The sequence below is a fragment of the Podarcis muralis genome, chromosome 2 (assembly GCF_964188315.1).
Source record: "Podarcis muralis chromosome 2, rPodMur119.hap1.1, whole genome shotgun sequence".
NCBI classification, from domain to species: Eukaryota; Metazoa; Chordata; class Lepidosauria; order Squamata; family Lacertidae; genus Podarcis; species Podarcis muralis.
The window spans coordinates 39,739,208-39,800,947 of NC_135656.1; the positions used below are offsets into that span (position 1 = coordinate 39,739,208).

The window sequence follows — 61,740 nt, forward strand, 5'->3', positions numbered from 1 at the left end:
GTGTCTACTCAGAAGTAAGTCCTACTGAGTTCAGAACTTCCACACAATTCAGACTACTGCTGAACAAGCTGTAGAAGAGGTCGTACACAGAAGACAACTAATTTATTTGGCACGATTTCATGAATCCAGACCAAGCTCCCACTTAAATCAGTGGCATGACTTGTCTATTTGCAATGCTTTCAATGGGACCAAAGTAGGCTGGATCTAAACTATTGTGTCCAGAAGGCAGTCAAATCCATGGGGTAAGGGCTCAAAGGTTTTGGGTAGGCCCAGGAGTGACTCCTAGCGCTAAATCTGGCCATTCACTGGAAGCATACACCTCACCTCTTGTTTTTCTGACAACCAGCCTTCTTGAAAGGAAATAAACTTCTGCCGGACTAATTCCCATTCTGCCAGTGTTAGATTCTGCTATAAATCCATAAGGAACAAGTTCTGGCTTCCAACTGCAATAATACTAGCCTAACTTACTGGATTATTTTAAGAATTGCTGAAATAATGTATGTGACGTACTCTCGACAATCTAAAATACTAAAGAAATACATGCTAATGCTGCGATCCTATGCTTACTTGCTGAGATTAATCTCTCAGTAGGGCTTGCTTCTAAGTAGCAGGGGTTTCCAATGAAGAACGGATGAATAACAGAAACACGGGTCCTCTCAAATACAACTAATTTCATTGTTCCAATATGGAGTTGTCTTGCTTCCACTATCAGTTTTGCTAATAAAGCTTTCCTTGGCCTGGTTGTCTTTATGTGCATAGATTCCCATGAGATCAAGGTTGTGGGCAGGCAGGGGAAGCATAGGAAATATCACGCCGGATCAAAACATCATGTTATCCATTTTGAAACTGCAACAGATTTCTTCCTTTCTCTGTTTTAAAGTGTAGCCAGTGGTTGTGTGTGACTTTGTGCAACCACACCTTCAATCCAGAGTGGTTTTTTTCTGAATTTGAAAAGAGCTGTAGGATAATGGGCAATTGTGTCCATGACCCTTTTTCTTTCCCAGTAAACCATTAGAGATTGCCACCTGGCCAGTTTTTTTCTGCCACCTGATTGCTTTTCTAATACTGAATCGATGACAGTCAATGGACAGCTTCTAAATGTGCATATATTTATATTAATGAAATACCATAATGCGCCAGTGGCTATTATTTTGTTGTCCTCAGGGGTAGGGGAAGACTCCTGATCACAGAAGTGAGAAAATGGGAAATTATTGATCTGATCTACCATTGCTTGAGGGCCTGTGGCCATTAATATTCCCAGAAACCAGCTTTTGATACTCAAAGCTGGGAACTCATGTAATCATGTGTTACCTGGCTCTCCCATGTTTTTCATCTTTTTAAATGATTCTAAACAAGGAGATGGAAGAGGTGGAGGTAGCCCTAGTAACTCCCAAAAGTCCAACATCTCAGTCACCCGAGCATCATATCCCATTGTAACAAATGTCCAGAACAGCAGCTGTGATAGCCTGTTGCAGCGAAAACAACTGTGGTTTGTGGCAGGCTAACGACTTAATTGATTATGGCACAAGCATTGTGTGTACCAGAATATACACCTCTGTGAATCTGATTGCTACTATTTCAGCCTCACAATTCATTTGAAGGGCATATGCGGTGGACAAGCCAGTTGCTCAAGACATCTCTCGGAGGTGGATTTAGGGCAGCATGACCAGTTCCCCCACATAGGGCACTGAGCCAAGGCATAGCCTTCCTGCCTACTTCCCAAAGCCTAGAAATCACTCAGTTCGGGTTGGAGACGTAACGGTTCTGGCAGGGTCCTAGAGTCTCCTTCCTTCTCGAAGCCTAGTTAGCACTTGCCCTGCTTTGAGAGGGATGAAGAAGGGCTCTAGGACCACGCTAGAGCCCTCATGCCTCCTTCCCATAGCCCAGTGCCTTGTTTACTCGGCTTTGGGAAAGCAGTGTGAAGGCTGGGAGGAGGCGTCAAATTTGGGTCTCACTTGGGGCACCATATTACCATTTCTCTTGCCTGTTTTCTTTTGAAGAAAGAAGACATTCCTCGTTGTTTTGTTTTGTTTTTTGAAGGAAGGTCAAGATGTGGACACTGCAAGAATGACTTAACACTTTGCTGGGGCGGTTCCACCGGGTTTGGTTTTCATTTATTTGAAAGGCTGCATGTTTTCAACAGAACAAGGCATCAAGACGGATGTGAGGCAATCATCCTTCCAAATGTTCCCAACTAGAAGACAGGATTGCACTGGAAGCAGGGGAAATGGTTACAAGAGGAGATCAAACATTAAGTGATCTGGATTTATTTAAGTTAACTTGGGAGCAGCGGGGTATTATGTCTTACAGTGGAAAATAATAAAATGAAACTCAACAAAGAAAAGCATTAAGCATGACACATTGGAAAGAAATGGCAAATGTATAATTACCAAACTGGGGAGACGATTGTCTGGGCTCCAGCATTACCGAGAAGGAATAAGAAGGAATGAGAGTCTATCTGAAGCTGAGCCAGCAACGTAGCATTTCTTACAAGACAACAGACACTACTTGAAGCTGTATTAACAGCATCTTCAGCCTGCCAGATGGGAGGGGGTAATAGTCTTGTTTTATTTGGCACTAAGTAGGTCTCCAGTGCAGTATTGTGTCCAGTTGTGGTCACCACTTTTAAAGACGGATTAGACTAAACTGAAAACGATTCTGAGGGAAGCAACAAAGCTGACACTTTGGAATGCATGACACAGGAGGGGGGAAACTGTAGAAACTTGTCGCGGTTAGTTAGCCTAGAGGAAAGAAGGGTGGATGGAAAGAAATGATAGCAGCTCTCGGGTATCTAGACATGCAGGGAAGGAAAACCCGGAGCAGCTCCTCCCCAAAGGCCCACTTCTGACTGAAGTGGTAAGCCAACATCTGCGTTGCCCTGCTTCAAATTGCAGGTGAGGGCTGACAGTTGTGCCAGTGGTATAGTGGCATCATGCACAGTGTAACCCAGATTCATGTTCTGGCAGGTGCATGCCTTTCTGTCTCTTTGGAGAAGGAGTGTCACTCTGTTGTAGAGCACCTGCTCTGCATGAAAAAATGTCATTGGCACCTCCATTTAGAACTGGGGAAAACTTCTGACTGAAGAGACATTGTTAGTTGGTGTAGAGTAGACAATCATGGGCTAGATCAGGCATGTCCAAAGTCCATTTTGGGGGCCTAATTCAGTCCGCCGGTCAGTTTAATCCGGCCCCTGTGGCAGTTAATTTTTCCTGGGGTAAAATCCTCAAGAACGTCAATCCTAAAAAAAGGTTAACAACTTTGGTCAGCCCTTTGGTCGGCCCTCACGGCCCTTAACTTCATCAAATCTGGCCCTCTTTGGAAAAGGTCTGGACACCACTGGGCTAGATAGACCAATGAATTGACCTGTTATAAGGCAGCTGTGTTTCATAACTGCGTATTTCTCCATCAGGAAGATCCAGAAAACTAGATGTCAAAGAGAAATCTTCTAGAATATCCTTCTGCCCAAATGAGTAGAAAACTTTTCTTTCTTTCTTTCTTTCTTTCTTTCTTTCTTTCTTTCTTTCCTTCCTTCCTTCCTTCCTTCCTTCCTTCCTTCCTTCTTTCCTTCTTTCCTTCTTTCCTTCTTTCTTCCAACTCAAGTGGCACTGTCAAGACACAGGTTTAAAACCTCAGGGAAACAAGGACATGAGGGAAGCACTGAAAGGACAAGAGGCATCAAATTAAAGTTTCAGCAGAGCTGAAATCAGGTGACTACCTTCCTAACTGTAAGAAGTGGGCCACAGAATAAGTTAACTGTGGAAGTTGGGCAATTTATTTCTGGAGACTTTTAAAGGGAGGCTCCATGAGGTCAGCTCTTGTGGTTCTATGCATTGGCATTCTTATAGATCCCCCAGGGGAAATGATACATTGCTAGGCTTTCAAATTAAGAGCTCATTCTGATGCCCTGTTTCTTTCTTGCCACTTAGTTATGGCTAGAAAAAAACTTTTGCCCAAAGCACACCAATTTATATAACATAGGTATAGATGATAGGATAGATAGATAGATGATAGATAGATAGATAGATGATAGATAGATAGATAGATGATAGATGGATAGATGGATAGATGGATAGATAGATAGATAGCCTTTCTCCCAAATTGGACTTACGACATTTATGGCTAGAAAAAAACTTTTGCCCAAAGCACACCAATTTATATAACATAGGTATAGATGATAGATTAGATAGATAGATAGATAGATAGATAGATAGATAGATAGATAGATAGATGATAGATAGATAGATGATAGATGATAGATAGATAGATAGATAGATAGATAGATAGATAGATAGATAGATAGATGATAGATGATAGATAGATGATAGATAGATAGATAGATAGATAGATAGATAGATAGATAGATAGATAGATGATAGATGATAGATGATAGATAGATAGATGATAGATAGATAGATAGATGATAGATAGATAGATGATAGATAGATAGATAGATGATAGATGATAGATAGATAGATAGATAGATAGATAGATAGATAGATGATAGATAGATAGATAGATGATAGATAGATAGATAGATAGATAGATAGATAGATAGATAGATAGATAGATAGATAGATGATAGATATAGATAGATGATAGATAGATAGATGATGATGATAGATAGATAGATAGATAGATAGATAGATAGATAGATGATAGATGATAGATAGATAGATAGATGATAGATATAGATAGATGATAGATAGATAGATGATGATAGATAGATAGATAGATAGATAGATAGATAGATAGATAGATAGATAGATGATAGATAGATAGATAGATAGCCTTTCTCCCAAATTGGACTTACGACATTTAAAATAATTAAATGCACAGGAATAAAAACAAACTAGTTAAAAACAATAGATTTGTTGATGTTTTGAAAGTAACATGCTGGTCTTGCAGGGAGGGATTTTAAATGAAACATTTAAGTGAGCAAGTTTCCATTCATCAGAGGGCTGTGAATGGTTTCTCTGGCCCACTTCAAAAGACCGGGGCAGTGTGTCCGCTGGGGTACAACTCATTCAGGGGCACTACAGGAGATGTGAAAACATCTGCTCAAGTCAGGCCGGCGTCTTTCAGGACTGTTTTCCCCTTGCTAATAATTGTCTGTGTTCTGTCATCTAGAAAGGGGACTTTGTATGTTGTCTCCCAGGTATTCTAATGCTAATTTGTTTAGTTAAAAAGAGAGGAGGCTAAACAGATGTGAGCCATTTGGTTAGGTTGTAGTTCATTTGTTAGAAAGTGCAAAGGCTTCTTGGGAGGATATTAAATATTACCTTAGCTATTCATGAACACTTCATATTTCAAGAGAGGGAGGGCGGCAGGGATTGCACTCAATAAATCAAGCTTTTTTTAAAAAAAAAAAAAAAGAATGATGGGAAAAGGCAAACATTTGATAAATCTATGTCATTATGCCTGCAGATCAAAGGGCTTTACATATGTATTTATGCAAGTGGCAACCTAAGAGACAATAATAACAAACATAGATCTCTGGCGGCTTTGCGAAAATAAAAATTAGCCTGTTCTAATCTGTAATTATCTGGGAAATGTGCAAGGCAGGAGGTTGCTGGCTGCAGGAGTGTTTCAGCTTGGTAAAACCAAAGGGATGAAACGGCTTCCACTCAGTTGCCAAATCCCAGGAAACACTGAAACTGGCAAATGTTGCTAAGCACAATGCATATAGTTTGGGGTAGTTAGATGTCTGTCACTACATTGTACTAGTATTTTTGAATGGGGCTGGTTTAATAAATAGGAAATCAAATGTGCTCTTAGGATATTTGCATATATAACATAATCAGGCCCATCAGGAATCTTATGCCCATTTACCTGAGATTGTCCAGTGTTTATTATTCCTAAGCAGACATGCAAAAATAGCCAGCTATAAGTCCCTCTCTTGAGTTTTGTGTGCTGTTGATGTGAGATAGAAATCAGAAGAGAGTCATTTTTTAATCAGTTGTACTCTATGAGCCGTGTTTGCATTCCACGTGATTTTAAGCAACAGCAACAACAGGCTTCAGATGTTAAAGTACTTCTCAATTATGCCTGTAGAATCTTCTCAATCTTAGGCTTTACAGCAGCCTTTCTATATCAGGTGCCTTCAAAATTCCATCGGCACCATATATATATATGGGCTAACTGGTACTGATGGGAGTTATAGTCCAATAACATTGGATCTTGGACTGGATCCTCAGATACAGGCACCAGCTGAGTCTGCTCTGGCTCCTGAGGTGATGGAGGACCCATTGCCTGCAGGTGCTCCACTCTCAGCCCCGTCAGAGGAAGCTGAGGTTGCCTCTGGATCCGGTAACCCTCCAGCCTCTCCTGAGCTGCAGAGGCTCAGGGCAGAGAGGCAGAGGGAACTAAGTTCCCGCAGGAGGAGTGCTCACCTCCAGGCCAGGAGAGATGAGTCACCTGTGGACCAGGGCTGCCCTATGCCTCGGGGCAGATAAAAGCCAGCCAGTCCCAGGGAGCAACGTTGTTGGTAGCCTGTTCCTGCCTGCACCCTGTCCTGCTCTTCTGCCAGAGTTCCTGACCTCACCCGACTCCCTGCCTTGGACCCAGCTTCAGCTTTGACAGACAGCCTCCATACTGCACCCTCGACCTTGGACTGGACTCGGACCACGCCGCACAGTTAACCCTCGGGGCCAGCACAGTTGCTTTACATTATGATCCTATGCAAATCAGAAGTCCCACAAATTTCAGTAAGTATAACAATGGCAGTTTGATCCTCCACTTGTTGACTTGGAAGCGACTCTCACCGTTTTATATCTTCTCGTAATCAATGAGCTTCCTTCCTCAATTCTAGAAAAATCATAGAAGGGACCACGAGGGTCATCTGGTCCAGCCCCCTGCAAGGCAGGACTCTTTTGCCCAACGTGGGCCTCGAACCCACGACTCTGAAACGAAGAATCTCATGCTCTACCAACTGAGCTAAGTCCCCATAACTTTTGGTGCATCAGTTCCAGTGTAAATAGTTAATGAATGCGGAAAAGATCCATCAGTTTGATTGGCCCAAACTTTAAAAGTTCATAAAAGGGCATTGTTCTCTCTGTCTGTCTGGCTAGAGTGAACACACTGTGTATTTGTGCTCTAAAAAGAGAAATGGAAGTGAAGGACTTTATTTATTTATTTATTTACTTTTCTTCCTTGTTTGATGCAACCACAATTGTTCTCTGTGTCTTTCCATTCCCCAGCACTGTTTCAGATATTCCAGCCATTCGATTTCTACCTCTTCCCTCGAGCAATGTCCACACTCCATCCATCTCACTAAAAAATAAAAAAATAAAAAGTTCTTTGACATCCAGCCCACATTTTTTCTTGACTCAACTCTGTCATGTCACTCCTACTCATCTCTCCTTGGAGCGCTGGAAAACACTCCTCCCCATTCAAGCCAAATGGCCTTGAGCCAGCAAAGAACGGTGTTTGCAGAAAGAGGGATTAAAACTTTAGGGGCAGGTCAGGGCAAAAAAAAAAAAAAAGTATAATGACTTCCGGTTTCTTGGGAGAAGAAATGGAGCTGACTGGGTGTTTATGACGGAGAATAAGAGTACACCCCGAACTCACTCAGCCAATGAAACCCAAAGGAGGGAGTTGTGTTACAGCATGAAAATGATTCCCTTTGGCTGAACATGGCAACATTTCAAAATGAAGTTAGGCCTGATTTACACATTACAGACATAAGACTATGGAGACTGCTTGAAATTCCTCCACTACTTGGCTGATACAACCACAGAGCTGAAGGAAAGATTAAACTGACAAACACCCTGAACTTCTGATATGAAACTAAAAGCCTCAAGTGGTGTGGAATGGCCACAAAAATGGGGAAACAAATCCACTCTATCCATGCATCTCTATGATGCCCATTTGTTTCTGCTCCCCACTCAAAATGACCACTTTGCAATGTGCATTGGAACTGGGACCTGTTGGTCACAAAGGGGAAAGCTTTTTGTATTCAATTTCCATTGTTGTTGTTGTTTAGTCATTTAGTCGTGTCCGACTCTTTGTGACCCCATGGACCAGAGCACGCCAGGCACTCCTGTCTTCCACTGCCTCCCGCAGTTTGGTCAAACTCATGCTGGTAGCTTTGAGAACACCATCCAACCATCTTGTCCTCTGTCATCCCCTTCTCCTTGTGCCCTCCATCTTTCCCAACATCAGGGTCTTTTCCAGGGAGTCTTCTCTTCTCATGAGGTGGCCAAAGTATTGGAGCCTCAGCTTCACGATCTGTCCTTCCAGTGAGCACTCAGGGCTGATTTCCTTCAGAATGGATAGGTTTGATCTTCTTGCAGTCCATGGGACTCTCAAGAGTCTCCTCCAGCACCATAATTCAAAGCATCAATTATTCGGCGATCAGCCTTCTTGATGGTCCAGCTTTCACTTCCATACATCACTACTGGGAAAACCATAGCTTTTACTATACGGTCCTTTGTTGGCAAGGTCCATACATCAGTTCAAATGTCCAAAAGGAGTTGTAATGCTATGATGAAAATAGAGGATTACAGCCCACTGATTCAATCCAGGACAACAGCCACATAGTAGCCAAAACATAGATATCAGCTCTTGTTCTACCAGAATCAGAGCAAATGTTGCTCTGTTTTAAAGCAAACCCAGGGCTAGGACAGCTCATTTTGAAAGGGAATTAGTTTCATTTCTATTTCATGCCCTCCAAAAGGAAATTCACTCCAGTTCAAGTGTGCCTCCTTCAAAAAAGAACTAATTCCATTTGAGTTCAATTTGCAATTCATTCATGTGGTACTTGGCATTTTCTCCAGCTAAAGTTAAAAATATAGTTAAGCAAGCTAAGAAACCATCTGAACGCACATGGAGTGTAATGTGAACAGTGTTGTCATTTATTTTCCCAGGGATTGTACTCTTTAAGCTTAAACAGCAGCATCAGTTCTCAGATACTGTTGGTTCAAATAGTAGGCACAGTGGCTGCAGTCAAACACAAGAGTTAAGTGTGATGAAACGTGTGTGTGTGTGTGTGTGTGTGTGTGTGTGTGTTGAACTGAATTCAAAATTACCCAAAGTTCTACCACAATAGGAACTTAATTCACATTCAGTTCACCCAGAAATTATAAGAACTCCTTTCAGATGAAATTTAGAGATCGTTTGAATTAATTCAGTAAATTAGTATGAATTAGCTCATTCCAGGCGCACTAGGCTGCTTAGATCAACATATGAAAGGAAATAATGTCAGAGGCACTTTGTCTCATACCCATTCTTAAGAGCATTGAGAGTCGGTCCAAATGCATATCAAAAGAACAACAGTACAGCTCACTCCAGGGATGGATTGGGGAAGCCAGGAGATGTAGAGGGCTACAAAATGTGGGTGGTAATAAACTCCAGCTCAGTTCTATAGTACTTACTCAGTCCTTGGTTGGGGCTGCTGAGTAAGTGATTCCTGACCTGAGACTCCCTTTTTGTCTCTTCCACTGGCTGGAGGAACATGAGGGTATGTGAGGGGTGTGACTATAGGCCCAGGATTTTTCTCAGTTAAGACGCAACCCGCCATTAGTGTGAAAGGGGGAAAACCACATTCACATTCTAATAACAAAGACATGAGACAAAAGATGCAAATAATTAGCTGCCAATTCACTCTTTAACATGTTGGATCAAACAGCCACCAAAAGTAACAATCAGACTAGGTCAAATCCTACAGAAAAGACTAAATAAAGCACAGTCTTGCCAATCAACCCTATCTAAGCAAACAAATACAAAGTCATGTCGACCTCTTTCTCTTTATTGGTCCAGATTGGGATTTTATGTTACCCACTTGGAGACTGAGGAAAGAACTGGAGATAAGGGGAGGGGGAGCAACTAATAATCTAATATAGATGGTAATTAGGCTCTGAACTTCCATGCCTACAAAAGACTCATAAATTGTGAAAGACAAGCTGCATCATTCCTCAAGTGACCGGGGAGCCCCAGGTCCATCTGTGTACCACACACAACCCAAAAGAATGGTCGCATGAAGATTGGGACTGTTCTTACATACACCACATAGAAGTTGGAACAAGTTTCCTGCATGATCCCCGGGCATCATTACTCAGAAGTAAACCTCATTGAGTTCAAGGAGACCTACACCCTTGTAAATGTGCTCACAACTGTAGCCTTAAATTATTTTAACATGTCTTTTTGCACCAGACCTCAACTGGGATCAAATACACAGATCAGTTGCAACTCAATCCATCTGCAGCATGAAAGTTTTCTAACCACATATTTTTCTTGTTGCACAATTTGAGATTTGATGATGCCCGATTTGAAAAGCCTTGATTCAATCAGAGGCATTTTATTTTTTAAAAAAAATTATTAAAGCTTTTCTTGGTTTACAAAAGTATATGCCTTGTCTCTTTTTTCAGGTTGTACAGTCTTTCTTACAAATCAGTTACATTTGTTGTGAGACATTAGTGTTGAGTACAGTATAAGGTTGGGGAAGAAGTGTGGGGAGATGAGGGGTGGTGAGACTTATATTCTTTTATATTTTATATTCTTTTATATAGTGTACGTGTGGGGTTTTGGGTCAGCATCAACTGGGTTGGTTCCCTTTCTATTTGTTTATTACATTTCCTTGGTAGTGAGAGGTTTTGGGGGGCAGGGTGTGGTTGGTTGTCTGTGGTTGGCTGCAGTGGGGTTTGTCTGCATTTGTAAGGGGGGGAGGGCTTGTTGGGTCAGGTAAACCAGATTGCTTTATATGCTGTCAGTGGATTCTTGTTGTCTTGTTGGGCTGTGTATGTGATAAAGGGGAGCCATACTGGGGTGAAGGTGTCCACTTCTATTCGTCCCCATGACAGTTTCAGTTTATTGGTGAGCTTTTCTAGTAAGGCCGTTTCCCATACAATTTGATACCATTGGTCCTTGTTTACTCTCCAGTGTCTGGCTATGAGCCTTCCGGCTGCTGAGAGAAGGTGGGTTATAAGCTCTGTATAATGTGAGTGGTCATTATGATCTTGGAAGATGTTCAGCAGAGCCAGTTCTGGGGTGAGTTCTAATACCTGTTTAGTTCTTTTGCATATCTCTTGTAGGACTGCTGTCCAGAAGGGTTGAATATACAGTGGTACCTCAGGTTACATACGCTTCAGGTTACATACGCTTCAGGTTACAGACTCCGCTAACCCAGAAATAGTACCTCGGGTTAAGAACTTTGCTTCAGGATGAGAACAGAAATCATGTTCCGGCAGCACAGCAGCAGCAGGAGGCCCCATTAGCTAAAGTGGTGCCTCAGGTTAAGAACAGTTCCAGGTTAAGAACGGACCTCTGGAACAAATTAAGTACTTAACCCGAGGTACCACTGTATTGGGCAAGCCTTCCTGGACTTTTCTAGAAAAAATGAAATGGACCTCTTTTGTCACTTCCTGCCTCTTGGAAATGATGTGATTGACTCCCGATGCTTCCAGGCAAAGAAAGAATGCAGAAGGGGATTCCACATGCCCCAATGAACTCCTGGAATAAAGCTGCCCTCCAAGTGGCCCATCTAAATAAAAGCCCTGGCCCTTTTCTACAGAGAGAAGTTACAGGAAAGGATCCAGATGCTGGCAGGGAAATCTGTTAAATGGTGATGGGAGGGGTATCCTCCAAAAAGCCAAAAGGTGTATGTCATCTGGGGAATTGGCCTGGAGTCTCTGAAAAGTCTCTGTGCCTGCAGCCTGTGCAACAGAAGGAAGCCTTTGGATTGCACTGGGAGTCTGTTAGCCATGAATCATTCCTGGGGGGAAAGGAGCCAACTTGCACAGCCCCTAACCAGATCCCCAGTGAATTTCACAAACTGTCCACAAGGCCAATATTATTTTCTCTAAAGGCAATATTGTACAGAACACAGTACTCACGTCCACTTGCTGTAGCAAAAGAAAGGTCATCCCCCCCTCCAAGCCCAAGCAGGGTGAGTTTGCTGCTAAGGAACAGCACCTGCAAGTTGACTTCAGAACACACACACCCTCCACTGCCACATTCATCCCAGGCTACAAAGCGCTGCTTGGCCGGGGACTGGGCTGGGCTTGACTTTACTGCCGGAAAAGAAAGCCCAGCTGCTGATCTGCAAGGCTGTAACTGATCTACCCCGGGGGGCCTCTCCGGAGTGCCGTTCCGCGCACACACACACCCTTTCCCAGTATCTCAGCACCACTCCGGAGGAAAATGCGAGAGAATCTCTGCTTCGTTTTCCCCACCCGCAGAGAGTGTTGAAACTGGCTCAGGAACGCCTGTTCGTTTTGTGTTGACGGCCAGGAGATGAGATGAGCTGAACCAAACTGAAGAGGTCCCTTCCTCCTCTGGAAGCTGCCTTGTGTGGGTCTCTACGGACTGATGACGCTGCCAGCATCGTCATGCATTGGGAATGACTCCTGGCAGGACCGGTGCGATCAAACGGTGAGGCGCGCAAATTCTGGCGCGGAAGCAAGGCCCTTCCCTTTGACACCGAAGTACTGGGAGCGAAAGCGCTCCCCAACTATTCCCGGGAACACATTTCGGAAGAAAAGGCGCTTTCGTCCTTACGATTCTGTGCACAGTTACTTGGGAATAAGCCCCGTTGCGATCAGTGAGGTTTCCTTGCAAGGAAGCGCTCGCAGACCTAAAGGCTGAAGTGATGGGCAGCAGCAAGGGTTGCCATATTTTGAAGAGCAAAAAAGAGGACACATGATTTGCCGACTTCTACTTTTAACTATGGATCGCTATGACGATTCTACCCACGGAAGAGAGGACATGCCCTGGAAAAAGAGGACCTATGGGACCCGGAGGATCATCTAGTCCAACTCCCTGCAATTATTATTATTTTATATATTTATTAAATTTATATGCCGCCCTTCCTCACAAGATCTCAGGGCGCTTCACAGAGTAAAATACAAGATAAAAACACAGGTCAATAATTTAAACAAAAACAGCAAAACAATAACTCCCCTTCCCACATAATATAGCAATGCAGGAATCTCAACTATATCTAAGATTTAGGCACGTTTGCTGAACAGCTGTGATCATGTGCATATTTGTCCACAACTCAGTGGCGCTTACTTCTGAGTAAGGGTGCCTAGGATCAGGCTGGGTAGGTACCACCACCGCTGCTGCCTGGGACGTGGTTTTAGGACCGCGATCTTCTAGGGAACTGACTTGCACTGAAATCTGTAAGCGCCACTCTCAAGTGCCAAGCGGTGTCCACGTCAGTGAATAGCTACCAGACCTCCTTGTTTCGCCAGCAACGCCTCTTCTGTCACTTATCCGTAAACCCACACTCCAAGACATTTCACCCGCAAATTGTTCGGGTCTTTCCGCACTTACTAGTCACATTGGCAACGTTGCACTTTGAGCCAATGTTTTTAAGAGTGAATTCGGAGCTGTCTGTCTGCACCTTTGGTCCCATGTGGCTGTTATGGGAGAATAAAGGGAAGGTTTTCTCTTCCACACTAATGGTCGGTTGTGCTCAAGTTGGGGAAAGTTCTGGGTCTGTAGTCCCACCACCTCGTGTTCCTCCAGCCACCAGGAACTATGAGCATTTCGTGGGAATAACTTTTTAGTTTTGCTTATATATAATGCCTAGTATTACTGGAATTCTAACCACATGGGAGGTTAGAAGAAATGTCCGTCTGAGCTAATCCCCGAACTCCCTTCCCTACCTGCCATGTCTCTCCTCCCAACTGAAGGACTGGCACAGGAAAGTAGCGCAAAACAGACGACTCGAAACCACACCCACCCATCCATTTCCCCCACAGAAAGTGAGCTGGTGCTTGTGCACATGCCACCCTAAAGAAAATATTTAGGATCCGTTCCAGATCTTTGACAGATGTCAGATGGCGGGGAGGGAAGAAAAAGCGTCCTTTTGAGGAAGATATTCAGGAATAGTAGCGGAATAATGACGACGTCGTGTGGCAAAACGCCAAAACATCGAAAAGAGCAACAACCCCATAAAGTGCGTGTGTAGAATGGCCCTTTATTTTGCACAAAGGTCCCTCCAATGCCGACGAAGTTTTGCGCAAACTTGTGCGCAAACCCTTTCGCGTATCCAGACGCATCCCTGACGCCCAAATGTCGATTCTTAATACCTGCAAGTCTTTCATACATTCACCCTGCACTCAAACATGATCTCTCTTTCACATACACACGCACAGCTTTTTCCACAGGCTCAGTATTTTAAAAATAAAAAATAAAAATAAAGTCAGGGAGAGAGAGGGGGGAGAGGAATTTCTCAATCGTTTCATTCGAAAAACCCCAAGAAATTAAAAGTCAGTTTTCCTGCCCCAGAAGGGAAGAAGCAAGATTAGGCAAGGAGACTCTCGGTGTCCTTATGAGTGAGGGAGCTGTGCAGATTTGGATCAACGGATTCCATTTCTCTTTGATCTCCTCATTTTGAAAGGATCTTAATGAATAGTGATCTTCTGGGGCTCCTCATCCCCTTGTGTTCTTTGAGTGGAGATGCCTCTTTCGCCATCCCCCCACTTTTAAAGGATTATTGTCAAGTTCCTGAGAAACTGAGGACTGCTGGACAATGAAATACAAATCTCTTCCCATTCCTCGAAAGAAAGCGAAGTGTTTTTTTCTCCTAAGCAGGCTGGGGAGGGGAGCGAACCGGAGCTGCAATCCCGATCGCCACGGCTGGGGAGTCAAATCCCATTGAGATAGTGGGATTTAGGGCTGGGCTAATACGCTGAGGATTGCAGCTAATGTGAAAATTAGGAACACCTTTGGGGCATCTTGAGAATGGAGTTAAATTGAGCGAAAGATTAGTGTGTGGTATTTGGAGGTGCGGGGAAACAAGGATTGGTTTCTTCATTCCGGAGCGCACTCTTGGAATTTCTTTCCAAGACTGAAATCGTTAGAATATCCTGAAAGAACTTCACTTCGCTGGGGTTTTCATTTGAGAGAGTCTGTTCGTGATTACCAGCTTTTGTCGACTCAGTTGGAAAGTTCACGCTTGCCCCCCCCCCCCCTCTCCAAGCTTTGGCGACCCATAAAATTTCTTTCACTCCAAAAAGAGGGTTGACGGAGGGGAGAAAGAAACTTTTCTCTCGCTTTGAAAACTTGCGGGGAGCCTTCTGTCATTTTTCATGTTGCCACCACAGAAGATTCGGATCGTAGGGAACTGAATTTCCCTTCCAATCTGGTTCAGCCCCCCTCTACATGTCCACACACCCCTTCCCGCTCGCTCCCTTCGGCGCATTTATTGTCTTCATTTTAATGTTCGCTGGGAGCTTACAGCAGACTTCTATTTAAACAGAATCCGATTCGGGTTGGCTTCGCTTCCACACCAGCGGTAACCACGGGATCGTTTTCGGGAATTTTGCCCCGAGTCTCATCTAGCAGTCAATTGACTTTCTGAGAAGAAAAATAAGCGGAGAGATGCCTATTATTTCTTTACATTGATTTCACTATTTTTTATTTTTATTTTTTGCATTTTTGTGCTCCGCGATGGCCCTGTGAGGCAATGAGGTGATTTTCGTCTTAATGGTCTCTTATTCCTACCCCACCCCTATATACCTCAAAATGTAGTTGGGGGGCTTTCTGCTCATCCTACTGCGTGGGGGGGGGCGGCGGCTCTGGAATCATGTCCCCAAATCGGCACCGAAGACGTCCCCCCAGCCCGAAGGCAAGTTGCGCCACTATCGACGCGATACAGTCTTTCCCCCTTGACAAGAAATCCATTGACACTGGTTTGAAGCAGATCCCAATTACTGTATATCGGTTGTACTGTCCCTAGCTTTTAAGCCTGTCGCTTCCCGCCCTGCGAAACAAGGAAGACATGGGGAGCGGGAACCTTCACACTTCGACGTGAGCCCCCCCCCCCTTTCAGCTCGGACGCTGAAATCTATTAGGCGACCGCGCGTCCTCTTGCGCGAGAGAATTTGGACGGCTTACACAGCCCCTTCTTCACATTTTAAGCGCCTTTACTGAGAAAATCCTTCCGACTCCAGTGGACGTGGCTGCAAAGCGGACGTTATTTTTTCTCCCCTCTGAAGTAAAGAAAGCCCTGTTGAACTCAGGGGAATTTGTTTCGGGGAAAACGTGGCAAGGATGGGGAGGCCGGTGTCCTTAGGATCCGGCCCAAGTTCGGCTAACTACAGGATCCTAACCATGTTTACTCGGAAGCAAGTCCCGGTGACTTCTTTGGGGACTATCGAATATCTTTTTGCAGAAAACGTGGGTGTGTGTGCTTGTGTAACACGCATGCGGCTTAGAACAGAAGCTAGATTGTACATGACAGTTGAATATGAGGGAAATTGGGACATCTAGGACCTGACCAAGAAAGAGGGCAGTAAATATAAATAAAATAAAATCCAAATTATTTCCAGGAGTTGGGCTCAAAGAACAGAAAACTTTCTGCCCCTCTAGAACAGAGAGACTCCTTTTTTTCTTTCTAGCTGTCTCTCCTTATCCCGTCGGCAGCATAGAAAATGTTCTGGAGTGATTTACGTAAGTCCCATCGCTGGAAGACGCCACAGGGGCAGAAATAAAAATAAATATAAGAGTTGTTTTTTTCTTTCTTGTAAAAGTTTTCCACTTTCTGATATTCCTCCCTCCATTTCGAATAAACCAAATAATGTTACAATAATACAAATAATAAAAACAAGGATCAATTAACACATCTTGACAATTCCCCGCACCCCTTCCTTGCTATTTTGGACGCCAGTTCTAAATAAGCACATGAGCAAATGAGATTTAAATTGGGCCGATATTACTCCTAAGTTTTGACAGTTCGAATTCTTCGGCTCACTTGTTCCTAGTTGACTTTTCAGTGGAAGATCTCCACCTCCGAGTTCAGAGGTAAACCGTCATGGCTGGAAAATTCTACTGTCCCCCTCAGTCAAGTCGAAGTACTTTACTCAAAGTACCGGTATGATTTGAGCAAAACGAGCTGCTTGGGAGGAAGCCTCGCGGTTTTAGCCCTGAGCCACTTCTGCTGAAAGTGCTTGGAAACTCCCGCGGCAAAAGCGCGGCTTCACACGAAACCAGCTGCAGCGCATCGCCGTCCCGTGTCACCGACGTTTCCATGTTATGTACGTTCGATTTGCTCACGGCTTTTTATCTGGAAATAGGCACACTAAATAGTAAGGGTGTTGTTGTGGTTTTTGTTTTATTTTACTTAAGAAGGGGGCACACACACACATAGATTTGGGGCATCTTCGTAAAGCTAAAGTCCCACGAGAAAGGGGTTTTGAACAAGGTCCGCACGTGGCAAAAAAAGAAGGGCGAAGCAGCTCCAGAAGCTCCAGAAGTGGAAACTGGTCTCACACTGTTATGCACGCCTTCGTTTCACTACGGTTCTGCTTCTAACTTTGCCTAGGATTGCAGTGAAACTTTAAAAGTAACTTGACTTTGTGAATCAGTTGGCGTAATATGGTTCTGCAGTCATTTGCTCGGTAAGAATGGCAATGGGATCGCGACGAACTTAGAGCTAAGGCGAGCGCTGTGTGTGTTTGTGGTCATTTTTTGCTACTTTTCAGTTCCGGGCCAACCTCAAGCCCGTCACGTCTTCGAATGGATGGATCGGGGCTCTTCCTGCTGTTCATTTGAACCGAGCATCTGCCACCTTCCAAATCTCCTTCCTCGTGGCCGTGGGGGCTTCCCTCCCTCCTCCCAAGATGTGCGAAAGAGCCGCCCCCGCGCAGTCCCCGCGATCCGAGGATGACAGAAAAGGGCCGAGTTCCTTGGGGGTGTGGGAGAGTGGGAGTTACAGGAAATGGAAGGGAAACCGGACGATTCCCACCGACCCCCCCCCCTTCCCTGGATCTCCCAGGAAAACTCTGGAAGCCTGGCAGACAGGCAACGATGCTGCAGGCAGCCAATGTCCGCATCCGACTTCTTCAAGAGACGTCATGCATTGGGAGTCGTGCTACTCGAGAGGAAATAGCTCAGGGACACGGGAGGATCTGAGGGATCGTTTGCCAGGGGAAGACCGATCGGGAGGCAGCAGCACCCTGGAGAATCAAGTCCTGCCCCCCCCCCCCCATCATTCCACAAACTTTTTATTCTCAGGTCTGGCACAAGCCATTGTCTGTGGACTGGAGAGGGAGTCCTTGCTGGAGAGGGAGTCCATGAGGATGGGGAAGAGGGCCATTCATTGCCCCAAGGAAGGAGGGAGGGAGGATGAGGAGGCAGCGGTGATGCCTCCTTCCCAGTGCTCCTGTGTGGGAAAAGGACTTCAAGAAGTTTGGATGGGAAAGGGAAGGGACAGGACCCAGGAAGGGTGGCTCTTCGCGAGGCATCCCTCGAATATCCTCCCCCAAAAAGGAAGCAAGACCCTCAAGCAGACCAGTCGGTCAGACTTTGATGCGCTCAACCCGCTTTTTAGAAAATTTCTAGCATTTTCTCCTCCTCCGAACAGGTTCGAAACGTTCTTATTTCCATTTTCGAGACGATCGTCACCTCCGTATTAGCAAGAGCACAACCCCCTTTCTTAGCCTCATGGGATGGTTAACCTGAGTGTAAACAAACGGGGCCAAGTTTCGAAGTGATTCGAGGACCGAGGCAGAGAGAAGGATGGAGGTGGAGACAGTCGGCAAAGGGGGTCTTTGTTTGCCGGGACAGGGCTACACAGGACGGCTGCAGGGGGACAGAAGGTGTCGCAGTTTGAGGTGGGAGCGAAGCGCTGAACCGGCCGGACAGGCGGACCAGGAGCGCGCGGCCCCACCGAGACAAGGGCCTAAGTGTGACAGCATCCCCTCACACCCTGCTCAGTGGTACCTTGTGCACTAGAAGGCCGAGCATTTGCGCTCCGACTCCGTGAATCCGGAGCAGGTTGCTTCGATTCCCTTTACTAATCCGAATCTCCACCTCACCCCACCCGCAGTCCCCAAATCTCGCCGTTTCCGGCTCTTTGACCAACGTAAGATGAAGCTAACTAAGCCCCACGATTTCGTGCTGGTTCATTCGACGTGCCTCTGAGTCACTGAGCCGGAAACGAGCGGCCTTAAGCGATCTTGACCGCACCCCCCCTCCAAACTCGGTTAGACGGTTACTCGAATTATATGCCACTGGTATGCTTTGAGTTGCAGCAGCCTTTAAGCCACATAATATGCTGGGGGTTGTGTGCATGCGTGTATGTGGAGGTCTGAATGGTGCTGGTGCGTGCAGGTAAAGAAACCGGGCGTGCTGTTTTGCTAGAGCTCTTACTTCCAGCAAGGAAGATGAGAGGGGAAGCAGCGTTCACTGGACAGCTGCCTGAAAAGCCATCCCGCCCCCGTCTAAGAGATTCCTTCCCATCCTTTAGTCAATTGCACTTGTTCACGTGGTTGCCTCGCGTTAGCTCAGTCAGTAGATCTCAGGGTCGTGAATTCGAGTTTCACGTGGGACAAAAGATTCCTGCATTGCAGGGGGTTGAACTAGATGACCTGCGCGGTCCCTTCCAACTCTAAATTCTATGCGTTACTCCAAGAACCTTCTTGACTCCGCAGTCTCCGACGCCTCCTGGCCACGTTGGCTGCTTCTTCACCGTAAGCGCATCTCTGCAGCAGGGACGGGGCGGGCGCGTGGAAACCACGGCTTGCCCGACGGGGCGGTCTGGTCTGCCGCGAAGCCGCCTCGGAAGCAGCTCGGCGGCCCCCTCTCGGCTTTCCTCTGCCGCGGGCTCTTTAACGGCTCATTAGCCAATAAGAATGGCTAATCGCCTCCCGCAGTTCCCCGCTCCCCGCCCACGGGGGCGGCGCGGTTAGCCATTGGCTGCCTTTGCTCCACCAAAGGGGGCTAATTACCATGCGGCGAGCGGCTCTTATAGGCTCCGAGGGGTGCCAGTCAGGCGCGCCTGCTCTCCGCCCTCCCGCGCTCCAGCCTGGCCGGCCAAGGAGCGCTGCTGCGCTCGCCACTTGCTGCAACCGAGAGCGGGACTAGACGGGAAGCGAGCGAGCGCTGCTGCTGCCGCCGCCGCCGCCGCCTCCCCCCCCCCCCGCCGCCTCCTGCGCTCGCCTCGCCGTCCGGGCCCCGCGAGCCATGGTGCCGGGGTTGCCTCCCGCGGGCTGCAGCCTATGGGCCAGCTGCGCCTGAGCGGCGGCGCCCGCCTGCCCCCCGATGCCCCCGGCGCCCCTGCCTCGCCGCCGCTGCTTCCCCCGCCGGGGCGGAGGAGGCTGCTCGCGCTGCTGCTCTTCGCCATGCTCGCCTTGTGGCTCTGCGTGCTCTATTCGTGCGCCGCCCGGGCGTGCGCCTCCGCCGCGCCGGGTCTGCTGCTGCTGCGCGGCTCGGCGCCTCCTGCCCGGCGGGCGCACAACCCCGCGGCGCTCTCCAAGCTGCTGCTGCTGCGGGCGCCGGGCTCCAAGGGCCAGCTGAGCCCCGAGCAGGAGAACAACGACGAGGACGACGACGAGGACGACGACGGGGGGAATAACAACAGCAACGGCGGCGCTGCCGCGGATTCTCCTCTCAGCCCCATCTCCAGCTTCCTCAACGGCTCCGGCACCAAGCGGCTGCCCCAGGCGGTGATCATCGGCGTGAAGAAGGGCGGCACTAGGGCGCTGCTCGAGTTCCTGCGGGTGCACCCCGACGTGAGGGCCGTGGGCGCCGAGCCCCACTTCTTCGACCGCAACTACGAGCGGGGACTCACCTGGTACAGGTACGCCCAGCCTTGGGGAGAGCGTCCCGGACCTTTAGCGTAGCCTGGCGCCCCCTTCGTCGGGGGCGAGCCGTTAGAAGCCGGTCAGAAGGCGTAGCCCGCCTCCACCGGAGACCCCACGACCCCACCAGGGTGTGAATGGACGGCAACACGTCCACGTGTCTCCATCGACCCAAAGTGGGAGATTTCCCTCTGCCCCACTCCTAGGGAGAATGCGACTCGCTGAACTCTCTAGCAGTTTACTGGTTACTTCACCCCCCAAAACACACAGGGCTTTTACTGGGTGTTGATGGGAGTTGAGCGGGTAAGGTAAGAGAGAGACCCGGGCCGAATCGTCCTGCTTTTCCGTTGCACCAACAGTTACGCGCGGCGAAAGCCACCTCTGAAGCTCTTAGGAGTTTGAGTAGCCTTGACTCCCAAGTAACGGGTTTAGACGCGACTTGTTCGAGGGTTCTCCCTTCTCCCCGCTTTCCCTTCGGGGAAAGAGGGATGCGTTTAAAATGTGGATGTGGATGGAAGTGGGAAATAACTGGCGTGGGTCAAGGTGGGAAGTAAGCAAGGGAGGCCACTGGCCCTCCCGGCCGAGCCGCCTTTGGAGCCTGTAAGTGGGCCTGCCCACACGCCGCCTCGAGGGTCCTCTCCAAGCCGTGTTGTTTCGAGGCTCCGGTGGCCTCTCCAAGGTCTCCCCGCGCGGCCCCCAGTGTATCAGGCATCAAGTGTCCGTGACCCTCATGATGGACGGGGTGAGACTCGGCTGCCCTGCAGTTATTGTTCCCAGGAGCCCCGGCGTGGATTAATTCCGCTAGGCGTTTGTATTGGGGGCTGTTTTTGTGCGCGCGTATTGGGAGGGTGGGAGCCGAGTGCCAGGAAGGGAAACTTCCCCTCGCTTCCAAATCGGTTTCAAGCGCCGTACCCGAACTCGCTCTAGATCCACCCCACTCCCTCTCTCTCTAAAAAGCCCGCAGCCCCATTCAGACGGCAGTGAGGTCCGTGTGTATCTGAGCAGCGCGCCGGCGAGCGAGTTTGAAGGCAGCGCAAGGAGGCGCCGGCCGTGCGCGGAGAGGTAGTGAGCTCTGTTGGGCGAAAGGGAGCACTGCAGCTCCTGCTCCGCCAGCCCGCTCGGGATTCTTCTTATTTTGACACGGGAACCCGGCGATCTGCTGTGCCGACTGAATCTCGGCAAACGCTAATGAAAGTTAACCTTCCATAACTTTCCTGGACCTGCTTTGTGGAGCAAACGCGCCTCCATGGGGTACTTTTTAAGGATCCTGGGATTTAAAACGACAAATAGATCTGGAATGGTTGTGGAGTCCTTTGGGCAGTTTCACGCGTCCTCGGGGGGGGGGGTGCGAGGATGGTTTTAAGGCCTCGTAGTAGCGGTCATACCCGCCCGATCCTGCCGAGTTTAAGTTCTGCAGGACTGGGAGAAATAGTTGCCCTTCCCAGTCTAGACAGCAGCGGCTCCACTCCGTCTCCTGCGCGCCTTCTTCCTTGTCATTTTCAACAGCAGCTTCTCGCGTGCTTCACATTTCTCGGTCCTTGGCCGATGGACTTCTCTCTTTGAAATGACCCTTTAGAGAGGAAAAAAGGGGGAAAGTTTTAAACAAAAATGTCCTATTGAGGGCATGCAGGAAAAATAATCCAGAGTTCAAAATGAGAGCAGAGAGTGGAACGAAAGATCTTGGGCAACGGATTTTCTTAAGATCAGCCTGTGTTGTTTGACTTGCGATCTTGATCTCTCCGTTCTCTTACTAAAGGGGAGAATTTTATTTGCGGGGGGGGGGGGGCAGAAATCCTCCGCTACCTTATGGGGGAAAGTGCTGTAGACACCAGTTATCAAGCCAGCGGCAGGTGGTTCTCTCCTCTCCTTCAGATGCATGGGAGAGCGGGAGATGGTGCGATTAAAAACACCACCACCCTGCAGTTTTTAAAGGGATCTGTCCGCTGACCTTCTGCACTTCATGGGGACTGACTGCAGACCTGCGAAGAGAAGCCTCTGAAGCATCTGTAATGGGATGCGGCCGTCGTCTGTGCAACATGTGTCAGGGCATGGAAATGAATCCTTGTACAGTCGAGGTGTCCATTGATTTATAGGGTGGTGATAACTTGGAGGGAGAGCCTTGTCTGTTATAAATAAAAATGGTTTTGATTTTACATTCCAAGCCCTGCACTCAGTCATGTGACTTCCACTTCCACCCCCACCCCCTAAAAAAACCCCAGCTTGCAGAACTTTGAGTGAATCTGTGCAGGGAGATGGAAAAATTACAAATAAAAATTCCAAACCTGTGCTATGCTAAGCACATGGCCGAGTTTCTGTTTGTGGTTGTTTTTTTTTTTAGACCATTCTGTTTTAAATAGGACACAATTTAAAACATCTCACAGGGAAGAAGGGTTTGATTAAGGAAGAGCCAGAACAGTGGCAACAATTTAACGTGTACCAATCAATAGATGCAGTTGTTGCTTTCAGTAAAGGAAATTTGAGATGTATTTGTTTTTAAAGTAAAATGGAAAGACACAATAGAAACGTATTTGGAGACGCCAAGCTTTTTCGCTCATTTAGGGTCACACGAATGCTTCTTGGAGGAATTGTGGGCCAAGTGAGCAAGAGTGCGAAAGCAAAGCAAGGGCTTCCTGCCTTCTGCTCTGGCAGGAGGATCAAGTCGCTTGTTTGGTAGGCAGGCTGTGCTTGGCCCAGTCTTCCCGGCTCCTTCCTCCCCGGCTCTCCTTTGTCACTCCCACAGCCCAGCGCCACAGCCTTTGATTAGGCAGGCTAGTGCTAATTTTGTTAGCCGAGGCTGTGAAGAGCCGGATCTCTGTTATCCAGGGTGACGGCCTTCAAGGTTTTCTAAAAGATCCTCCCCAAACTACTGCTTGTAGCTAATGAGCAGAGCTGTCAGGAAGACGAAAACCATTAAGTGTTGCTAAAGGCCAAACTAGGGGGGAAATTTCAACTTGCTTAGAAGTTGCGGGTTGGGTGGATGGAATGGGAGCCTGCATTTAAAACTCTTCCTCAACTCTGCCTAAGTGGTTTAACTATTTTTTGGGGGGGAAACTTAATCACTGGAAAGCCACATGCTTAAAGGTGTGCATTTGATGTGCAGTTTTGTTAAACGATGAAACTCAAAAGCATTAACACGTAAGGTGGCTGGGAAGGTCTGTGCTGTTTGTCATTCACAGCCGTATTAAAGTAACTAATTTAAAGTACCAATTACCCCCCATTGAACCCCAACTTCACAGGATTTTTATTTTGCATTTGGCATGATTTTGGCTAATGCAACCACTTTTTGATCAAATGTGCATGTCCTCACTTTTCTCTGTGTCAGTCTTATTTTCAGGATGGTTTTTAAAAAGCTGGGCCTTGCTAGATAAGCACAGAGAGTCTGGAGTGCCAGTGACTTGATCGGAAAAGTTTGCAGGTTATGCAAATATGAATTATGCAGATTAGCTGGATGTCCAATTGTTGCAGGCCTTGGAAAGATGCTAGTTGAAAGAATGGGAACCAAACATATGACCACCTTAATTGCCTAGAATAATATTCCGGCATCCTTGAGGAAGCTGAAATGGGTTTAGCACTGGGTTTATGAGCTTTCCTCTCTTCCTCCCTCCAGCCACACAAGCCATGGAGCATGAGATTCTACCTGCGTGGCATATTCAGCACAATCCTGCAGTTTTACTCCTTTTATTTCCTCTTTCTCTCTCTCTGGTCAACTCTTTCTCCTTGAGACTGGCTCAGTGTATGCACAGTTACTTGGGAGTAAGTCACTTTGGATTTGCTAGGGATTCCTCCTGAGTAGACGGGCATAAAAATAACACTGTATGTAGCAGCATCTCTTTTTAAGACTGGCAGCCTTGCATATAGTATCCAAGCTTAGTCGAAGCCACTTTTATGTCAGCTGGAACAATGTTGCCTTAAAGGAGATGACATGTCGAAATGGCAATAGTTACAGGTGTTGATCTGGCTGGTGGCTTTTATTTAACAGGGATGTAACAGTTTTCCTAATTAAGGCCCAACTGAGCCCTTCTACTCCCCCCGCCCCCCACTTTGCCAAATAGTCAATCTGCTGCTGTTTAAAGGAAGGACTTCTGTGCAAGAGAAAAAATCAATGTGTAGTTAGGCAAATGATAGTTTCTTAAGCTAAACCAATATACACAAACTTGTTCTTTTGAATTGAGGTGTACTTTTTCCTAGGAACTTCCCCCCCCTTTTTTTGGAAAATAAAGAAAGACTCCAGCTTAGCACTGCTTTGAGTTGAAGCTGAATTATTAAGGGCAGCTTGATTTCAGCTGCAGCGCACAACATGCTGCTTTAATCGTGGGCTTTGTTTTGTTAAATCACTGTCTACGAAAACTCTGAGAAATAGCTTGGTTCTCTCACAAACAATTCAAGCTGCTGTGAAGTTGTCACGTGACACAAACTGCCCGTGCAGCAAGGGCAAACCATTTTTCAGCTGAGTTACTTCAATTTGATTATTATTGAAACTAAACCATCTTAGTCTCCTATATGATTTTAACGAGCTCTTGGATTGGGGTGTTAGTCCTGTTTTAATAAGACTAAATTGCCTTATGGTAGTTCAGCTGGGGACTGTGACTTGCGAGTGGAAGCCATGATACGTAAAGAAGAATAGATTTGGGAGGGATCTATAACGGAGGCAAGAGCCTGAGTGGCAGATTAATGATTTCTGCTTTAAAATACTTTAACAGTTGCAATCAATTAAATGTAGGCTTTAATTTCACTCAGCAGCACCCCCCCTCCAAGAAAGGGCGTTTAGAGTATAACTTACTGTTGTAAACAATGCTTTCTTAAACAGAACCATGTCCCGTCCCTTCCCTTCAGCAACCAAATATTAACAGAAACTAAACTACTATGTGTGCCTTTTCAAAAGTAGTCACCTCCCTTTCAAAAAAGAAAAGAAAAGTAAGCCCCATTTCAATTAATTGGAAATCTTTCCTAAAAGTAAAGTATATAGGACTTCAACTTCGTAAAAACTCCACTGCCAAGTGCTTGAACTGACGTATGATTTTGAACGCTATCTTTCTCCACGTTGCCAAAGCAACTTCAGAGTTGGTGATATGTAATGTGACAGCATGTTAGTAGAACCATACTGACTTTTCCTAATGATCTATGTATACTACTGAATTTTATTTTGGCTTTGAATGGCTTCTATTTTTCCTCTTTACTGGATTGACACCAGACTACTGTACGTCTATAGGTTACATTTTTATGGGACTCCTCCACCCTGTCTCTGCTCTAATAGCTGAATTTGCTCATGTTTTGGGTTATGGCTCAATTACATTATTACTGAGACAATAGCCACAAATCTTAATTCAACTTACTTGATTTTATGGGGAAGAGAAAACTGTGGTAATATAGCCATTGAAGTAAATGAGAAGTCTTTTTTTCAAATTCTGCAAAGGCTATGAGTTTTTTGCAGCTAACTCATCACGAGGAAGCCATTTATGCACAAATGTGACCAGGATTAGGGACTAGTTTAGGATATTATTTTTTATCAAAAGGCTTGCCTCTGAAGGGAGATGCAAGTGTTAATCACCAGCAAATTCACCTCTTGTGCAATATGTTTCAGCAGGAGATCTGCCACTTGGACTATTTGAAATCTACAATTTTTGATGAGGATGGTTGGTTACTGCCATGACAGGCTTTTAAAACTTTTTTATTCATTTTATCACATTTTCTGTCATCATTCAAACTAATTTCCAAGTGAAAATTTTGTGATACTTTGGTTGGTCCTACTTAAAGGTTTTGCTGTGGATTTTGGAGATTTTTTTTTTCATTAAAAAACTATTTTTAAAAATTCTTATGGAAGCCCCTGCTTCTAGTGAAAATTAACAAGGCATTGTAGGGGTTGTGTGTGTCTGATCAGTTAAGCATTCCCAAATTAGTCAACTAGCCTAGAACAGTTGGCTCTTAAAGGGAAGTGGAGGAAATAACTCCTTGGGATTTTCTGTTCATATTGACTGCAAAGCTTCAAGGTTAGCCACCTTGAACTATTGAGAAAAAGTTGTGTTTTAAAGCAAGCAAGCTTCCATATGTGCAGTATCAAAACTGACTTGGGGGGGGGGACACACACTATAACACACCTAAAACATTTCAGCCTCAGACAGTGCAAACATACATATCTGCTCAGAAGTAAGCCTTGTTGCATTCAGTGATATTTATTCCTCGATAAGTGTGTACTGAATTACACCTTAACTTCTGAGTTAAAATGCTAACAGTAATCTCAAATGGAAATGCTCCTGAGATCTAAACAGCAGCATTATCTCTAACTTTGCTTAGGCAAAGGCAGCAAGCAACTCTATATATGACTCTTGAGTTAGCAACAGCTAAACAGGGTAAAACTGAGAAGATAAAGTGTTCAATATCTGCAGCATCTCTTTAGCTATTTTTGGAAAAGTTTGATCCTCAATAGCATTTTAAAAAGAACTATGTGTGGCTGGCTAAAGAACTGGCTGTCATGGTTTTATTAGCGAAATTATGTTAAAGCATCTTGAGTTCTGTATTAAATTAGCGACCTAAATTAGACTGTAAAATGGTTGATTAATCCTTCCCATGTAAAGAATGGGTACGCAGCTAATTGCAAATGAGATTCCCAGATCCAGTAAGTGGAATAAGTCAATATTTAAGAGAACACTTTGCTTTAGGGATGGGATTGCCTGCACTAGCAGAACCACACTACTTACGCTTAAATGATTCACCAGAATAAAATGCCTCTTGTTTTAATTAATGTATCTATTAGTCTAAGGCCAATTCCGCAGACATGCAAGCAGTTTTCCTCCTGGAAAAAACTACTTCTGTGAAGCTAGTAATTATGCAGTTACAGATATGGGGCTCCAAGCAAAGATCATGGTGATTATAATAATCTTAAGACTATGAGGTATCTATTTTGGATTTGGCTTATTTCAGAACATGGAGCATAGTGGGACCTCTGAAGAACATCCTGTGGTATTCTGACAAATGTTGTCATGAAGTTGTGCAAGCCTAAACACATTTACGGAGTTAATTAAACTGAAGTTGCACTCCTAAATGTGCTTACCTGGGATTAAGCCCTACTGATCTTGACCTGTGTGGATTGTGGTGCTACTCTACTAAGTGTGTTTAGGATTGCATGGATGCTCAAAGGTGAGCCCTGCTGTGCTCATTTGTACCTACCCCAGATAAGTGCACATGTGTTTCCAAGCAAGAAATTTCAGACCCGAATGCATTTTTGTATTCTGACTTGTGCACAACTTTAGTCTGAATCGGTTAAATGGTAAAACACCCCTCCTACCTTTATTTTGCATTTGTAATATGTACGCAATTGCTAAACTAGAATAATTTTGGTTTTGATCATAAAATCTCATGGCACCCTGATCTCTAGCTCTGTTCAGTTGTTTGTAATGAGAAGAGATTGCTGAACTTCACACTTCAGGCAATGATTCTAGTGCAAGTTTCTTTTTGAAAATATGTCTGCTTCTGTTGCACAACTCCAAAAAACAGCAGCCTGATAGCTGAAGTTCTTTGGAACGTACTATTTCTGTTTAGTGGCTTCAAACAGAAACGTTTCGGCAGGAAAGGAAAGGAAACTGGATCCAGCTATTAATGCTAAATAGTTACAAGCACTAGAGTTCCTGGGTTTTCTCTCTCTCTTCGGCACTGACTCTGGAATCCTTGTGGACAAAAGCAAAGTGGGAGAAAATGGCCCTTTTTGCAGCCAAGCTTGAAGGATGCAATCACTTTCTTTATGCACTCGAAGGCTTCTTAAAACCTTCAGAATAACTTTCCTGGTATTTGAACAATGCTTTCAACCTAACTTCCCCGTCGTTATGTTACCCTAATATAATATAATTTTTTGGGGGGTGGCAGCAGTTGTGAAAATTGGAGATGTGGGTAACTTGCTGAAATGTACACGCACACAGTCTACCAAGCTCTTACCAAACTTGTGAGCAGAAGTTTTTACACTGTGAAAATGGTTAATGTGCAATGCTGTTTGGCCATTTAAGAGTATAGCAAACTACACAATCTCAAGAATTTTTGTACCAAATGGTGTAAGTTTTGAGGGAAGGTTGTCTGTGTGTGTCCCTATGTTCGGCTGCATGGTTTCTGGTTTCTGGGCCTTGGGCCTCTCCTTATCTGCTTAGAAATTGGAAATTCTTTCTACTTACTGTAGATAGAAATGTCTGGCTGTGGAAGCAGTGCCTAGAATGCCGATGCTTGATTCCTAATGAGTAAAAACAACAACACCCAGACATTGACTTCTGAGAACTCCCAAATTTTAGTCAAATGCTAAAATAAGAACATATGATACAATAAAGTATTCCAGTAGTCTTTGGACAAATGTTGGATGCCATTTTTCAGTAACGGGAATTGTTCCTGTCTGCCTTCCCATCGTGCTTGTTAGATTTTCCATATGGCTCCCAGGTTGATTAGCAAATATGTGGGAGAGAATGGAAAAGAGCTCATTGTTCTCTGTGTTGGATGCTTTGCTGAAGTTGTGACCCTTATGACTTATAAAACTCCTGGTGTCCTAAGCTAGTCCCACCCTCCAATACTGAGATTCTTTAGGAGGAGGAAAGCATTCTTTTGGGGTGGGGAGAACTGCCCCTCCTTCCCTGCGTCCAAATGAAGGTTGCTTGTGCATCTTAGACCAATAGAAGAAGGGCCCAGAGACTTGGGTTTTATACACACTATACCTTTAAAGCACATTCTTTCCCTCAAAGAATTATGGGTGCTGTAGTTTATGTACCACAGAGTTACAATTCACAGCAACCCTTAACAAACTACAATTCCCAGAATTTTTTTTAAAGAGAAATGTGCTGTTAATGTGCTTTCAAGTTATAGTGTCTTCACAGCATTAGTTGTAGACCTGTATTTTCTTCTCCACCACAATTAATTCCATAGGGAACCTTCTGTTTTCACATTTCTGGTAACTTGAGAATTCTGAACGTATTATCCTTTCCTACTTTAAACCTTGGTCTAGTAAGCTGAGTCTGTGGACTGATACATGCTTGCAGAGTTGTATTTGTACGCACTGTCTGTTCCTTTATTTGGGAAGGCTGGTAGTGGTAGCACCCCTGTTCTCAGTGTATTGGACTGGAGATTAATATGGTGTCAGACTGGTAGGATGCTGACATGTCACATCAGGAAAAAAACCTATCAATTACTCCCTTGAAATCTGGCAGCATGAACTCTTGGGCTGCTTCTAGGATTGGTGCTTAGATAACATTGGGACCTATAAGCAATTGACGTACATGTTTTTTAAGCCCTTGGACTGGGAATAAAACCACAGAGGGAACTTGGTATAAGAATGCCTTTTAAAAGAATTGAGGGTGTGTTTGCTACCCTGGGCTCCTTTGGGAGGAAAGGCAGTATAATAATAATAATAATAATAAATAATAAATAATAAATAATAAATAATAAATAATAAATAATAAATAATAAATAATAATAATAATAATAATAATAATAATAATAATAATAATAATAAATAAATAAATAAATAAATGGATTTCTTATAACAGCTCCCCCATCCAAAAAAAACAAATACTTGAACTGAAAAGCTGGCCGCCTTCATTTTTGAAAAATGATTGAGTGGAATCGTAGACACTGCTTTAACATTCCGAACTTTGTCCAACTCTGTTGCCTGAAACAAACCGTAGAGCAAAGTTTTGTATCTGATTTCATGCTGCATCAGCTTCAGGGGCTCTTCACTTCTACTTCAGAATATACTTACAGCCTCTTGAATGAATGAAGCTCTTTGGAGACAAGAGCCTAGCACAATTCAAGATGGGGGTCTCCCTACTCTTTTTCATCCACTCTCCAAGGCACATAATGCCTTCCAGTTTGATTCCAGCAGGCCCCAAATCACAATGTCTTAGTCGCAGCATGAAGTTATGAGGAAAATGGCCCCCAAAGGAGGGACGGGCTCTTGTGATCCATCAGCAAGGCCCTTGTGTTTCTCTGGGAGCCTTCCTTCAGATTGCAACAGGAGCGTTGAGTTGTTCAGACAGATGGCAAAGATTATTTCGTGTTGCTGAGATTTCAGTGCACTACTGTTTCAAGCATGTCTCCCAGTGCGGCGCAAATGATGCGTTCTTCCCAGCACGGCGCTGACGGGAACTGCTTTGTCTTCCCTGATCATGTTTCACAGCCTCACCTGTTGAGGAGTTGATTCTTCCCACCCCAACCCCCCACCCCCGAAGTTGAGTATGCGCCGGAGCGGACATATTTGGCTGGTGAGTCCACCCATGGCTCTGAGTTGTGGTGAGACTCTGGGGCCGTCAGTGAAATGGAACGTTGCTGAGTAGCGTAAAAAAGTGATGATGAAAACTTTCTGCCTAGGCTTTTCTCTTGGTGGTTTGGGGATAGTAGCTCTTTATTTAGAGACCCATGTTTCCCAACTCTGGCTCTTTAGCAGCCCTGTTATTAAGAGCGGAAAATGGGCATTCCTATTTGGCCTATTCAGGCATGGGCAGAAGCTAAATAACTTTTTCGTTGTGTCCGTCTCAGCTGCTGCATTTGTCAAATCTGGATGTCTGTATTATGTGCCATTTCTGAATAACATGCTCAAATAATGAAGGTGTGTATTTATGTGTACAAGTGACATCCTAATTCCCTTCACCTTGCAGCTATAGTTCGGATTTTAGAACCAGTTGTGTGGCACTTTCAAGACCTTAACAGGCCAGTTCTGATGGCTTGTGAAGCAAGCCTATGTGTTTGTGTAGTCCATCGTACTCTGGGCCGGTCCACCCATGAGGCAAGGTGAGGTGACCACCTCAGATGGCAGGATCCACAACGGCAGCAGAATCCGATGTAGAGCCTTATTACCACCCCCTCTTGCATCTGATGTAGATCTTCACTCATCCCTTCTTTCTTGCTGGGGAGGGAGGCACCATTTTGTCATTTTCTTCAGGTGCAGAAAGGTCTCAGGCTGTTCCTAGATGCTCTTTATTTTGAGAAGTGACTGGTTATGTATGCTGCTAACAAAGCCCTCTCCTCCATCAAAATGGCTGCATTCATCTACATCTTGGGGATTGCTGTGTTCATACATACGTACATCTCTGTGAGCATGAGAGGCAACCTGCGCTGAAAATGCTGGCTGTATCCAAGAATGCCATCAAGGCCTACACATCATTCAATCCAACAACTGTGTGAAATGTCCAGCTTGCCCTTTTAGATGGAAGGCTAAAATGAGAAACTTAAATCTCTACTGGATTTAGCGCCTGGACATTCTGCTTTGCAGCTTCCGATAGTTCGTTCTGAAAGATAACCAACATCCTTGCTCTTTTGTTGTTGTGGAGGACTGGTGATCAGTGAGTCAAAGGGATAATAAATAGGCCAGAGCTCTGCTGGGTAGCAAACCATATGGCCTCAAAGCACAACAAATTCCAGGTCCCATATATTCCTGTAGCCTAATTACAGGGTTGGAAAGCAACCAAGGCTGCTACCTGTTGTCACTGTGTGGTGTCTGAAGTGATTGAGGAGCTCTGTTGCTCTGTTGTGTGATGTTTGCACTCTCAGCACCGAGTTCTGCTGCCCTCGAAACAATTTAATGCTGGGCTCAGTTTCCCGGGTTTAATGTGTTCTATCTGGCTTTAAAAAATATTTTAAAATCCTTGTGCCAAGAAACATGAGCTTCTTTGACTAGCGCTCGTTATATATAATGTGTGCTGCATGCCGCCTCATTAAGAAATGGGGAAATCATTTTGTCAACTGAAGTGATGACTGCAATGTATATGTACATGAAACTGCTTGCCAGTTCTCCGGATTGTCAAACAGATTTGAAAGCCAATAACAGGCCAGCAGCCCCATGACTGGAGAGATCAGGCTTGCTTTGGCTGCATCAGTCACTCACATCCACTTGGCCACCCTTGTCTGTAATGCTAAAAGAAAAAAGGTACTTCTGTTTTGGGGCAATGCGTAGGAGGGTGAAACCTCTCCCATTTGCTTGAGGACAAAAAGAGCAGCTGAGAGCAGCTCTTTCAAACAAGATCCAGTGGAATATATAAATTTGCATTAATATCAATCACCAGCAAAAAATTAGTTGCATAAGTGGCTGTCAGAGATGAATGAGATTACTTGCTGCTTTTTGTTTTAAGCAGCAAATCAAACTTAGCATCTTAACTGCTGCCTTGGAGGTGGGGAAGCTGTTCAAAAGGTTTGACTTGATTCCTGACAATTAATCACTGGCTTTACCCCTAAATACGGCTGGGTGATACATTGATATACCATCCAAAACTGGTTTGAAATCCATATCGTGAGATCTGTTTTATAGTTTTTGACCTGGCAATATATTGTGAATCATGGTGTTTGTGTGTGCTATGCAAAAATCACAACGTGGGAAAACCCTTCTCCAGGGTCAGGAAGTCTGTGCCCCTTCCAGATATTGCTGGACTACATCTCCCATCACCACTGACTGTTCGCCAACATAGGATTTGAGTCCAACATCCAGAGGACCTTGCAGTACCCAAAGTTGAAATGCATATCTGGTGTGGTGTTTAGAGGTGAGAGAAAGTGGTGGGGAGGCATGGAGGATGGAAATACAGTTGGGAGTGTAAGCAAAAAAACACTAAAAGCCTGGTTGGTAAAATATGGATTTGTTACTAATTTCTCATTCTTGGTGAAGAGATTCTGTCTTCTGCTGAAATGTGTTTTCTCAGTCAGGCTTTTTGGCTCCAATTATCTCATGAGAGAAGAGGAAATCTCTCATTGGATTATTTGTGAAGTGAACACACCAAATTAGAACAGTAGAAAAAGCAAGCCCTGCAGCTGTGGTTCCTTGCAATGTATTGTTTATATTGATTTATGCATATGCAAGCAACGTTGGGCAGCTGACCACAAGTGCTGGGACCAAAGAAGGTTTATTTCTTATTTAAACATCCATAACAAAGCATCATTTTGCAAACTGCTATAAGCCCAAACAAATTCTCTTCCCATCACTTCTTGTTTCCCAGAAAACAGTGCTCCAACTTTGCTTTATAGGAACTTCTGTATCATAAGATGTTGCACCCCTGATTCATGACTCGTGTTGTAATTTACCATTTTACCTGCAATCCTTCCATTTCCACCATCTAAACATTCTGTAGGTCTGACTGGGAATATCTCAGCATGGTCTGATGTGCTGGAGCACAGCAAAAGAAAAAGTGGGTTTGCGGGGGGGTGGGGTGGGATGTTACCTGGAATATTGAAGTCCCCTCATTAGAAGTTGTAGTTTCTGGGTGGAACCCAGTATCATATGAATGGACTTCCACTTGCACAGTGTGATTTCACCCTCTTGTTCTGCCCCCTGTGTAGAGGGAACTTTTGGGGGGCATTTGGGGGACTCCAGGGGTACTGGTTACTGTCAGAGGACAGTAAAAGTTCTGTTCTGCATTCACATGGACAGCTTGGGATGCAACCTTATAGTGAAGATGATAGGAGATGTGAGCTAATGGCTGAACTTGTTAGTGCATCTTTCAGGCAGGAAGACTGAATCTCTGGCATCTGCTTGAAGGAGGAAAGTTGGGTGCTGGTGCTGGGTAGAGCTGGTGAGGGAAGAATAGCTGACACATCACTTGTATTTTCTCTTAATATATTAATTTGCTTAAGTGTTAGGCACAGATGTGGTGGAGGAAATTCTGATCTCTTTCCATTTATATATCTTCTATTGCCTGACAAGCTTAACCATCATCGAGATGGTGTTTGGCTGATTTTTGTTGGGGAGGGTGGGGGTGTGGTCCTCTTTCTGACTAGAGGGCGACGACTAGTCAGAAAGAGGACCAGGCATTGATAAAGTGGGATAGCAGGCTAGTATTTCACTCCATGCCTTGTTGTGGCTAATCCAGAATGCAGCAGCTAGACTGGTGACTGGGAGTGGCCACTGAGACCACGTAACACCGGTCCTGAAAGACCTACATTGGCTCCCAGTACGTTTCCAAGCACAATTCAAAGTGTTGGTGCTTACCTTTAAAGCCCTAAACAGCCTCAGCCCAGTATACCTGAAGGAGCGTCTCCACCCCCATTATTCAACTGCGGTCCAGCTCTGAGGGCCTTCTGGCAGTTCCCTCACTGTGAGAAGTGAAGTTACAGGGAACTAGGCAGAGGCCTTCTTGGTAGTGGTGCCCGCCTTGTGGAACGCCCTCCCATCAGATGTGAAAGAAATAAACAACTACAGTGGTACCTCTGGTTACATACTCTTCAGGTTACATACGCTTCAGGTTACATACGCTTTAGGTTACAGACTCTGCTAACCCAGAAATAGTACCTAGGGTTAAGAACTTTGCTTCAGGATGAGAACAGAAATTGTGCTCCGGCGGCATGGTGGCAGTGGGAGGCCCCATTAGCTAAAGTGGTACCTCAGGTGAATAACTGTTTCAGGTTAAGAACGGACCTCTGGAACGAATTAAGTACTAAACCCAAGGTACCACTGTATCAGACTTTTAGAAGACATCTGAAGACAGCCCTGTTTAGGGAAGTTTTTAATATTTGATGAATTATTGTATTTTAATCTTTTGTTGGAAGCCACCCAGAGTGGCGGGGGAAACCCAGCCAGATGGGCAGGGTATAAATAACAACAACAACTTCTTCTTCTTCTTCTTCTTCTTCTTCTTCTTCTTCTTCTTCTTCTTCTTCTTCTTCTTCTTCTTCTTCTTCTGCCAGGGGCAGGGAACTCTTTGTGTTCTTCCATGGTTGCTCAGGACTATTTCCTGTATTCCCTGGGTTTGCAGCAGGGTGTAGCCAATGTGAAGCCCTCCAGCTGTTGTGGACTACAACTTCCACCCTTCCTCACTATTGGCTGTGCTGTGGTTGGGGATGATGGGAATTTTAGTCCAAACATATGGAGCACACTGTGTTGGCTACTCCTGGTTTGTAGGTGAGGTGCAGACCTTTCCATTGATGCTTTTTGTAGCTACATGATTTTTGACCATTTGTATTGCAGCTGTTTGCTGGATTTGTAAATTTCAAGGAATTTGGAAATGGCTTGTTCATATGGTTTATGCCAAGAGTTGGGAACCTATGGCCATCCAGAGAATGAATGCTGTCTGCAATGAACATGACTAGTGGCTGGGGATTATGAGGATTATTGTTCAACATCTGGCCACAGTTATCCATCCTTTGCTCAAGCTGTCTTGCATCTTCTCCAGCAGTTTTACCAAGGCTAGCATAGCAGGGTTGTACAGTATTTTTATTTTTTGGATGGTTGAATATATGGAATATTCCCTTAGTGCTGTTCCTTCCTTCAGCAAATCTCTTTTCCCCAAACCGTGGAGCACACTATATGATTGGGAAGGAGACACAAACATCTCTTATCCATCTTTTCCTCTGGAAAAATGAAAACAGTGAGGACTAAATGAAAATGCCAGCTTGTCTAATGCCAAGCCGTTAGCCACTGGATTCAGGATACAAAGAGTATTTGTGTGTACTGGCACATCCCAAGTGTTGAAGGCCATTCCTTGTTTACAGTCTGTTGGCACACACTTAAGAGTACCTCAGGATGCTTCCACATAGCTTTCTCTCCCTCGCCCCTCTGCATATAAAGAGAGCCCATCCTGCACCTTCAACCTGTGAATCTAGTTATTGGCACCATTCACTTAACTGGTTTATTCCAGAGAATCCCAACGATGTTCCTGTCTCAAACTGTTGCACTCACACTTTTCCAACATGTAATTCCATTAAAAATAAAATAAAATGGCAGGTTCAGATTGTTTTTGGAGTTTCTTGCACAACTGTAATGCTATTTCCTTACTTGGTTTGAAGGTGTGGATTGCTAAGTGCTTGGCGATGGGGTTGGTGTGTAGCCTTTCTTCCTCTCCCCATTACCTGCTTGCTGCTCCACCATGTGGCCTCTTCAGAACCATTGCCCTGCTGTAGCATCTGGACTGTATCTGAAAGTGAATTTAAAGGGAGAAATGATGTAAAATGAGCACGGGTATTCTTATGGGGGAAAGGTGGACAGTGAAGATTTGCCCCAGTTGTAGCAACTGGTAAGAATTCTTGTGTCAAGGGAGAGTGAAAAGAGAGGACAGGATCCTTCCATATGTTATGAATTGTCTACAAGATGGAATCTCAGTAGATATAGTGAGTTATGCTGAAATTTTCCTCCTTATACAACTACTAAATATGCAAAAGCCTCTTTTTTTCACCTGGTCTGTATTGTGCAAATAATAGCACATTAGGCTCATACTTGTACAACTTTGCGGAAGTTGCAACGCTGTGCATAATTCCCTTGAGTCCTTCCCTGAAAGAGAGGTGCTGGGTGCTATTTGATCTCAGTCTCGTGGTTGGTGACAAATGTCTAGCTTAAATGTGAGTGGATGTGAAGTGGCCTGAGAGCACCCAAAATATCTGAATGAAGTTCAGGCAGTGGGGGCTTCCCCTGGGCCCAGAGGCCTCCCAAGACTCTACTGATTTTGGCAGCGCTGTGGGTTAAACCACAGAGCCTAGGATTTGCCGATCAGAAGGTCGGCGGTTCAAATCCCTGCGATGGGGTGAGCTCCCGTTGCTCGGTCCCTGCTCCTGCCAACCTAGCAGTTCGAAAGCACGTCAAAGTGCAAGTAGATAAATAGGTACCGCTCCGGCAGGAAGGTAAACGGCGTTTCTGTGCGCTGCTCTGGTTCGCCAGAAACGGCTTAGTCATGCTGGCCACATGACCCAGAAGCTGTACGCCGGCTCCCTTGGACAATAAAGCGAGATGAGCGCTGCAACCCCAGAGTCAGTCACTACTGGACCTAATGGTCAGGGGTCCCTTTACCTTATTTCGCAAAAATAAAAGAAGAATAAAAGAATAAAGATAAAACAAGCTGGGATGGGGTTCCACAGCACGGAACCAATATGTTCAGCACCCTAATGGGGATGTTAATAATCACCTGTAATCAGCTGAAGTGTACTTGTGAGGGTCACCCCCATTGCTACTGTGGAAGGTTGGCCAAGGGTGAACATCATCCTCAGGCAAAAGGAAGATTGGTCAACTCTGGAAGGGATGAACACCACAGACACTCTCTCTGTGTACTTCCAGGGATATGTTGCTACACAGGCATGTGCTTGGATGATTCAGATGAGAGGGGGCATTGACTGGATTCAAATGCTCCTCCTACATACCTCTTCTGAACGCAATTGCTTCTCTGGAAGTGGCAGCTTCCGGTAAGCCAAGAGGAAGCGGTGCCTGCGTCCTGATGAACAGCCAGTTTCTTAATAATGGTGGAGGAAAAGGGAGCCTTTCTTAATTACAACCTTGCTCTGTCCCTGTCAAATTACTGAGTTGGAAATGCAGAGTCTTTCATTAAAACTTTATCTATGTAATTAGAAATTATATATACCTACAGCAGAGAGCACCTTCATGCCTCAGTCGCTCTCTTTAAAGATACCTTGATGCTATCTGACTAAAGCCGGGGGTGTGATCAGAATCCCCTTTCTTCAGATATCGGAGCCTTTCTGTCTCCCCAGGGGGGAATGTAGTGTGGTGCTCACATTTTAGTTCCAGCTTTTCAGCCTCTAAGTTTCTGAACTCTTCCCCTCCCAGCCACTCCCAAATGCGTCCAGTGCATCATTGTTTGGGAGGCAGCTGTTCTATTATGCATTCACCTCCTGAGTAAGCCTCGCTTACACAACCAAGAGTGTAACAAGAGCCCTACTGGATCAAACCAAAGTTCTATCTAACAAGCACGATGTTTCCTACAGGATCCGGCTAGATGCCTCTCGGAAACCCAGAAGCAGGATATGACAGTAATGGCCCTCTCCTGTTGTTTCCCAGAGGTAAACTGTATATGGTATGGGAGGTAATATAAAGCCGAGATAGCCTTACCCTCCACAGCATTTTCTTGTCCCTTTTTAACACATCTAAGTTGCTGGCCACAACTGCATATTATGGTCACAATTTCATAGTTGAGCTGCCTTGGGCGTAAAAGTATTTGCTTTTGTCTGCTCACAATGTAACTTCATTGAGGAAACACTTTGCTTCAAAGAACTCCAGACTTCTAATTTACTCATGTCATTGGTGCCAATATGCACCATGACAGATGACTCCTCCCTAGTACTGTCTACCAGCTTATCTAGGCAAAGGTTGACCTCTACAACTTTCACATCAGGCAGGCAAGTGGACATGCAGTCTACATGCCCATCACAAACCTCTTTCTATTGACTGAATTATTTACTACGAGGAACCCTCTCCCACTGGAGGCACATCCTTGTCACAGGAGGATACAGTATTGATTCACCCCACCTTAGGTTCCTTCTAAGAGATTCCTCTTTCTTGGGGCACCATCCTCTGCCCCGAGACCATCATAACAATACAGGTGATTACCCTGGATGCTGCTATCTCATCCCCAAAAGGACTCTTCTACCAGTCTCTGTCTCTCAACTGTGTCTCTCACCTTGGCCTCATTTCTCTTGAGAGCCAGGAGCTCATTGCACTAAGCATGGTTTTCGTCCAGCAGACAGGTAGTGTCACATGTATAGCTATTTTCATAACTCTTTTGATTGGGTGGCGGGAGGGTGAGTTTGAGGGCTTTTGCCTTTTCCACCCTGTCACTGAAATCACACAGGTGCCTAACTTGCTTGTCCGCTATACTGTTTATCTCAACGCTTTAGCGCTGGGGTGGAAATGGTTTGTCTGCTGGGCCTCCCCTTGTGCTCTTAGCGGATTGTTTATCCCCTCGCAGCTCTCCTGTGAATCCTTGTCTACAGGAAGGATTTTGATAAGTCTACTTCCCTCCCTGCCATTGTGCCTTGTTTGGCTATCTTGGGTTATTCACAGGGCACTGTGCTTCTCTAGAGAACCCCAGTTCACCCCACCCACTCAGACTTAATAACCTTGCTGCTGTTCTGCTTGTTTATCTTAGGAAAGGGAGGCGAGTTGGAACAGCTGATCTTGCCAGAGGTTTTGGACACTCTGCTGCAGCTCTTGCTCCTGTCGAGGTGGCAGTTCTGAGGGCACCGGCTTTGTTCTACAACCCTGAGCCATGTTGATTTTCTCTCCAGGCATGCCTGGGAGCTGATGTTCTCTGTTCATGACCAGGCTAATTCAATTTCAGATGCAGTGTCTGTCTATCTCTTTGACTAATCACCAATCCAATAATGGGAGATTGGAGAAGGCAATCCCATTTGTATTAAAATGCATTTAAGGCTCAGTGTGCAGAGAGGATCAACTGTGTATTAATTTGCTAGACCTCTTATTCCGGCGTGAGGAAATTATAGTGCAGCGCACATTGTCTGGGTCACCTTCTGGCTGCAAAGTAGTTTTAAGGAGTGACCTTTTCAACTTCTGACCATTTTGTACCCCCTTGTGAAGCAGGTGATGTGGTTAAAGGTGCACGTCTCACATCTTGTCCATGCACTGACCCCTCTGATGTGGTTAGGAAATATAAACCCTCTCAGAAGCTCTTGAGAACTTGTAATAACTCCAGCTACGATTGTAAACATTAAAGATTGATTAGCCCAATTTCTCCAAACATGTCTCTACTGCCTGATTTGCACAGGGACACGGGAGGCTGCCTTATACTGAATCAGACCATCAATCCATCTAGTCTGGTATTGCCTGCAGCAACTGGCAGTGGCTGTCCAAGTTGTCATTCCAGATTCTCTCCCAGCTGTACCTAGAGATGCTGGGGATTGAACTTAGCACCTTCTGTACACAAAGCAGATACTCTGCCACTAAGCTATGGCCCTTCCTCATTAGAAGCCACGTGCAAACAATAAGGAAATCGTAGGTACTGTGCAACTAATGCAAACTGCAAAACATGCACTTGAAACGACTGCTGTTGACGAGTGAGCTGTCCTGGCTCCGGTGAGTTCCTGTTTTAAGAACATTCAGGAAGCTGTGTACTCAATCTTCTGAAGGAAGTGAGGAAGGAGAATCTCAGTTCTGCTTCTGGTGATCTGAATGCAATCTTAAAGAAGGTCATAACAACTGTGGTGGTGGTTTTTTTAATATATATAAAAAAGCTTCACATAGAGAAGTCCCCTTCTTGACCTCTCCAAGGTGGGAAGCCTGTGCCATAGGGAGAAGTCAGTGAAAAGGCTTTTGAGCAGCTGCTCCTTAAACGCCTTGGTCCAGTGCACCACGGCACTGTTGGATAAATAGAACAGCTTCTGGCACATTGAAAGCTTGCTTTGCTTTTGTGTGCTTTGCCACCAGAGTGGTGTTGGTCCCTCCCGTGCAGACGGGGCCCTAAACAAAGAGCTTGATAGCAGGCTGATCACATGGCTGCTGCCACCATGTAGCCAATCCCGTTCAGGGGTTTCAGCCTTGTGCAAAGTTATAATTGGCCTCTCCACAGCAGTGTGACTTTTTGTGCTCTTCAAAAGCCACCTCTCTCTTTATACAGAGGCTGACTGAGAAGGTGGGAGGGTGGCTTTTGTTGAGGGAGGACACAGAGACCCAATTGTGAAGGTGGATGGGTGATGCTAGGGTGGCGATATATATATATATATATATATATATATATATATATATATATATATGGGCTGGCTCTTGTCAACCCATTCTTGAAAACAGCCCACAGGCGTTGAACATGGCTCCCTGGAAGGAGGAATATCCTGCTGAAGGGAAACAAAAAAAGCAAATCTTTCCAACAAGAACTCCTGTGGCCAGCCATTATTCTTTGGAGGTCTCACAGAAGCTTGTGTTTCTGCCTGGCTCTCCCCCACCCCCATCCAGTGAAATCTGGTTTGGGGTAGAATTAAAGGGCCAATTTCTCAAAAGCTGTAGATAAGAGTACTGAATACCACAAATCCTGTCCTTGCATTGCGATTGTCAAAAGAAACGGCATGGTAATAATAATAACAACAATGGACACCTTTCCTTTTCAGTTTATTTGCTAAAGTAGGCAAATAAAGGTTAACAAAAGTGTTCAGGCCATTTAGGGTTTGGCTTAGGAGTGTTTTCTTCTGGACCATGCCATATCCTTTGATGCTCACCTGCTATTGGAAGGTGGCTGTTGGGCAAAGTGAACCATTGCCCTAACGCATTTTTTCTTCATTTTTTAAAAAAGCGTCTGTTCCTCTAAAGTCAGGTAGTTCTTCAATAAGACCATTTTAGCTTTACTGTGTTCTCATAATCACCTTGGGCTCTGTCAGAGAGATGTCTGTTGTAAGGTTAGTGCTGCATTTTTGTTTTTGATTTTTGCTGTGTTCACATGATGTCATTGGCATAAAAATGCCAGCCTATATTCTCTCCCCCCGCTCCTCCATTTAAACCTGCTGTATGTAAGCCCAATCTTTGCTTGGTTTAATTTAAGATGGTAGAGCAGTGGCTTTTACAATTCTCATTGAAGTTTACTTGGCCGAGTTGAGCCTTGCTTGCAAGATGGAAGGAAGGCTGCTGGCAAAAGAAGCTTGGTGGCAGCAGGAACAGACAGGTGCGTCAAAGCACAACTGCAGACTGCATGCAGAGCATCTTCTCATGGCCAGTTTTTGATATAAGGCTCTTGAGAGTAGCATCCAACATGTCTTTTCAATTGTTACCCTGACGGTTAAGTTAGTTGTCCCAGTTAATGTGAATGCTTTCAACCTTATAAAGAAATAGAAAATGCAGTTATCGTGTGCCTCAGATATGTCCCTTTGGTCTAAACTGGCTAATTTGGTTAAGTGTAGACGGTACTGAGTTTTTCTTACCTAAAACTTGGTAGTGATTTCTTCCATTTTCTACAGATTTTAGTGAAGAGCGATTTGGAAACAGTTTTGGGATGCTGTCCCAATGCTACCACATTATTGCTGTCTGGAGGGACTTGTAGTGTGACAACGGCAGGACAATGATAAACAAGAGCATGTGTGTGATAAACAGTTCTGGGATTTCAGCAGGAAATTCTGGGATGGACTGTGGTTGGAAATAAACCACCCCGAAACTTCTTCAGGTACAAATGGTATTTTAACAGGTATTGCATATAACTGACCTGATAGCATTGTGAGCCCCAATCTGTTCTTTTATTTATTGTTAATGTTGCTTTTTCTCCAAAGAGCTCAAGACAGCACACACACATCTCCCCCTCTCCATTATACCATTGCCACCCTGTGAGGTAGGTTAGGCTGACAGACAGTGTCTCTCAAAGTCACCCGATGCGTTTCATGGCAGAGTGGAGATTTGAACCCTGGTTGCCTGGGTCCTAGTCCAGCATTCCGGAAAGAAATGAGAGCTCCAAAGAATAGTTGTGGTCTTTCTCTTTTCTTAATGTTCTGTTTTACAAAGACGAGTGCCTTCTTTTTATTGGCCGTTTTAAATGATTCTCTTCTCCCCTGCTGCATAGTCCTGGGTGTTGTAGTCTGGAGCTGGGATATTCAACAGACTAAAATATTTATCACCATAAATCTCTAATAGTGACGGTGGGACTTACATCCTGGCAGTGAGTAAGCAAAATTGAGAGTAGCTTCATGTGCCCTGGCAAAGAACTTGGAAAATATTTTTTTCCTCTGCAACCCCCAAAGCATCTTTGTTAAAATAGATCAGTTCTACACATATGCATTCAAAAATAATAAAGTGTATGGGTTTGGTACAATCCACATGCCCCCTCTTCCTGCTTAGTGGCTAAACTTTATATGGCCTTTTGAAATCTCTAGAAGACACATCTTCTCTTCAAGGGCAGGAGAAATATCTTTTTCCCCAGGTCTGAATCTTCTGCACTTCTCAATCGAACGCCTGTTAAGTCTGTTCGTGTAGGAAAGCTAAATCCATAACCGGAGCGATTAAACCAATTTGGCTACATGGAAACAGGGTCTAATTAATCACGCTGTCCAAACTCCTCTTGCTTTATGGAGCCGCTTCTTATTTTACATTCCTTTCTTGCCACTTGAAAAGCTTCTATGTTAGTCTTAACTTCTTTGAAGCAGATCTTATTGAATTTAAATGTATTCACTCAACCATGATTGCTGCCGAAAAGCCCTTGTCTGTGCTGGCAGTCCATGTAGGAGGAATAGTGTTTGTCTCCTCCTCCTTTCCTACCTCTTTCTCCCCCCTGCCTGCTCCCCCCCCCCAACATGCAGCAGGCAGGGTGAGGAGTTGAACGATTACTCCCTGGCCTGGATAGGTGGGCAACCATAGGTGGGTGAGCAAGCATGGGGGGATATTGCAATGCAACAAGAATCTCTTGCCTACACAGATAAGTGAGCATTATTCCAAGGAGTCCTGCAGATCCAAAGCATCAAATGTTGGATCCAAAATATGCAAGTGTGGTATAGGCTACCAAAATATGTAGAAGTGATTCCTCCTCCTCCTTTTCTTTTTAAATGACTTGTGGCTTGCTTCCTTAGCTGCCTGTAAAAAAGCTGCTGATGCCTGGTTATTTTGTGGGGGGTTCTGAGCTCTTGAACCAAGAGAGAGAGAAGCTTATGAATAATGCAACTTCAGCGAGCAAAGGGATTAATGAAAGCACAACCCATTTGGTCCGATGGAGGCAGAGTCCTCATTGGGTGCCTCTGCCAACTGAAAACATTAAAGAGGCCACTGAAAACTCCTGTAAACTATGCGTATAATTATTGGTGCCTCGTCTTGTGGACTTTGCGCAAGAAAATGGAGCAAGCAAGGAATGGTGGTTGAGATGCGCTTGCATTTCTCTCCTAGAGCGCAGGCCTGGTTGTGTTGTGCAGATGGAAATATACGTCCTGGATGTTGGTGGAATAGCGACTGTAGTCGCAGGACTAAGTAAGTAATGAAGAAAAGGGTGGTGGGAATTAGCACATTGAAAAGCGCCTCTTGTGTGGAAAGTCCTTGACCACTTTTTTTAATCTCTCCCTCCCCCGCCCCCGAAATTGGCTGTGTCTGTTTTGAGTCATTTCATTTCCAAGAAACCTTTCTCCTCCTCCTCCTTCCCTTAACATGACCTGCAAAAAGCCCATGCAGGAAATGGCTGCAGATTACTCGACTACCCCTCTGGCCAAGCCATGTGAAATGAATGCCTGATAATGATGAGAGAGTGTCTAAAGGAACGGCTCCGTAAACAGCAGTGAGCTTTTAATCTAACCACTATCCAGTCATCTGCACTTATTTTCCGCTCCTTCCCACCACCTCCTTTTCCCAGCAGGCATAAAACCTTGTAGCCATTAAAGTGGTGCTGAGGGGATCCTTCAGACAATGGAAGGGGCGCCGAGTGGGACAAAAGGAGTTCAGATGCGCTCTTGTCTCTTGGGCAAGTGGAGAAGCGAGGGGAGTTCTTGTAAACGGCAGTGGAACTGGTGTGTCTTGGATGATGCTGACAATTAGTAGTGTCCTGCTGGTTTTTCTGAAACAAACAAATACAAATACCCTGCATAAAGAGTCTAATATTGCTTTGTGTTAATCATCTCCAGCATGTCATTCAATCATGCAGAATATTTACCACTTTGTTGTTGTTGTTTAGTCGTTTAGTCGTGTCCGACTCTTCGTGACCCCATGGACCAGAGCACGCCAGGCACTTCTGTCTTCCACTGCCTCCCGCAGTTTAGTCAGACTCATGCTGGTAGCTTCGAGAACACTATCCAACCATCTCAGCCGCTTCATCCGCTCTGAATCTACTTGTACTTGTCCTCCGCTCTTCCTCAGTAGCATGTTGGACGCCTTCCGACCTGAGGCGCTCATCTTCCAGCGTCATAACTTTTATATGCCTGTTGTCTTTGTCCATGGAGTTTTCTTGGCAGGGATACTGAAGTGGCTTGCCAGTTCCTCTTCCAGGTGGATCACGTTTGGTCAAAACTCTCCAATATGACCTGTCCATCTTGGATGCCCTGCTCGGCATAGTTCATAGCTTCTCTGAGTTATTCAAGCCCCTTCGCCACGGCAAGGCAGTGATCCATGAAGGGGATTTACCACTTAATTCTGCCTATTGCCCCAAACAGTTATATTAATATGACAGCCTTCTCTCCAGCAACATGGTTGGAAGTGAAATCCTACATGCTATGAATCGAGGAATAGGATAGCTAGTATGGCAGAGCTGTGTATGGTCAGTGTTTGGATGGGAGGCTACCAGGGAACTCCTTGTACTTAGCTCAGCTCCTAGAAGGAAGGAGCAATATACAACTGTAATGTGTGAAAGGTTCACAGCCATGTGGCTGCCATCGTCTAATTTGTATTTACTATGGCAATCCCTGGTGCACCTATAGTGCTGATATACCTATGGTGGGAAATAGCTCCAATTCTGTGTTGGTTAGGAGCTGTTACCTCTCTCTGTAAATCAACTTGCACCTGTCTGAAAGCTTCTCACATGTGAAGGCTACCTACAGATGACCTGGCTTCTAGCAGCAGCCTTATTTGAGTCTCGAAGGTACATATGGACCTATCGCTTTCTGGCAAGAAGATTGAAGGCCAGCAACGAGCTAATGACTATGAAGGGTGTTGTTCTATAAATCTGCTTTCTGCTTATTAAATTGAGTCAGGAATTTCCTGCCATTTCTAAAAAAGCAAGAGGCTCTCAAAGCTTACGGTGGTCTGCAAGTGAGAGGATGACCTGGCAATCTAAATTCCAGTATTTGATGCTTGTCTCTGAAGGCGCCAGGCTAAAGCATGAGGTGATTGAATCTAGTCGAAAGCCACTTCTGCATTATTCCCCACCTTGTAAGTCATGTCAGGGGTGCCATAGCAGTAGATTCCCTACATCAACAGGGGATCGCACAGTTGGTTTCCAGAACTATCCACTTACTCTTACCAGGCTCTCAAGAGTCCTTCCATCTCTGCTGCTACTCCTGTGCAATTTGCCCCTTAAGCACATCCTTTCCCCATCATTGGAATAGCTGAAATTTCCCCATCTTCATCCCAATTGATGCAGTTGTGAAGCATCTGCAAAACTGCTAGCAACCAGTGCTGGAAAAGAACATTATTTCCAGTGTCTCCAGCTGAAAACCATTTTATTTGACCCTCCTCCAGTTGCTTGATTTTTGGCTGTGGAGATCCTACCACCTTTCATTTGATAAAAATTAAAGAGGCCATTGAATGTGCAATGACTGCTAAAGTGGCTGTGGAAGGTGGTGGTGAGGTGAAACAGAGCAATTCTTGAGGTGGAAACCAGGAGAAACATCAAGACCAGTTGCTTGCTTTTAACAAGCAAGTGGCCATATTCTCTGGCTGCCCCATTGGTTAAGAGGAAAACTCTGCACATGCATTTCTGCAAAGACACCAGATCCCTCTCTTGTATTTTGTGTCTGCTCTTTACTCTTGATATATTCCTATGCATCTTGGTTCTTCTGTGTTCCAACCTGGATCATCTCAGCTGTGCTGCTGCCTGGCACTCCTGTTTTTGTAGCTTCTGGCCTTGCAATAAAAGCTCAAGAGCCTGGTTGTTTGTACCTGTCAGCTTGTTGTTGTAAGCCCAAGACAGCAACAGCATGTAAAATACTTCTCCTCCCCCCCCTTCTGCCACATCACTAACAAGAGCCCCCCCCTCTCAATTTTCTTTATTGGGAAGTGTCAACAGATTAGTGGAGAATCCCTCTGTGCGGACAAAAACCTGCCACAAAAGGCATTAGGCTTTCAGCTATTGGATTACCACGTGGCCACCTGTCAACTGACTTTGTAAATGTATCTGTCTCCAAACTGTTTTTCGCATTAGAGGGCTGAGGTGGTTTTTTCCTCCAGGAATGTGTGTTCTAAATGACTATTTCAGCATCCTGCGTTTAAGCCTTTTTGGGGGGTGAGGGAGGAGTTGAGGAGATTAAAGCTGTCTTGTGCAAGAACACTAATGTAATAAAATCTTAAGTGGTTAACGGGCAAAGCGGGCCAGTCTGTCTGCACGGTAAATACATTGCTTCACCTAGCGCCAGGTGCCTTGTGGGGAAAATCTTTATGAAAGGAGTTCTCTAGCTCCTAAGAGTTCCTTTGTCTGAGATGGTTCTAGGAGGTAGGGCTCTATTGCTACCTGAAGCAGTATGCATGGAAAGGGTGTGTGTGTGGGGTGCTTGCATCTCCTGAAGAGACTTTTTTTCTTGGACTTCTGTGACCATGCCCCCAATTTAGAAAATATTGGTGATTGTCAAAGGTTTGTTTTTTGACAGAACCTACATTCTTTGAATGAGCAGCATCATTCAGTTGATCACCTGAATCACATTTAAAGTCATATAGTGAAATAAGCTGTGGTGAGCCTCAGACATAAACTCTGTTCCCCTCCTCATCTCCTCTCGTGCATACAAGGAGATGGGTGCATGGGCGTAGCTGGGGTGGGGATGCATGGGGGCCGCTCCCCCCCCCTCAGATCCAGTAAATAAATAAAAATACTTAACTGACCAATTGCATGGCAGATACCTTGGTTCTGCCTCCCCAACATAGTCTGCCTCCCCTAAAATCAGTCATTGCTATGCCCATGGATGGGTGGACATTTTAGAACAAACTGTTATTCATGAAGGTGGAACTCTTGGTTCATTCCAACCAAGGGAAGCTTAACTCAGCCAGAGTTGAAATGTGGTGGGCACCAAAATTTAAGCAAGTTATACAGCGGTACCTCGGGTTAAGAACTTAATTCGTTCCAGATAATTCGCTCTTAATTTGTTCCAATTCGTTCTTAACCTGAAACAGTTCTTAACCTGAGGCGTGCTTTCACCAATGGGGCCTCCTGCTGCCGCTGCACCGCTGGTACACAATTTCCATTCTTATCCTGGGGCAAATTTCTTAACCTGGAGCAACCACTTCCTGGTTAGCGGAGTTTGTAACCTGAAGCGTCAGTAACCAGAAGCGTCTGTAACCTTAGGTACCACTGTATGTGGCACAGCTCATAATAAAACTTCCTGAAAAACCTCCTGAAGTAGGAGTGCTTAAGATACCTCATGTGAAGTGATTCATAAATGAAATAAACAATGTCATTATGGAAGAGACCTTTGGGTACATCTTGGCCTTTTGATTCACGATGTACTTAAGTCTGAAATGATGCTCTGTTGTTCCTTGGCTGAGTAAGTAATCTTGCTGGGTATTGTCAGTACCAAGAACTGTAAAAGAGTGCTGTAATTAATGCCCATTAATGTTTCTAACCACTCTGTGCTTTTCTTCTCCCTCCCTCTCTCTCCTCTTTGGCAGGGATTTGATGCCAAGAACTCTCGATGGGCAGATCACCATGGAGAAAACTCCCAGCTACTTTGTCACCAAGGAAGCCCCGGCTCGCATCTCTGCCATGTCGAAGGGCACCAAGCTCATTGTGGTGGTGAGAGACCCGGTCACCAGAGCCATTTCTGACTACACGCAAACTCTGTCCAAGAAGCCTGACATCCCCACCTTTGAGAGCCTGACCTTCAAAAACAGGACTACGGGCCTCATTGATACCTCCTGGAGTGCCATCCAGATTGGCATTTACGCCAAGCACCTGGAAAACTGGCTCCTGTACTTTCCCATTGGGCAGATCCTCTTTGTCAGTGGGGAGAGGCTAATCAGTGATCCGGCTGGTGAGTTAGGCCGAGTCCAGGACTTTCTGGGCCTCAAGAGGATCATCACGGACAAACACTTCTACTTCAACAAAACCAAGGGTTTCCCATGCCTGAAAAAGGCTGAAGGCAGCAGCAAGCCCCACTGCTTGGGCAAAACCAAGGGGCGGACCCACCCCAACATAGACCAGGAAGTGGTCCAGAGGCTGCGGGAATTCTACAGGCCCTTCAACATGAAGTTCTACCAGATGACTGGACATGACTTTGGCTGGGATTGATGTTTTAATGCCGACGTTCTTGCCAGAGTTAATCCCCTCATTTCAGCTTGCTATACCCCTTATATATGTAGATAGGTCTATATGTAAAATGTACAGAAATCTATTTTATAATAATTTATTTTTAATTCTTAAGCAATTAATTCACTAAGCTGCCTAACCACACTGTAGCAGCCCATAGCTGTGTTTTTAACATTCCACAGTGCTGAATCCTTACTCTGCTCTTTCTCTTTTTTTGTAGCCTGGTTCAGTTTGTGCTGGAAAGTGCTTCCAAGTATCTTCTATGAGAAAAATTAATATAAAAAGAAAGGTTGGTGGGTAAGGGAGAAAGAATTTTTAAAAGCACAATTTTTATTTTCCAATACGGGTACTAGGCATTTTGAAACACTTTTGTGAAAGGCCCTCCAGCTAGCATATTTTGCCTTCCCTCTTCCAGATCAACCCACTTGCAATTGAGTTTTTGGTTGGCTATGAAATTTCGTGGAACTCAAAGCATTTAGGCCTAGCTTAAGCCTTTACAGGTGGGCATGGCACAAGTGCAGAAGGAGATTCTCTCCAGCCATATAGCTGCTGCTGCCTGTTTCTCAGATATGTTTTCCTGGATGTGTACAACTCTCTCTCCTTGTAGAAAGCTTTGCTACAGTAGTTACTGAATGTTCTACAGTTTTTCCTTCTGCTTTCTTGACCTTTAAGCAGATTTCCTGGACTGACAACTATGCATATTTGGTCCAGCTTTAACTTGTTCCTGCTGAAAATGTGAAATGCTTCCTTCGGGCACAATTCATACGGGGTGCTTCTTCTTCTTCTTCTTTTTTTAAAAAGCTGGTCTTGCAGAAGAAGACCATGCCGTCTGAACTTGTATAGTGAACCACTCCCTGCTATAACTGAATGATAGGCCTGATTGCTGATAGCCCTGCAGTCAGGGTGCTCTCAGATTAGAACATGCAGAGTTACATGCCTCATCAGCCTTTTTCTAAGAGAGTTAATTAAATCCCCTCCCCTCCGCTGGTGCTGAGCTGAAAGTTTTGGACTTTCATATGGGGTCAAGTGGGATGTGGGGGGAAGTATGCACTTCATTAAACCCTTGAGAGAGGGGTTGGAAATGATCATGCAGGGACCATAGACAGTCTGAACCTTGCCAAAGAATTTCACCCCCCCCCCCAAGACTAGCAAACAGCCTATTCCTGCCGCTGCCCTCAATCACATTATGCTAAGGTGAATTGAATGTAACATCTTGGCACATTTTAATTGGACCTCCAGGAGAATTGCTCCCAATGTAGGTACTTCATGGCAACTTGAGAAGGTTGGGCATGTCTGACTAATGTTGCGGTGAGTGAGCTACCATCTTGTATTAAAACCTCTGTTCAGCTGCGCTCTTTCTCTCTTTCTCTTTCTGTGTGTGCTTCAGTTCTCAACACATTCTTGAAGTGTCCCACATTGGACACACCTTGAACAATGTGGGCATAACTGTCAGATTTATTTTGAGAAGTAACTGCATATGGAATGTGGGATTCCTCAGAGGGCTGTATACAATTTGTGTGTGCATGAGCACATGCACATTATTCTAAGGATGTAGACATTCATATGAACATTCAGCCCTCTGTGTTGGCCATCTTTGGACCTATGATGTTTACTATCACCTGCTGGTGAGGCAGCACTCTAGGACAGGCTTTCCCAATCTTGCACCCTCCAAATTTTGTTGGGTGGCAACTCCCATCACCCCTCACCATTGGGCACCTTGGTTGGGGGATGACCGGGATTCCAAAAACATCTGGAGTACCAGAGGTTCCCCTTCCCGATTTACATGTTGAGCACTACAGAAGACATTAAATAAACCCCTTGATATAGACCTCACTCCATCCTTTACACCAGGGTTGGTCAGCATGATGTCCTCCAAATGTTGCTGAACCACAACTTCCACAATCCCATGCTGGCTGAGGTTGATGGGAGTGGGATTTCAAAAACACCTTGAGGAATGCTACTATAGAAAAAGTTGCTTGAACCCACCTTCTTCCTACTATAGTGAGATGCAACACATGTGCCCTTAGCCTCCTCTTCTGGACCCCCCCCCCTCAATGGAATCTGTGGCATGCTTATGTGATAACCATGTTGTCAAGCCATGCAGATTCTCTTGCTCCAGGAAATTGTAGTGGGTTTTTCTTTTATAGCTTCCTTTGTTTTCCATTTCCAAACCTTTTTCTTAGTTGGACTGCAGAACTCAGTGCTTGGACTTTCTTCTTCTTCTCTAAGTAGGTTTGTAGCCAGATGCCTTCCTCTCCATTGCACAAATCAAATTGGCAAAGTAGGTATTGTATCCACAGAACCTGTTCCGAATGATTTTATGAAATAAGTTGAGTAATAACTCTGCCACTATTTCACCGTTCAGTATCTTGAACTAAATTGGCTGAGCAGACTATATAGCAGCAATATTATGAAACCAGTTAATTTAAAAGACCTTACCTACATATCATGGTAACCATGGTGGACCTTGTACCATATGACATTTGAAACTGTTCAAGCTAGCTTCCATACATTAACTTTTTAATGTTCATGAGAGGGTACACAGTCGAAACTCAGAGGTGTGGTTGGACTTGTTTCCCCCCACACGGTAACATTAATTTATGGCTGAGTTCCATTCAGCAGTACGTCCAGATATTAGCAATATTTTTGTGTGTGTGTTTGCTGTAACATGATACATCTTAGACTAGTCTACTTGTAAAGGAAAGCAAAATGGCAAGCAAAAACTGTAAATTGAGTATTTTGTGGTATGTACAACACAAATTAATTTTACACAGAGGTTTCTAGGAAAATGAAATTTTGATTCATACTATTTCTTTGTATGAAGAAATAAAATATATTTTACCAAACCATGGAGACCACCTCATTTTCCTTTTCAACGTGTGGGTAAACAGAAATCAAAACAAAAGGTTTGGCTGTCAGAGGAATCCAAATTGGGGTCAGGGGAGTGGAGTGATGGATAGACTAGTGCAGTGACTGCTGAGGGCAAAGGGCGTATCCTCCACTACTGTTTCATTTTTAAAAAATGTTATGTATTATTTCACTTTTTATATAATAACCCTCTCCTGGTACAAATCTCAACACTGAAATACAGAGCGGTTATACATACTCTTATCAGTATCGTTACACATCGCCTTGCTCCTTGCATAAAGAAGTAAAGTGCCACATGTAAAATAAAACAATTTAAATCCACAGTATAGGAAATATAAAGATGCAGATGTCCTCAGGAGAGCTCTCCATAACGTTCTGTGTTGAAGATGGATTCTCTCTGAGGTATAGATGAAATAAAGCCATACCATTTTTCATGGAAAGTGCCCCCCATTATTATTTACTGAAGGGCTCTCATCCGGCCTCTCTGAGGGGAATGGAGCAGCTTTGGATTGAGCAGATCAATGGTCAGCTCTGCTCCATCCCCATGATGCCTTGCTTTGGGAACTTACGCTGGCAACTGGCGACAGGAACACCAATAGCATTTGTGTTCTCTTTGTTGCACATTCTTTAGTACAGTGTTTTTCAACCTTTTTTGGGCAAAGGCACACTTGTTTCATGAAAAAAATCACGAGGCACACCACCATTAGAAAATGTTAAAAAAAATAACTCTGTGCCTATATTGACTATATATAAAGTAATTCTCTTGAATAGGAATCAAATAAACACAAAGAAAGTATTTTATAATTACTTTATTATGAAACAGTAAGTAAACAGAAATATGAAAAATTATAAAATACTTTATTTTTAAATCTTTCGAATTTTTCAATTTTTCCCACGGCACACCAGGCAACATCTCGCGGCACACTAGTGTGCCGCGGAACAGTGGTTGAAAAACACTGCTTTAGTAGGAGCCTTCATGATGGTGGAGCCCCCTGGCTGGACACCTCTGCCATATCCTAACCCCCTCAGTTATGGGCGATCAAGGGATTGCTCTCAGGTCTGCTTTTGGGGTTATTATTCCACAGAAAGCAATATTCTACACAGGGATGTTTGGAACAAATTCTGCCCCTCAGCCCAATTTCAGAAGCCCTATATAAGCAATCGGATCTCTTGCAGGAGTACACTATCCTTCCCTTGTGGATGTACTGGGCAGAAAGAAAGAGGGGAAAAAGAAAAAGGAGTATTCAAGAAAGAGAAGGGGAATGGTTCTGCTAACTGCTGGCACAGATGGATTATCCCAGAGGGAACGAACCCCACATTTATTCATTCACTCTGAACCCCCTGATCTCAGTAGCACTGCACCGAGAGAGTGTTGTGGTGCATGTCCTCTATTTTGGTGATGCAAGGTCTCAACAGCTTCTCAAACATTTTGTGCCTCTGAAAAATAACAGGATGGCTCCAAGTACAGGATAGCTCCATTTTAAGGTGACTCTTGATAGAGACTTCATTTGCAAACAGTTCCTTGAGGTATTGCGATCAAGTTGTTAGCAACAGGTTTTTGAATTAAAAAACATCAGCCAAATTTTCTCTAGAGAGTGTAAACTGGTATTTTGATAGCAATGCTGTTGTGAACTCTGCAAAAAACAAAAACACACCACATGCAGGAGGAGGAACAACTGTACAACAAGTACCCACGTGGAAGCACCCCTGGCCAGAGATTTGGCAGCTACTAAAGTGTTAGTGAAGAGACAAGAAGGGTTGAGACAGACCTGGACTGCTTTCCAGGTAGAAATCGCAAAGCAAACTCTACTGTTTTAAAGCCATGAATGGATGTTTATTTTTCATGGCCTACAAGTTTCCCAAACCCACCTTGAAATATATACTCTGATCGGCGATTTTGCTGGGACCAAAACAAATGCTTCATATTTTACAACATATTAAGAGATCAGTCCCTCTCTTCCCATAATAAATTAGGAGACCAGTTGATTAATGATTAGGGAAATACAGATGTTTGTAATGCAGACACCATTTCTTGAAAAAGCAGCTGGTTTTCATATTTGTTCTGGAGGAGGATAGTGAGAGATGCTTTTATGCTACACTTTTTTAAGGAAGGTGGGAAAGAAAATAAGCTTCTGCATATCTGGGGGTGTGTGTGTGGGGGGGGGGAATGGAGCACTCCAGACAAATCCAAAATACGGTAGTCTGCAGCAACTGACCCACATGTACTTTTATCTCTCCCCCACCCCCAGCAACAAAAAAAGAAGGACTATTAGGTTTGCAAATTAATGCAGGAAGTCACAAGCAGGTTAATAGTCTAGTTTCCTCACTGAAGAGATTTGCTTCGGATCCAGTCTGACAGCCTGTGTCCTGCTGTAGCCTACCAGGTTCCTCTAGGTAAGAAGCCGCAGCTGCATCTAGACTTCTACATGTGGTTGGGAGAGAGTGGGTAAGTGTAACAGGCTTCCTCTCCTTCTCCACTGTATATTCAGGCTTGCAAACAGACCAGGCGTAGTTCAGCCCTAAGTCTCCAATTGTGTTGGAAGAACTAGTCATTCACCCTGATATGCTGAAGTAGAGGAGAAATGATTCAGCATGGGTTGTACCAAAAACTGATTTGTCACCATAAGGTAAAGGTAAAGGGACCACTGACCATTAGGTCCAGTCGTGGCCGACTCTGGGGTTGCGGCGCTCATCTCGCTTTACTGGCCGAGGGAGCCGGCGTACAGCTTCTGGGTCATGTGGCCAGCATGACTAAGCCACTTCTGGTGAAACCAGAGCAGCACACGGAAACGCCGTTTACCTTCCTGCCGGAGCGGTACCTATTTATCTACTTGCACTTTGACGTGCTTTTGAACTGCTAGGTTGGCAGGAGCAGGGACCGAGCAATGGGAGCTCACCCCGTCACAGGGATTCGAACCGCTGACCTTCTGATCAGAAAGTCCCAGGCTCTGTGGTTTAACCCACAGCGCCACCCGCGTCCCCTTTGTCGCCATAAACCCTTAGCTAATTGGGAGACTTGAGCCTTCCATTCAGGGAGAAGAAAACAGTGGAGCAGCATTCACAAAGCCTTGTTATTGCAGCTGATTCCCATTGTATGCCACAATCTAGGCCACCCCTACGTGATCGCACCCACTGAAGACAATATAAACGGTGGTTGGGGATTGGTAGCACATTAATACGGATGTGAGGTGATAGCGGTAGCCGATCCTTCAGTGTGGCGGCCGCCTCCACTCGAGAACTTCCAGCCCATTCATATTAAGCAGTCACCTTCACTGCATAGTTCTCAGTGCCTGCTAAAAACTTTTTTTTTTGCAAAAGCAAGTCTCCCCAGACATGTAAATTTGACATGTATTTTACTACATAACTGTATTTTATTATATATCTGTACAGTCATGCCTCAGGTTACAGACGTTTCAGGTTGCGTTTTTTTGGGTTGAGGAAAGCCGAAACCTGGAAGTACCGGAACGGGTTACTTCTGTGTTTCGGCGGTTGTGCATGTGCAGAAGCGCTAAATTGCGCCTTGCGCATGGGCAGACGTGCCAAATCACAACCTGCGCGTGCGCAGATGCGCCACTGTGGATTACGGATGCTGCAGGTTGCGAATGTGCATCCCGCAAGGATCACGTTCGCAACCTGAGCGTCCACTGTAATTGCATATATAGCTAAACCACTGAGCCTCTTGAGTTTGCCAATCAGTAGGTCGGCAGTTCGAATCCCCATGACGGGGTGAGCTCCCTTTGCTCTGTCCCGGCTCTTGCCAATCTAGCAATTCAAAAGCACGCCAAAAAGTGTAAGTAGATAAATAGGTACCACTCCGGCGGGAAGGTAAACAGCGTTTTCGTGCGCTGCTCTGGTTCGCCAGAAGCGGCTTAGTCATGCTGGCCACATGACCTGGAAAGCTGTCTGTGGACAAATGCTGGCTCCCTCAGCCTGAAAGCAAGATGACTGCCGCAACCCCATAGTAGATTTTGACTGGACTTGATCATCCAGGGGTCCTTTACTGTTTACCTTTACCTACCTTATATAGATATACCTGATTTTTATCAGTAATTTTAACATATATTTTATATTCTATGTAAAACACCGAGAGGCTTTGATGATGAAGCAGGATACAAATCCTGTTACATAAATTAATACAAATGTTGTTGGAAGAAGTAAATGCCCTCAAATGTCACTGCTTCTAAGGGGAGTGACATTTATTTTTAACAGGGCAATGAATTTATTTCTTGCATTCCTAAACCAATTCCCAGTAACAGCCCTGAAGCAGTTTGCAATAAAATTAATTAAATTAACAATAAAATATGATTGCACGCTTTTGAGCTCCATACAGCATAATAAGCAAGAAGAATGACATTTGGTGCATCAGTGGCATGTAGCAGAAAATGCCTCTGCAGATGGAACACTGTGGTAGTGTGGACAACTGTGAGTACCAGGAGAGGATATGCCCACTGGCATCCTTCAAGACTTAGGAAGAGATTACACACTCACAAACAACAGCAAAAGTTGCCTTATCATCAAATAAGTGATCAGTGCTGGTGATCAGGGGAACAAGTACACCGTAAGAGTAAAACCATGCAACCTGACACTTATACTTGCATTGCCAGGGCATTCTGGGCTTGTTCACACAGCCATCTGGTGGCCACAAGAAATGCCTTTTAACCAGCACTGGCCAATGTGAGCTGTGAGTTAAATCTTGCAAATGGTGCTTCTAGGAGTTACACAGCAGCAGCCTGGGAACTGGCATGCACATGGTTTTCAAATGTTCATCCAATGATTGTGAAGAATGTTGGAGTTTGGCAAATGCACTGCAGCCTTGTGTAGACATGGTCTAGTATGACTGCTGGTTGAAATGAAAAGGAAAATGTTTTTTGTCGCGGCAAAGAAAGCCCTAAGTTTAGGTTTCACCAAAATGAGATGCAGCTACTCCTGTATTGATAAATGTGCCATGGGTGTCAGCGCAAAATGGCTGCCATGGCAGCAAGAAAGAGCTACTGGTACTTTATACTGGTGAGTATACAGTGGAACCTCGGGTTACAGACGCTTCAGGGTACAGACACTTCAGGTTACAGACTGCGCTAACCCAGAAGTAGTACCTCGCGTTAAGAACTTTGCTTCAGGATGAGAACAGAAATCGCACGGCGGCAGCGGGAGGCCCCATTAGCTAAAGTGGTACCTCAGGTTAAGAACAATTTCAGGTTAAGAACGGACCTCCAGAACGAATTAATTTCTTAACCTGAGGTGCCACTGTACACACATAAAGCCCTGAGTTTTAAATGTGGCAAAGATGGAACTAATAAGTTAACACCGCAACTTGCTAGCTCATACTGACACTGACTGACTTGGAGAAGAAGCAGGAAAGCAGCAAATGCTGAGAGGAAGTGATCTATTTTACCAACAAGTAGTTACTAAAACAGAATGAATCCCTAAGGAGGAAGAGCAGCTTGCCTTTCTGCCTACTGCCCCCACCCTGGTTCAGATAGCTTATTGCTAGCATTGTTGCTTTACTCCCAACGAAGAAGGCGTTCAACCGGCATGGGAATCAGGGCCACCCCAAGGCATTTTGCTTCCTGAATCAGAGAACAAGATGTTCCCCTCCCATTCCCCTAATAGAATCCCATTGGCTGGTGGTTGATTCTTATGTCAAAATTGGCAATGAAATGGCATCTCCCACTGTATCTGAAGGCAATAGACAAGCACAGGGCAGTTTAGCTTAAGGGACTCAAGCGGAATAGAGCTGCTGCCTTACCTCCACCCACCCCAAAATCTGCTGTCTGATTGGGAGTTTAACATCAGGGTGTGTCAATCAATTGATTCACAATGTAATTAACAAGTATAAATATGCACAAGCCTACTAGAAACATCATTTACTTACCAGCAAAATGCCCAGCTGTTGGGGTTGTCATGGAGTTGATGGGCTCCATACATCACTGGGACCATCAGAGCGCACAAGCGCTTGTGTATATACATAGACCTTTCATATCCAATGGACTCTCTCTCTGTAGACACCAGATTACCCAGTGTAAGGGAAATGCAAAGCAATTGCTACAACGTCCCCAAATGCAGCACTGAATCTCTCTCTCTCTCCCTCACCGCTGGGTTGAATCACAGTCACTCATCTATTAGGGAAAATAAAAACATACAATTTCTGACACCATCTGTATCTGACACTGATTACTCTGATTTCTTGGAGCAGAACTGCTTCCCCCCTACTCTAAAAGTCTTGCCAATTGCCGTCTGTTTACTTAGCCCCAGAGAACACAAAAGGACCGAGCGAGAATTCAGTGCGCACGTTCTCCCACTCTCCTTGAAATAGCCTACTTTAGTTCCATATCTTGGTGGTGTTAGAGTATGACAGAAAGACAGACTCACTTGTGCTTGTAAAATGTAACACTTAGAAAATCAGCATGTAATGTGTGGGTCCATTATTAGGACATGTGCAACTGGCTGGAGTGGTAAACAAGCTTATTATGGGAATGAAAGACCAATCCCTAGGATGTCTCAGCTGCAGTGCCCTTTGAAAACCCTCCTTAAAAATATGAAAAGCACCCTGCTGTCTATAAAGAAAAATTAAATCAAATTTCAGAATTATATGTGTGTTTTTCAAATGATGTGAGTGAAGAGCTATAGCTGCCTGCTTTGACATCTGAGATACTTAGCTCAGAATTTATGTGTCAAAAGCTTAAAAGCTTAACCTAAGCAACTTTAAAAAAGCACTATATTTCCAACTAATTAAGTCATGTCAGCCAAATATGATTTATTTACTGCCATCAGTCATGTCTACAGCAGAATTATCTCATTTTTTGATTTCTAATGATTTTCCCTCTCCTCATTAATCTGGTTGTGAATTATTTTTAATATATCTTTCTGGCATGAAAGCAAATCAAATCATTAAAAAAAAATTGCCAAAGGTAATTCTGCACTACAGCTGAATGATGGACGTCAGAGCTTAGTTCTGTTCCTGTGGTTTGACACAAGCCTTTCTCAGCCAAAGGGGAAGAGTTTGCTACACAGCCTCACTGAGAGCTGCTGATACTGAACGCCATCCCACTTTAGCTGCTTCCAGGACCTGGAAGCAGGTCCTCTTACTCAGCTGTATTTAGCTGTATTTCTGGATTTCCCTTTTCTTAACAGGTATCTCCTGTGCCCCTGGCAACCCCATTCCCCCAGAAAAGAGGGTAAATGAGAAAGCCCAGCATTTGTCAAAGAACATAATGCCTGTGAATGAGATAATTAAAAAATATAGAACATAATACATTTTTTTAAGACTGGGAAAGCTGAGAAGGAGTACTTCATTAATGCAAAAACAGTTAGCTGGCACTTCTAACAATGCACAAGGGTCAAACCTGGATTTCTCCCCCGAGGAAGTAGCTGCAGACCCTTAGACAAAACCTCCACGGAGAGATCATTTCCAGCCAGAGCTGCTGCTGGTACCATTTCCATGTCACAGACCTCTATTATCTCCATGTGAACCATATTTCTCTGCAGCTCACCTAAGGGCAGATCTTTCTAAGAGCTTAATTGCAGGTAGTTTGTTAGTTGGTGACATTCCTGGCAGAGAGCGTTGGCCTGCAAACCTGTTGCACAGCATGGTTATTAAGGTATTGAGGTATCCTTGCATATATCACGTTTAAGTAGCATTTTTACTGCTGAGTGCTGCGATGGATGTTTAATCTGCATGAACGCACAGGATGCTAGTGCAGGGAAACTACAGATGTCCACTTAGAATGATATATTTGCAGTTTTCCGTTCTGCATCTCAAACGTGGAAGTTCAGCATCTTCAAGTTCCATTCGGAGCCAAGACACAAAAGCAGTCAGAGTGTCAGAGCAGAGCTGGGAAGGTCTCGGGTTTAAATTCCCACTTCAGCAAGAAACTTCCTGGGTGATCTTGAGCCAGTTGCTCTCTCAGTCTGGCCTACCTGACACGGTTGTTCTGAGCATAAAATAGGAGGCAGTTGTGAACAGTCATGTCACTGGCTCCCACCATGTAGGCTCAGAATCCAAAACCAACCTTGTAAATATGAAAAAACCCCACTAAGTAAAGAACCTTTTTTCTTCTTCACCAATGGGACTTCTGTGTGTTCTGTTTACCTTTTTAAGCAATGCTGGTGATGTGTGAAGGAGTGAGTAGGGGGCTGGGACAGGGTAGCTCCAGCTTCTGAGCTTTTAACTCTGCTATATACAAATCAATTATTTTTCTTTGTTTTTAAAGCCAAGTATCAATCGGTTAGCAGCCTTTTCTATTACCGGCTCCCTGACCCTTTTTATTGGAAACACCTGGAATTGAACCTTTATTCAGTGGATCAGGCCCCTGCTTTGCCACGTCTTGTGTCATTATATCCCAGGTGAGCAGCTTCTTTAGTAATGTGGGCCATTTTCAAGTGCATAATGAACCAGAGGGCTGTACGTAATTTGCATTTTTATGCGCATATAATTTGGATGAATGTGGTAGGTATTAAACCATAGCTAATGAACATGAAGCATTTCTCTGCTGATGCCACTCGAGCCATGAATCTTTTTACTCTGAGCCTTCATCTTCATAATATAGTTCCTGGCAACTATGTCTTTCAACCACCAGAGGAGACCAATATGAGGTACAGTGGTACCTCAGGTTACATACGCTTCAGGTTACATACGCTTCAGGTTACAGACTCCGCTAACCCAGAAATAGTGCTTCAGGTTAAGAACTTTGCTTCAGGATGAGAGCAGAAATCGCATGGCAGCGGTGCAGCAGCAGCTGGAGGCCCCATTAGCTAAAGTGGTGTTTCAGGTTAAGAACAGTTTCAGGTTAAGTACGGACCTCCGGAATGAATTAAGTACTTAACCTGAGGTACCACTGTAGTATTTACTACCCCAAATATTCAATAGCAGGCAAGATGAGCTGAGAAACAAGATTTTTTAAAGCACACACAGGCAGATTATCTTGTTTGCCTTCCGAGCCCTATATATGCTGCTTAGACATCTCTTAAACACGAGGACTAGAAACCTAACCTAACTTTCAGGATTTCACCACGTTGCCTGTAAGCAGTATGTTGACCACCCCTGGCTTACACTATAAGGTTGATGACACAGGACCACTAGGACCAGAGGAAACACTGGCATATATTTTGTGATATTATGAAATACTGCCCTTGATCAGGGGAGTAGCAGGAAAGGGAAACAAATCTTGAGAAAAGGAAATTCTGGGGGTGAGTCTGTCTTCCCCGGAGGCATACCCTTGCTCCTGATATGTTCTCACCAAGAGTTCATTGAAAATATCCTCAAAATGCTCACTGCCACTTAATGCAAGATGCCAGGCCCCAGGTCTATCATGTGAGGAAGAATAAATTCCTTTGACAGGCCTGCTTTCCACTTCCCAGCACAGTTATTCTTAGTGAAGCCTTTGTTATAAAAAGCATGGCTGAAGAGTTCACCGTAACATAACATCAATTGACCCAGAGATCAAGTATTGGATAAATAATAAATGGGAATAGCAAAGTATCAATGAGCGGTGTCTGTAGCTGACATCTGTTTTCCGACCGGCCTGCAGCTATGCTGCTCCAGGCTGTGATCTTGTACGCTAAGCAAGGTCAGGCTGGGTCAGTGCTTGGTTGGAGAGAAAGATGCAGATTCTTGGCAACTGGGAGCTGTTCATGGTAGCTTACAGTGTACCTGCTCAGGCCAAAGTCAGCAAGAATGATACGCAGCTTGTGAACTTCACCAAGCAGAAAGGTTTGAAATACTGGACAGGGGCCTCCAAAACTGAGTCTGTGAATGCACACCTGCTTGCAGACACCTTCACTGG

At 44.9% G+C, this 61,740-nt stretch overlaps 1 protein-coding gene across 2 annotated transcripts; it reads left to right on the plus strand.

The window, feature by feature from the left end:
- Nucleotides 1-19,791: 19,791 nt before the first annotated feature.
- Nucleotides 19,792-51,936, plus strand: LOC114590716 (heparan sulfate glucosamine 3-O-sulfotransferase 3B1-like). 2 transcript variants are annotated; one of them, XM_077924301.1, is made up of 3 exons: nucleotides 19,792-20,524; nucleotides 44,044-44,124; nucleotides 48,454-51,936. In XM_077924301.1, exons 1-3 carry the CDS (start codon nucleotides 19,944-19,946, stop codon nucleotides 49,070-49,072), a joined length of 1,281 nt encoding a protein of 426 aa, XP_077780427.1. In that variant the 5' UTR covers nucleotides 19,792-19,943; the 3' UTR covers nucleotides 49,073-51,936. The 2 variants fall into 2 exon arrangements, with proteins under 2 accessions (XP_077780427.1, XP_028572959.2); XM_028717126.2 differs by lacking the exon at nucleotides 44,044-44,124 and having other exon boundaries at nucleotides 19,804-20,524; nucleotides 48,454-49,882.
- The last annotated feature ends 9,804 nt before the right edge of the window (nucleotides 51,937-61,740 follow it).

What these genes read in the sequence shown, in the direction of transcription:
- LOC114590716 (XM_077924301.1), top strand. Translation starts at nt 19,944, where the DNA reads ATGGGCCAGCTGCGCCTGAGCGGCGGCGCCCGCCTGCCCCCCGATGCC. An exon ending in CGGGGACTCACCTGGTACAG is followed by an intron (nt 20,525 to 44,043) that starts GTACGCCCAGCC and finishes TTTCTCTCCTAG; the next exon opens with AGCGCAGGCCTGGTTGTGTT. An exon ending in GACTGTAGTCGCAGGACTAA is followed by an intron (nt 44,125 to 48,453) that starts GTAAGTAATGAA and finishes CCTCTTTGGCAG; the next exon opens with GGATTTGATGCCAAGAACTC.